The 72,089-nt window shown below is 42.8% G+C and overlaps 2 protein-coding genes and 2 pseudogenes across 5 annotated transcripts in view; all 4 read left to right on the forward strand.

Annotated features, from left to right (window-relative positions):
* The window catches only part of tmc3 (transmembrane channel like 3), a 107,570-nt gene extending 104,419 nt beyond the window's left edge, over positions 1 to 3,151 (forward strand). The window contains exon 22 of the mRNA XM_085907594.1: positions 2,167 to 3,151. Within this exon, the coding sequence (XP_085763720.1) occupies positions 2,167 to 3,151 (985 nt within the window). The remainder of the gene's footprint in view (positions 1 to 2,166) is intronic.
* A 14,143-nt stretch (positions 3,152 to 17,294) lies between these two features.
* stard5 (StAR related lipid transfer domain containing 5) lies at positions 17,295 to 47,873 on the forward strand. Of its 4 annotated transcripts, none has more exons than XM_085906933.1 (6): positions 17,295 to 17,685; positions 17,803 to 17,847; positions 34,294 to 34,426; positions 34,737 to 34,854; positions 43,920 to 44,013; positions 44,185 to 47,873. In XM_085906933.1, the coding sequence occupies exons 2-6, from the start codon at positions 17,816 to 17,818 to the stop codon at positions 44,333 to 44,335; spliced, it is 528 nt and encodes a 175-aa protein (XP_085763059.1). In that variant the 5' UTR covers positions 17,295 to 17,685; positions 17,803 to 17,815; the 3' UTR covers positions 44,336 to 47,873. The 4 variants fall into 4 exon arrangements, with proteins under 4 accessions (XP_085763059.1, XP_085763060.1, XP_085763058.1 ...); XM_085906934.1 differs by having other exon boundaries at positions 17,295 to 17,499; XM_085906931.1 differs by adding an exon at positions 30,134 to 30,183 and having other exon boundaries at positions 17,301 to 17,847.
* Positions 17,858 to 30,125, forward strand: LOC147058862 (uncharacterized; annotated as a pseudogene).
* Positions 46,554 to 47,854, forward strand: LOC147058863 (uncharacterized; annotated as a pseudogene).
* Positions 47,874 to 72,089: the final 24,216 nt, after the last annotated feature.

Raw genomic sequence — 72,089 nt, forward strand, 5'->3', positions numbered from 1 at the left:
GTGGCTTATAGCCCTCACGATAGCCAGCAGTTCCCTGCGTATGACGCAATAGCGTCGCTCCGCCTTGTTGAAGGTTTTGCTGAAGTATGCCACAACTTTCTCTCCCTTCGCCCCCACTTGACTGCCCCCATCCCAACATTGCTGGCGTCTGTGTCCAGAAGGAACGGCAGTTTAGGATCGGGGGGAACAAGGATGGGAGACTCTGTCAATGCTCTTTTCAAGGAGTTGAAGGCCTGTGCGCATTACATTACATTAGAAAAAAGCGCGGCTATGCACAAAAAGCCCCGTACAAACCGCCAGTGATAGGACGCTAATCCAAGAAAGCTCTTCAGCTCACACAAGTTGTTGGGAGCAGGCCAGTCCCGCACGGCCTGCACCTTCTCCTCCAGAGTCCTAATGCCTTTCCCTCCCACAATCGGACTACCCAACAGTAATTATACACACAAGTTGCTACAGTATTTTGTTGTCTCGATGACTTATGTTTCATGTGTTGCCAAGAGTATTTCATTCATGGTTATTGCGGAACCGTTACACGCAGTTAATTATGTAATTTGTGCCGTCGTGTTGTGTGACATCAGAAGTTGAGTGTTGACTTACGTGCTGTGTTTCTGTCTGTTGCAGAATCCCCCCCTCCACACACAGACACACGCACACACACACACACACACGGTGGGAAACGTAATTTCGATCTCTTTGTGTGTCTTAACATGTGAAGAAATTGACAATAAAGCAGACTTTGACTTTGACACACACCGCACACACCCTTCAGATGCTTCATACAATAATCACACACACAAGAATCACATTCACACTCCCAAAGACACACCCATGTACGCAACACACACCCGCTCTCACGTCGTTACGACCAAACGTGTGCCTATACCCTTTTGCCAGTTTGCCTGTATGCCCCTATGAGACACAGTGTCCACCTTTTTGCCAATAATTCAGTAAAACAATCAAAACTGAACCACGTCTTCCCTTCTATGTTCTGACTGACACCCGGGGGCGAAAAGAGCATAACCATCCGAGTTATGGCTCAGGCTCCCCAACAATAGCGGTAGCTGTTTGCATTATTTTATGTAACGGACGGACATTACAGCCAAGTGCGGTGACGACGAAGAGTTTATTGTCAAGGGGAAGGGGAGCGATGAAGGGCTGGAGTGGTGTATGGGCAAAGCAGGGTTCGTCGGGTGGGGATGGCTGGATGGCGGACCAGGAGCCGGAGTGATCGGCGGGATTCTTTACTGGCGACAGCAAATCACAGACAGGAGTGATCTGAGGAGAGTAGCGGCTGACTGGGGAGCATGACGTACAAGACAAACGGGACAATAATCGAGTCGGAATAATTCGGGGAGTCAAGCTTACTTGGACCAGTGCACACACGGACATCACAGGGACAAGCTGACGCAGAGTGTTGCCCTGGCTGCGTTGATATAGTACTCTCAATGAGCCCTTGCCAGGTGGCGGTGATACCGGTGACAAGGGGGCGTGGTCGAGATGTCAGCGACACCTGCGCACGACATTTTATTGCAATGTTTTTCCTTATTCAGATTTGTTTCAAGACTACAGTTACAGTTAGACTTCACTTTGATGGTTAATGAAGTTATTGCAATTTTGTTGTTTTATCACAGTATTAATTTACATTTAAAAAACCAGAAGCCATTAATTTACAAATGTGATTGCACTTTAGTTCATATATTTAAATGTTCAGATATTAAGATGTGATACAGTTTTTGCATGATTTGAATGAGGCAAAACAACGTGCTTTTTCTCTCGAACATCTTATTATAATCATTTGTTTCAGATATAATAATTTTCTGTATAAAAATTAAATTTGGTGTTCAAAAAGTCTTTTTTCAAACTTGAGTCTTGAAGAAGAGGGTCTCGTCTTCTAATCAGGGTCGTCTTATATTAGGGCCAATGCGGTATTGTACTTTTAAATAGTCTTCAAAAGTTGTGGTTTGATAGTTAGATCGTTCAATAGTTGTGGTTCATACCGTGAAAGCTAAATGTGGTGAAGTACTGTCCAAATGTCTTGGGTCACTGGCTTAGTATTTTTCATGACCTCTTTCATACAGTAGTTACACGATTCTCTAATTTCTGCAAAAACTAACATTGACAGTATTACAATCTGATGTTATTATGTGTTGTCATTCCTCATACCAGGCAGACAACATTTCTGGGAGGCCCAAGTGGTTCCTGCCGCTCAAAGTCTTACTACCATAAGGCGTGCAATCAACAACCCAGATATTCTGACAACATCCAATCTGACCCCCTCTACAGGAAGACCTTACGTGCTATACATCCTGTTGAACCAGCAGGTATTATTACTGCCCAGAGCTATGGGGGTCGGCATGGTCCTGCCGCCCGCTACGTGATTATCAATGAACATGAACCCAGGAAAAAGCTGCTTCGCTCGGCCACTCGTATCCCACGCCATTACTTAATGGAGGAGGAACCAGCAGAGATCCTAGAACTCTACCCATGCAACATCAAGCGCTACACACCTCGTACCCCACACCACCAACCACTCCCCCACAGATCTCATCTGTCCCAACAGAATTTGAATGAAGATGAGGAGGAGAAAGAGGGTAAACATAGAAGTAGAGTATTGTTAGAGAAAGCTCATCGACCCTGTTCACTATCTGACCTCCACCAGCCAGCACACTTCTACATTGGTGACAGAGTACAGAGCGACATGTCTGTAGCTAAAGAGAGTTATGTAGGTAAAGGACGGTACAGATCCCAGGAAGAAGATGAGGTGGAGGAAGCAGAGATCAGATGGAGGGGTTTAAAGTCATCCTCCCGGTCCCAGGATAGTATAAGAGGAGCGGAACCTCTACTTGTCCGAACCAGGCACCACATGAATTCTCCAGGAAGACCTGGTCATTCCCCAAATAGGAGCAGGCAAATCAAATCAAAGACAAAACCAAATTTGGAGCCCACTCTGACCGAGTCAGACTCCGCCTCTCTGGGCTCAAGCAGTGATCAGCAGAACAGCGGTACAGACCAGTACATTCAAGTCATCCACAACAAGGAGCGTTATCTCAAGTCTGATACAAGGCAAGGAAAATTATCCAAAAAGAGGTTCAAACAAACCTTGGATTTAAATTCTCTGGATTCAAATGACCTTGTTTGTTCCAATGTGTAATATTTTGAACGCATACCATTGTACTATGATGCGCAAATAAGAACATTCAATAGTGTAAATCAGTAGGAATGTGATTTTTATTTTCTTGCACCTGTAGTCTTCTATTATTATGTCATTGTTGTAACATTGTGATGGCAATGAAAGCTATTGGTGTTTCAAGTGGTTAGTGTTAACATAACATCCATCTTGACTGCATGCTAACCACAAAATAAAAATCACCGTTTAAGATAGTAACTAAAACATCAATAAATCCAAAAATTGACACTGAATTAAAAATAATTCTCTTTCAAGTCTTTGGCTAGTACACAGTGCCCAACTAATTTTAAGCATGGGGTTTCATCTGAATTATAGTTCAAAAGGCCGATCATAACTATTAAACTGTGCGTAAACATTTACATATCAACATAAATGAGTGCAAACCCATTGATTAAGCTTTTTATCAATTTCTCTGTGATTACAATAACAATTTTCATATATTTTATATTGATTTGAAACCTGATTTAAAATTGTTTATATCTGTAATTTAGCTTTGCTTGACTTAAATCTGCATGCAATTGTTATGGTTGAAAAAATTAGATTTGTAAGAAAAAGCACGTGGTGCACATTGATATATGTCTATAATTTGCAATCAATTTGTGACACCATTGTAGTGTCTGTTAAGGAATTCTGTCTCTGAAAAAGAACGTAGCGTAATTTTCGGACTATAAGTCGCCCTGGAGTATAAGTCACACCAGCCATAAAATGTACAATAATGTGAAAAAAAACATATATAAGTCGCACCGGAGTACTAATCGCACTTTTGGGGCAAATTTATTTGTCAAAATCCAACACCAAAAACAGACATGAGCCAGCAACAACAGGCTAAACGATACGGTATATTAACGTGACATATACACAAACAAGGAGCTGAGAACGGGCCTGACGTAACATTCAGAGTTATTCAAGTAAGTATTACATAAATAACAAGTTTATCAAACCATCTGTGTCACTCCAATTCATTAAATCCATCGATCGTGCTTTATGTAAACAATGCCGCGTATGCGCCGCATATGCTGACGTCGGACCCGTTGTAAGTTGCATTTCTAATTATTCCACAGACCCATATAACGATATATAAAGTATATTTCAAATAACTATTATATTACAACAATATTATCAAACCATCTTTGACACTCCAAATCATTAAATCCATCGATCAAATTCCTCATTCTTTGTGTCGACAACGCCGCACGTGCGCTGCAGAGATCTAGTATATAACTATATTGTAGCGTTAACGAAGTACCAGGAAAGACGTGGGTTTGGTAAACGGCTCTTTATTTAACAAAACAAGAGTTCAACGAGCCAACAACTACTGAACTTCCAGCAACGGAGCTGGAAGAGAGCTCCATAGAATAGTACCGGGCGTGTGTATAAGCCATGTCCGAGGCCCATCCACCGTCCCCGGACAGCCACCTGGCCAAGCGCCGCCCCCCGACTTCCATCCACGGAGGTGAGAGAGAGCTCCCGTCAAGAAGGACCAGGCGTGCGTAAAAGCCATAATAGTTTTTCAAACCTTCTGTGTCACTCCAAATCATAAAATCCTTCAAACTCTTCGTCCTCCGTGTCACTTACAAACGCTAATGATGCCGGTAGTACGTGGGGCCCTACGTCATCTTCGTCATCCCTTGATCGAATCCTTTGTCCTATATGTAAACAACCACCGCGCCCCATGGGTGACGTCACTTGCGGTTCAAATGACAGTAATCCCTTCCTACATCGGGGTTTGTTCATCGCGGTTTCACCACATCGCGGATTTTTGAATTTTGAAAATTTGTGAAAAAAATCACATATGTCGCTCCTGAGTATAAGTCACCCCCCCCCCAAACTATGACACAAATGCGACTTATAGTCAGAAAATTACGGTAGTAAGTGCTTCTTTAGAAACTCTGACGGGTATACTCATTTATGTTGAGCACTGTCCATCATTACGGCTCTAACAATAATGGTGATATCACAATGTAAAGATTTTCCCGATCATTGTCATGTTATGACATGAAAATGAAGCACATCTATGTCAAAACACATTACTTTTTGCCCCCTTTAGCCAAATGCAGGATTGTAAAATACATATGGGCCGCTGAGCTGATAACACATGATGGTAAAATCACTGACCACTGTTGATATCATGTATGAAAACAAATTGTTGTGCCTTTGTTTTCTAAGAGGTGTTTGTTTTGTGGGTTTTTATAGTATATGAGCTTTATGTCACCAACCTCTCCACTATATTGTGTTAATTGTCGTATTGTGAGGGTCATACTGTGGTATTATTGTATTGCAGGGATGTCAAACTATTTTTTTTTTTGCGGGCCGCATTGTAGTCATAGCTTCTTTCGGAGGGCCATTATTATGACTGTTTGACAATTTGCAATTCTAGTCATGACACGAATTTGATGCACAATTTGTCTTCGCAGGCCACATAAAATGATGTGGCGTATCTGGCCCCTGGGCCTTGAGTTTGACAGCTGTGTTGTGTTGTGATGTTCGGAAATTAGTACTTACATATTCTCCTTATAATTGTACAAATTTGTGTATCAATAGAGATATGTCCAATGTGCTGATGACTCTGTGCTTTATATCTTCTACATAAACCAACATCACCACACTTGTCGCTTTAAAACGCTAATGTCAGTGTCATATCCTGTGGTTCGTCCCTAATGAGCTCAGAGAAAGAGAGACAGACAGAGACATACAGACAGAGACAGACAGAGACAGACAGAGAGAGACAGAGAGAAAGAGAGTTTTTTTGTCTATGTGTTCCCTGCAATTGGTTGACAACCACTTCAGGGTGTCCCCCGCCGACTGCCCGAAGTCAGCTGGGATACGCTCCAGCACAACGACTACACCAGGAAGAATACACCCGGAAACCCCTGGCTGAAAGGTCTCCTTAAAACAACATATTGTTAAGAAACTAGCCACCAATGAGTGCTACATGCGCAAAAATACCGAATGGTTAGGTTTGTTTCAGGATCCAACAGCGCTAGTAACTGATGAACTGATCATTTGAAGCAGGTCTGTTGTAACAGGGGGACATGGAAAACAGAGAGGATGTGGCTCTTGTAGGACCAGGGCTCCCTACCACTGTCTGGACAATTCTTTCAACAGGCTCCATCTTGTATCCCAGCATATGTTACGCATGATATGAAACAGTGCACGCCTGCCGCATTACTGGTGCACACGTCTTTTCTATGCCCATTAGTAACCGAATTTCATCATGAAAATTGTCGTACATATAGATTGGGAGCTGTTCCCACACTCTGATGTATTTTATATCTTTTATCCTTACACTCACAATGTTTTTCTTTCTTCTCTTTTTTCTTGTACCAAGACATTGCTCAAGTCTGCTTCACCAACATATAAATAAGGCCAGACTTCCAATAAAGCTCAGTTACGCTGCAATTCTCGATCCATTGTGATCTTCACCTTAACGACTTGACACACTGCGATGTGAGGCTGATAAGGACCGCCTGCCGTTCAAAAGGATGACAGTAACCATCTACACACCCATTCTGCTGGGCGCTCTCTTGCCACGCCGCCTCCTCCGTAGCGGCCTTCCTCCGGAGGCCTTGTGTATTTGCTGGTGGTGGTAACAGCAGCTCAGGCAGTTGCTACTGGGCACTCTCCCGCCACCGCCATTTACTCCGCCGTAGTCGTCTACCCGAGGCATTGCGTACTTGCTGGTGACGGTAACAGCGGGTCAGACAGCCACTGGCCAGCAGCCCAAAGTGGTGCGACATATCACCTCACAAATGACGTTGATTCAGGCTCACAACACCATCAGGTCAGCCGCTTAGACCCACTGCAGCCGTCCAGCCCATCCAGTCCATGCTGCCCTGAACCTTGCCACATCTCAGCATGTGCCCCTTGAATCAGGTTTGCAACCCTGTCAGGACAGCTGGCCCGGCCCACTGCAGCCTACCCATCCAGTCAGTGAAACCTGGAGTCTACTTCCTTCACCTCAGCACGCGCCCTCAGCTTTCAGCTTGGATCTCGTATCGCCATGGCCACCTCTCTATCTCCATCTTCCACGTCCTTGTCTTCATCGGACCTCACGTGTGGCCGACCGACCTCGGGGTACCTTGCCCCTTCGCTTCCTTGTCATTGTTGGACTCTGAATGGGGACGACCTCCGGCATACATCGGTACCCCCATGTTTCAGATACACACCAACAACCACCCCGCTCCGGTGCCCACAACGCTGTGAACTTGTACACATGTTTCTGTAAGGGTCGATGCCCACAGACCATCCACTTGCACCATTGACTGCAACTTGGGCTGGACGGCCTCTACACAGAATCATGGAGACTTTATTGGACTTAAATAAGCTTCCAACCACTCTCCAACAGTGGAAACGTGTAGCAGAACTAAACTGTCTCCACATTCTGATGGCTTTCATTTCTCTTTGATGTCTTGTCTTTTAGCCACGATGTTGATGTTTCTTTGATGTCTTGTATCAATAGGATAGCTCAGTCTGCTTCATCAATCTGTATATTAGGCCAGAGTTTCAATTAAGTTGTCACAACGCAAGTCCCTGTGAATGTCTCCTCACAGTATTTTAAACCTGATTCTAAATTCTGCTGATCTAGTCCCATCCCAATTTCAAACAAAGATTTACATTGCCAAACACAGTGATTACATTCCTTATGATACCACACAAAGAAAGAAAGAAAGAAAGAAAGAAAGAAAGAAAGAAAGAAAGAAAGAAAGAAAGAAAGAAAGAAAGAAAGAAAGAAAGAAAGAAAGAAAGAAAGAAAGAAAGAAAGAAAGAAAGAAAGAAAGAAAGAAATCACATTATTTTGATTTTCCATATATTTGAAGTCACAGTCTACAGGCTTCCCGGTCACTGCTCCTCAGCACTACAGCTCTTGTCCTGACTGATCACAGCTCGTCATCTCCCATGCTGGCCTCATGTTGCTTGTCTATTTTCTCATCGAGTCCCGACATCTCCTGATGAAGCATGGTCTCTCGGACCTCTCTGGTCTCTCTATTGTCAGCAGCTCTCAGGTTTATAACCAAGGCAGGAAGTCTCCAGAAGCCAAGGGAACCAGACCCTCTTTTTTTCTCAGCTTTTGATACATGTGCAGCACCGTAAGGGTCAGAAAGAGAGCCAAACAAGAAGAATGAAGATTAGGAGTGACAAGGCACGCCTTTTGCTGCAACTGTGCATTGTATACCCTGGTAGAGCGGTACCATGGGGGCATCACAGCTCGCCGGTTCCAGTACCTCATGTGGAGATGGTGTGGTCAATTGTGCTGAAGGCCCATCTTAAGAGATCCACTGCTGATAATACAGGAGGGGTAATGCCTGTTCCTGTGCTCAGAGACTAGCAACCAGTGTGCCTGCAAGACAGTGACTCCATCTCACATTTATGGGTTTCCCTATCAGTTGCACAGCCTGTGAATGTACATTTCATCTGAATGATGTTTCATGTGACTCTTTGTATTGTATCAGTAAACTGTTCGCTGTTTTAGAAGGTCCTCGGATTTGCTGACATCTTGATTTCTGTATTTAGGTTACATGATAGCGTGTGTTTTTTTCTGTCTAAGGCTGAATAAATTCCGTACATTCTGAGGAATGTCATATCTGGAGACTTTCTACATGTTTGGTAATGAAATATATATTACATCTTCAAGCTCGAGTATTTCATCAATGAGAAACAATTCATTAGGTGTGAAAATTGTATGGTTTGCAGTGTATAGTTCGTGTTGTTCGTTTTTTAAGTTTAAAGAGAGGTTTTACAATGAAGTATGATAGGTGTAACCCCAAATTTCGGCACCATAAAACAAGTGTTGGTCTATTAGCGCAGTTACATACACACAGCCACAACCCCGTCAATCAACTAAATTGATTTAGCACCTGTCACGCCTCGTTTACAGTTCCATTTAAATCCCGTCATCGCAACCAGACTTTGTCAGTCTGTCCCGTGATGCTATTTGTTCGCTCACTGCATATCTCGTCTGACACCTGTTGCCCACCTTGATTGTTCACTGACCCGTCCTGCATGCCGCCCGTCTTGACCGATCACACTTTGGCTCGTGAATGAACGATTCTTTCAAAAGAACGAATCTTTTCAGTGAACAAGAGTTCTTTTTTCCAGTTCATATAACTTCAACCAGTAGGTGTCAGTAATGCCCATTGAAGCTGGTGCCACCTCGCCGTAAAACAAAACGAAGAAGAAAATGACGGAACTTCCCGTTCACGAACGAGTCGTGAATTGCATTTCCCGTTCATCAACGAACGAATTGTGAGTGAACGAATCAGTGAGTGAGTGATTCGCATTTCCAGTTCATCGTGAAAACGGATCAGTGAGGGAATGAATCCTAACTTTCCCGTTCGCGGAAGAGTCAACGGATCAGTCAGTGAACGTGTTGTCTCCTAGCGTGAACGATGTAAGCAACAATGTAGATTTACGATTTACTTATACGAGGAGGTTTTAAATAACGTGTATGCATATATATGCCTAAATATTGTTATCCAATATATCGACTGGAGTTTCACATTAGATTGCTGGTTTGAGATGTACTTTTATTAATTATTATTATTTTATTTTAATAAACATTTATGTTATAACTTGTCTGGTGTTTTATTCCTTGTTTTTATATTCGCCAAACAAAACAAAAAAATCTGACATTTGGTTAACTGCTTTATAGGACTATATGTATACGTGTTTTACGTTGTTATATGAGTTGGTGTCCCCAAAATTAACAAATGTCATATTTATTCAAGCACAAACACATTCGATATAATAACACTATCAACTACAAGTCAACAAATACAAAATTAATACATCAATGTCAGCATAAGTGTGCCGGCTGGCAATGGCATAGCGGCAATGGTGTCTGTCACTCGTTCGCGAACGACCAATCAGCAGCGAGTGATAGATGGAGGCGGGGCTTTATGAGTCAGTGACGTAATTTCCCGTTCACGACCCGGTGAAAGACTTACCAACGGATCAGTGTGAAGGTGTTGTATTATAGAAAGAAATGTGTTAATTACCCGAGCCAATTATTTTATATATATATATATATATATATATATATATATATATATATATATATATATATATATATATATATATATATATATATATATATATATATATATATAAAATAATTGGCTCGGGTAATTAACCCGTCAATGTTCGGTGTGTATATATATATATATATATATATATATATATACACCGTACTTACTAGTACAGTTGATCACCTCACATATTATTTTTAATACACTGAAAAAACGAATAAAGCAATTCACACTTTAAAGCACAATATTCAAGTTCATGAAACAAATAAACAAAACAAAAAAAAACAACTGAAAAAGAAATATAGTTATTTTCAAACTAAACTGAACGAGGGTGATTTAAATTTCACCATTGGCCGTGACGCAACAACTGGGAGGGGAAAGCGCTGTTTTTTTGAGTTTTTAAAAAGCACAGGTCTGGTGAAGAGAATTTAGTGTCGTGATGGAAAAAAAAAAACAAAAAACAGTAGGGGCAGCAATGCAATTTAGGATCCAAGCTCTGCTTGTGATGGACAGCATGCGAGCACACATCACGCCAGACATGCAAATCACGAGTCCGACGGCGCGCGTACGCGGCATTGTTTACACCAGGGGTGTCCAAACTTTTTGCAAGGAGTGCCAGATTTGATAAAGTGAAGGGGCCCGGGGACCAGTAGTTTTTTCGGACATTTTTTTTAACTACAATTTCATCCAAATAAACACTGTTATAAAACAAATTTCATTCTCCCAATTGTCTTTATTTTTTAAATGACAAAATAACCAAATATAAGCCACTCAGGCAGATGTGAACAACTCTAAAAACACAAATTCTTCCTTTCATTCATATCTGAAGAGTCCGATAACATTGAACAAACTGTATGAAATACCTTAAATTTACATGAGTTTAAAATTATTTTCGCCTCAGGAACATTTTAAACAGGAGTTATAAGTAATACATAAAATACGATAACTTTGAACAAACTGTATGAAATACCTTAAATTTACATGAGTTTAAAATTATTTTCGCCTCATGAACATTTCACACAAGGTTCACGCAGCCGGTTCGCGCGTACTCTTTTTACAACGGGTTTATTTCCGCATTTGACTTGCGCATGCTCCGCATAGCAGGACACCTGGAGTCATGTTCTCGCTGTGAAATCACGCCGGGTCGCGCGAGATTACATTTCTGCGGCATAAATATAAAATAGCTTTGGTACGTGTGTATTAAAGCGCTGGTCAACAATGGCGGCGGGCCACATACTAAAGATTTTATCACAGAGGCTGCGGGCCTGATGAAATTTGACCAGGGGCCGCAATTGGCCCGCGGGCCGGACTTTGGACATGCTGGTTTACACGATCGATGATCGATGTATTTTATGATTTGGAGTGACACAGATGGTTTGATAAACGTGTTATTTATGTAATAATTATTTGAATAACTCTGAATGTTACGTTAGGCCCGTTCTCAGCCTCTCGTTTGTGTGTATATATTGAAGCAACGTCTACTCTCGGCGGTTCTTCCTTCCTGGATCTTAAAATTCTTACCAGACGAACCGTTACCGGAAATAAAAGCGATTACTTTTAACCCAAAACTCGAGTTTCTGCCCCCTAGTGGGGGAAGACAAAACATGCGTGCAAGTTTATATTTTATTTTACTTAAGTAAAATAAAATAATAAATAAAATAAATGTTAGGGATGTTCTAACCCTAACTTATTTTGCAAGAACCACAGAGAGACAATATGCCTTTTGAACACTTGCAAGTGGAGAATTTGTTCGGTACTGTAGATACAGCAATGTCCGAACAAAGTCTGCCTTTGCATTCTTGCAAGAGTGTATTTATTGAGAGAAGGGTGAGGTGAGAATGGCAAAGGTGGGGGTTACAATTTACATGTGTGGTGGTCACCACCGACAATGGGTGACCACTTCAGAGGGTCCCAGTTTATTGTTTTACGAGGTCGTGGAAATAAAACCTAGGGGAGCCTTCCAGATGACTAACTAAACAACACACCATTTGGAGAGTGGCAACAACTGAATTTGTGCGATAACTGAGGAGCCATGTTGTCTGGGGCTTCATGCCCCTGGTATGGTCACCCATGGCAAAAGGGTCCCAGGTGAGGGGCCAGTCAAAGCACGGCTCAGAAGACCCCTCATGAGGAAAAAGACAAATGGATCTAGTTTTCCCTCGCCCGGACGCGGGTCACCGGGGCCCCCCTCTGGAGCCAGGCCTGGAGGTGGGGCTCGAAGGCGAGCGCCTGGTGCCCGGGCCTTCACCCATGGGGCCTGGCCGGGTATAGCCCGAACAGAAAACGTGGTTCCCCCTTCCCATGGGCTCACCACCTGTAGGAGGGGCCAAAGGGGTCGGGTGCAAAGTGAGCTGGGTGGCGGCCAAAGGCGGGGAGAACCTTGGCGGTCCAATCCCCGGCTGCAGAGGCTGGCTCTAGGGACATGGAATGTCACCTCTCTGGCTGGAAAGGAGCCCGAGCTGGTGTGTGAGGCAGAAAAGTTCAGACTAGACAGTCGGACCTGCCTCCACACATAGTTTGGGCTCTGGTTCAAGCCCTTTCAATAGGGGCTGGACTCTCTTCCACTCTGGAGTTGCCCACGGGGAGAGCATCGAGCAGGTGTGGGCATACTTATTGCCCCCCGGCTGGGCGCCTGTACATTGGGGTTCACCCCGGTGAACGAGAGGGTAGCCTCCCTCCGCCTTCGGGTGGGGGGGGGGCGGGGGACGGATCCTGCCAGTTGTTTGTGTCTATGCACCAAATGGCAGCTCAGAGTACCCACCCTTCTTGGGGTCCCTGGAGGAGGTGCTGGAGAGCGCTCCTTCTGGGGACTCAATCGTTCTACTGGGTGACTTCAATGCTCACGTGGGCAATGACAGTGAGACTTGGAAGGGCGTGATTGGGAGGAACAGCCCCCCCCGATCTGAACCCGAGCGATGTTCTATTGTTGAACTTCTGTGCTCGACACTGATTTTCTATAATGAACACCATGTTCAAGCATGTCCATGTGTGCACTTGGCACCAAGACACCCTAGGCCGCAGTTCGATGATCGGCTTTGTAGTCGTGTCATCGGATTTTCAGCCGCATGTTTTGGACACTTGGGTGAAGAGAGGGGCAGAGCTGTCAACTGATCATCACCTGGTGGTGGGTTGGCTCCGATGGTGGGGGAAGATGCCGGTCCGACCTGGCAGACCCAAACGCTCTGTGAGGGTCTGCTGGGAACGTCTGGCAGAATCCCCTGTCAGGAAGAGCTTCAACTCCCACCTCCGGCAGAGCTTTTCCCACGTCCCGGGGGAGGCGGGGGACATTGAGTTCGAGTGGACCATGTTCCACACCTCCATTGTTGAAGCAGCCAACCGGAGCTGTGGCCGTAAGGTCGTTGGGGCCTGTCGTGGCGGCGATCCCCGAACCCACTGGTGGACACCGGCGGTAAGGGATGCTGTCAAGCTGAAGAAGTCGTATCGGGCCGTTTTGGCCTGCGGGACTCCGGAGGCAGCTGACAGGTACCGGATGGCCAAGCGGAACGCGGCTTCGGCGGTTGCTGAGGCAAAAACCCGGGCGTGGGAGGGGTTTGGCAAGGCCATGGAGAATGACTTTTGGACGGTTCCGAGGGAATTCTGGCCCACCATCTGGCGTCTCAGGAGGGGGAAGCAGTGCACGGTCAACACTGTTTACAGTGGCGATATTGTGCTGCTGACCTCGACTTGGGACGTCGTTAGTTGGTGGGGAGAATACTTCGAAGACCTCCTCAATTCCACCGACACGCCTTCCATTGTGGAAGCAGGGCCTGGAGACTCTGAGGCGGACTCTCCAATCTCTGGGGTCGAAGTCACTGAGGTAGTTAAAAAAACTCCTCAGTGGCAGGGCCCTGGGGGTGGATGAGATCCGCCCGGAGTTCTTAAAATCTCTGGATGTTGTGGGGCTGTCATGGCTGACACGCCTCTACAGCATTGAGTGGACATCGGGGACGGTGCCTCTGGATTGGCAGACTGGGGTGGTGGTTCCCCTTTTTAAGAAGGTGGACCAGAGGGTGTGTTCCAATTACAAGGGATTCACACTCCTCAGCCTCCCTGATAAGGTCTTTTCAGGGGTGCTGGAGAGGAGGGTCCGTCGGGAGGTCGAACCTCGGATTCAGGAGGAGCAGTGTGGCTTTCGTCCTGGCCGTAGAACAGTGAGACCAGCTCTACACCCTCGGCAGGATCCTCGAGGGTGCATGGGAGTTCGCCCAACCAGTCCACATGTGTTTTGTGGACTTGGAGAAGGCGTTCGACCGTGTCCCTCGGGAGATTCTGTGGAGGGTGCTTCAGGAGTACGGGGTGCCGAGCCAACTGATAAGGGCGGTTCGGTCCCTGTATCACCGATGCCAGAGTTTGGTCCGCATTTCCGGCAGTAAGTCGGATTCATTCCCAGTGAGGGTTGGACTCCGCCAAGGCTGCCCTTTGTCACCGGTTCTGTTCATAATTTTTAATGACAGAATTTCTGGGCACAGCCGAGGCGTTGAGGGGATCCGGTTTGGGGACCTCAGCATTGCATCTCTGCTTTTTGCAAATGACGTGGTGCTGTTGGCTTCTTCAGGCTGTGATCTCCAGCTCTCACTGGAGCGGTTCGCAGCAGTGTGAAGCACCTCCAAATTCGAGTCCATGGTCCTCGGTCAGAAAAGGGTGGAATGCCCTCTCCGGATCGGGGATGAGATCCTGTTGAAGTGGAGGAGTTCAAGTATCTTGGGGTCTTGTTCACGAGTGAGGGCAGGATGAAGCGCGAGATCGACAGGCAGATCGGTGCAGTGTCAGCAGTAATGCGGACTCTGTACTGGTCCGTCGAGGTGAAGCGAGAGCTCCCTCCTAAAGCTGCTGCCCCCGCGACCCGACCCCGGATAATCGGAAGAAGAAGGATGGATAATTATTAAATAATTATTAATAGTTATTTAATCATTATTATAATTAAATATTATAATAATTATTTTACTCTGATCCACTTGAGCTATTTTGTGGGCGTATACTATGTATTTAATTAAATCCTCCACATGGTCAGACATCAACAAGCAGACGTTTGATTAAAATTAAAAATGATTGTTTAGAATTCTGTACATTATTTATACAATTTACAGCTGGTTCAGAGTTTTATATTTTGAGATATGATCATATTTGACGGATTTAATTTTGACGTCTATTTTAGGTTATTCCATAGCCCTAATATCAGGTTACCGAAATAACCACAATTAACACGGATCAATGGTTGTTTAAAACAGAGCATCACAACTTCTGTACAATATAAATATTGAATATTAAATTTATAAATTTATACAACTTCCCATTCCTTTTCAAACCTGTAGGCTCTGCCTATTTTGTTCAGTGGATTAAATTTATTTTTGTATCTGTTGTTTGTACAGAGTCATAGTTTGAATGATTTTCACCTTGCGGGTGCTTTTGAGTGTATTTGTCTTCATTTGATTGGTTATGTGTGGTTTGCCTGTTTGAAACGAATGAATTCAATCCAATTCAAATTTCAGATTGTTTTCGGGTTTAATATTTCATATTTGATACATTTAATTTTGTCGTCTATTTTAGGTCAATGTGTAGACCTAAAATAGACGTCTATTTTAGGTTATTCTGTAGACCTAATATAGACGTCTAAATTAGGTCTACAGATAGACCCAATATAAACGTCTATTTTAGGTCTACATATAGACATAATTTAGATGTCTATAAAATAACCCAATATAGATGTCTTTTAGGTCTATAGGCGTAATTTAGACGTCTGTAAAATAAAATAACCTAATATAGACATCTATTTCAGGTCTACACATAGATGTAATTTAGAAGTCTATAAAATAACCTAAAATAGACTCTATATCAGGTTAAAGAAATAACCAATCCACATGTACAGATCAATATGCTTGTTAAACACAAATCCAAACAAGTTCTGTACATTATTTATACAACTTACAGCTGGTTCTGACATTAAAATTTTGAAAGATGGTTATATTTAATGATTTTAATTTAGACGTCTATTTTAGGTCCATACCGTAACCAATTTTAGACGTCTAAATTAGGTCTTTACGAGACCAGATGTCTAATAGACGTCTATGGCCGACAGGACGGTTTTAAAATAACTATAACAATTCAGCGATTTTGGTTCAAAATGATACAAAACTACTGAAATTGGAAGGAAAAGCACTTCATAATAAAAACTATTGGATTTGCTTTCTCCCCTTTCCATGATGGCATGGGAGGCACGGCCTCTCTTGCCCTGCGACCCGACCCCGGATGAGCGGAAGAAGATGAAAGTATTGGAAAATGTCATTTTCAATGAACTGTGCTTTTTTGGTATTGTGTTTTCCTGTGCTGCTGTTGAACCTACTGCAGGCAAATGCGGAGTGAACTTAGTTAAACACTGGCCTCTGCTGTCAACTTTGTTAGTGGATCAGAGACCTTATTAAGATTTGTTTGCAGAAGCAGGGTAGACATTCCCTCACTCCCCCGACCCATACTATCTAACTTCTGGGCAGAGCCGCAATGGGACTTCAGCCCTGAGATTTCATAGCTTTGACCAGCCCACTTTGAATGAAGAATTTCTTTGTACACACCACAGATGCAAAATAATAAGCCAAGATAATTAGGGGATATTTTAATACAAAACCGTAAGCACAAAGTTCAATGTGAGTGTTGTGATACGCTTCGTCCATGAAATGAAAAGGAGGCTTCTTCTCACAGCCCGCAGCTCATATTTATTCTTCATTTTACATTGTAATAGTTAAACATTACATCTAACAAATGATTAGAAAAAATTGAACTGTGGGGGCTGCAGGAGGCTTGTAACATTGTCAGAGAGGCGTAAATTGCCTGAATAAAAACATGGTGTTTAAATAAATAAATAAACAAACAAACATATATACATACATACATACATACATACATACATACATACATACATACATACATACATACATACATACATACATACATACATACATACATACATACATAATCTCTCTTTTGCAGATTACGTCTATGTAGGGTACTTTTTTAACGTAACACCCGCGAAAAACGAAGGTTCGCTGTATTTCTTTTTTACATTTTCCGCTGTAGATGTTGGATTTCTTTTGAAACTTATTCACCGGAAGTTGTTTTTTTCCCAAAACATGAGTCGACTCGACAAATTTCCTTTCTTTTTCAACGAAGTATGCGGGGCATTCTTGCCTTTACATTGCGTTAGGGGGTGAATTTATAGTTATTGATAGTTATAGCTGTGCTTGCGAAGTGTTGTATCCAATAAGTACTTCCCCACCTTTACGAGCTTCCTGTTAGGTCAGTGATGTCCAGCACATTTCATTCATTGTGGCTAACGCTAGCTTCGGATTGGTCAAAGATCGCCTAAACAGAATTTGGCCGACGTGCTTAACGTATTTTACCACTATTCACTACAGTACACGAAACACCATAATGAACCCCTTTCGATAAGAGAAAGGGGTTGCACGTGGTGAAAGTTAACTAGTAAGTCAAATGAAAACTGCTGCATTTATTTATGGTATGCTCTAAATAGTAATTTTCAACTGCTTAACTACCATGGATTATGAACATAAGGCGAATGTGGTGGCTGAATGTTTGCAGAGCTACAGGAACGATGAATCCGGATGGAAAGTCTGCAAAAAATCGGTAGGCTTATAAAATGTTCATTCACATGCTACTAGATCGATAAAATGAAGACACCTTAATATCATGCATTATGTTCTAACAACCCAAGTCAACTAAAACTAGTCTAAATCAGCGGCGTTTCCGTTTGGCGACATAAGATATGATATTAACTTGTTGTCAAAAGCAGAATTCTAACTTTTGTTAGGATTTCGTTTGACTGAAATGGCGTTTTCATAACGCAAATTATTTATTTTATTATTTTATGCTAAATTTGCTGGACAAACTGTGAGCTCGCTATGGCTGAGTGTGTCGCGCCAGTTCATGATTTGGTCACTTTTTATTAATGCCTACTACTGTTTTGGGTAAAACAAAGGATATTAGAAGTAATCTTAAAAATATTATTATCTTTATTATTAGTATTATTATTATTACTGTTGTTATTGTTCTTGGTGTTATTGTCATTGCAGTCATCTGTAACTGTTAGATTTGGTCCCAGTTCTTTACTTTTAATGCTTGCTATGCTAATAGTAATTACCAGGAGGCTGCTGTCTCAGTTTAACGATTCAATGTATGCCAGAAAGATCGAGACAGCTGTGGGGCCTTCTTTGCTGGAGAGAGTATACTACTTTTGGCCGCCCTCCTGCAAGGGGCAACTTTTCCTAGCCGGTGAAATAATGCGTGACCTTGCAATTTTAACTGAGATCAACTCATATGTATGTGCAAAGAGTGTCATAGAGGAGGGGAAGCCAGTGAAAGCAAGAGAAGGCACACAGCAAGATAATGGGATAGCTTAAGCTACCTAGCTAATCACATGTGCCAAAGAGGCCTATTCTAACAATCCCCCTGTTTGAGTTATGGGTCACACAACTAAAACTTGAGCTTTTGAAGAAAAAATGTACATCTTCCCCTGTTGACATGGCCTAAACAGCCAGTTCATCCCACCCCCTGTTTGTGCCAAAATCTGCGCATGCCCCCCTACACGGCAAGACTTACTATCAGGTCCACCCCCCCTCGGACCAGACTCTGAGTCGCCAGTATCTTTAGGGACCACAAGTGTGGTGTAGTACAGAATGAAAAAGTCTAACCAAATGTGGTCTATATGTAGTGGATGTGTGTCAGTTATTAGTGTACCCGGTGCAAGCGATAAAACCTGCAGAGTACATGAGCAAGCAAAATAAACAACTATATTTTAATCCGTCTTCATCGACCCTAAAGCTGACTAAACCGACAATGCCATCGTTGTCCTCCATCCCAGGAAGCGCCGGCACACTCAACAGACCTTAATGCAAATCAAGTCAGGTTTATTTGTATAGCCCTAAATCACAAGCAGTCTCAAAGAGCTTCACATAGACAAACAATTGACAATTATTCTCAAAGCATCCCCTGATCTTAAGCTCCCAAAGGGCAAGGAAAAACAAAAAACAAAAACATACCAAGGGATCTTGAGCTCCCAAAAGGGCAACGAAAAAGTAAAAAAAAAAACTAACGGGAAAAATGAGAAATCTTGAGAAGGGACCACAGATGGAAGGATCCCCCTTTCAGGATCACTAGGCTGCAATGGATGCAGAGAGGGCACATAAAATACGTAATATGAAAATCAATGAATAAGTGGATGTCCAAGTCAAAGAGGTGCCCTCGATTGTCCTGGTAGTGTCTTCGAGGAGGGTAATCCGCTGCAGTTCCATCATCCTGAATTGGTCCATGAGAATCTAGATAGCCGCTGTCAGCTTGGGTGTCACCTAACCACCTCCCCAGCCGGGGAGAGGTGGGGGCAGGGGAGATGGGGAGAAGGAGCGCTAAACTCTTGCCAAATCGGCCACTGCAGGTTAATTAAAGGCCATATCATAGAAATCTGTCTTTAAACATGTCTTAAATGTTTCTACTGAGGTCACAGTTCGAATATTCATTGGTAGGGCATTCCAAAGCTCTGGAGCCTGAATAGACAATGCTCTAGACCCTGCAGACATTTTCTTGGCAAGGAACACAGCAACAACCACAAAACACAAATAGTCCACCTGAAATAACTACACAACTGACTACCCCTTTCCACTTACCAAACCACTTCTCCAACAAGTCATTAAATGGACTAGATATACCTGAGGATGCTTTTAATTCATTGGACAATTCCCTCAGTCCCCTCAGCGCTGATGTGAAACTCCCATCGGGAGCAGTATTGTTGGGGATATACTACAAACCGGATTCGGTCGAAGTTGGAAAATTGTGTAAAATGTAAATAAAAACCAAATACAATGATTTGCAAATCATTTTCAACCTATATTCGATTGAATACACTACAAAGACAACATATTTAATGCTCAAACTCATAAACTTTATTTTATTTTTCAAGTAATAATTAACTTGGAATTTCATGGCTGCAACTCGTGCAGTAGAAGTTGGAAAAGGGCATGTTAACCACTTCGTTACATCACCTTTGCTTTTAATAACACTCAATAAACGTTTTGGAAGAGAGGAGACTAATTCTCTTAGCTTCTCGTGGAATTCTTTCCCATTCTTGCTTGATGAACCGCTTCAGTTGTTCAGCAGTCCGGGGTCTTCCCTGTTGTACTTTACGCTTCATAATGCATCACACATTTTCAATAGGAGACAGGTCTGGACTGCAATCGAGTCAGGGGAGAACCTGGATTCTTTTACTTCGAAGCCACGCTGTTGTAACACGTGCAGAATGTGGCTTGGCATTATCTTGCTGAAATAAGCAGCTGCGTCCATGAAAAAGACGTCGCTTGGATGGCAGCATATGTTGCCTCAAAATCTGTATGTTATTTTCAGCATTTATGTTGTCTTCACAGAAATGTAAGTCACCCATGCCATGGGAACGAATGCACCCCCATACCATCACAGATGCTGGCTTTTGAACTTTGGGTTGATAACAGTCCGGATGGTGCGCTTCCTCTTTGGTCCGTAGGACACGACATCCAGTGTTTCCAAAAACAATTTCAAAAGTGAACTCATCAGACCATAAACACTTTTCCATTGTGCAGCAGTCCATTTTACATGAACTCGGGCCCAGAGAACGCGGCGTTTCTGGATGTTGTTCATAAACGGCTTTTGCTTTTCATGTAGAGTTTTAACCAGCACTTACTGATATAGTGACGAACTGTATTTACCTTTGGATACATAAGTGGGTCGAAAATGACCCGGTGAGGTTTTTTTTTTTTTTTTTTTAAATATCTTTGTAATTAAAAACTGTTATCATTTCAGATTCCAGGAATTCCTCAACAAACATGTTTTTAACATCATGCTATTACATTTTTAACTTTCCTATTATATATTTTGGGAAACTGTAGTTTTTGTATTAATACCCCAAGTTTCCATAAGTGGGTCAAAAATGACTTGCATGCATTTTCTATGGAATCCAATGGGAACCTTTGAGCCAGGAGTAAATTTACTGTGGACCACACAATCTATATGATAAGTGTTAGGGTTGAATAGATTAGGTTGATCATATTATGTTGGAATGTAATCAGTAATAATTAACCTAAGCTTGTCCTGTCTTAACAAAGTAGTAGAACAAAGTGCTAAGATCCTTTGCACTGATTGACCAATTGTAGAAGACGCAATCAAAGTTGTTTTGTCTACTCAACATCGTAAAACATCCCCCGCTATGATGTGATCAGAGGCCAGGTGTTTCACCCCCACCTTGGACACCACACATGTAAATTGTCACCCCCACCCTTCTTCTCTCAATAAATACTGTCTTGCATGAATGCAACGGCAGACTTTGTTCGGACATTGCTGTGTCTACAGCAACGAGCAAATTCTCCACTTGCAGAATTAATTCTCCACGTGCAAGTGTTCAAAGGGCGTACTGTCTCCTGTGTGATTCTTGCTCAATAAGTTAGAGTCGGAACATCTCTAACAATAAGTGTCACTCCTCACAAAGATACTTTACATAATAATAATAATAATAATAATAATAATAATACATTATATTTATAACGCACTTTATATTCGGAGGAATCTCAAAGTGCTACATGGCAAGTAAAAACAAGAATAAAAAGCAAGGACAAATATAAAACAACTGGACGACAACCAGGATATAAAAACAGGAATTACAGAAATGCCAAAGTAAAGAGGTGAGTTTTAAGTCCGGTTTTGAAAGAGTCAGTGGATTGGGGTGCTCTTAGGTGGTCGGGGAGGGAGTTCCACAGTGTGGGGGCTGCATGGCAGAAGGCCTGGTCGCCCATGGTGCGCAGCTTGGTGTTGGGGACATGGAGAAGGTGAGAATTGGATGAGCGGAGGTTTCGGGTGGCAGATTTGGGGGCAAGGAGTTCTTTGAGGTATGGGGGAGCATGTCCGAGGATGCACTGGTGAGTGAGGAGGGCGATCTTATAATTTATTCAAAATTTGATGGGGAGCCAGTGCAGAGAACGGAGGATGGGTGTGATGTGGTCGCTTTTCCGCACCCTCATCAGGATCCTAGCAGCGCAGTTTTGGATGTACTGGAGCCTCTGGAGGCTCTTGCTAGGGATCCCGATGAGGAGTGCATTACAGTAGTCTAGCCTGGAGGAGACAAAGGCGTGGACAAGTTTCTCAGCATCTGTCAGGGTAAGTGTGGGGCGGAGTTTGGAAATGTTCCTGAGGTGGAAGAAGGAGGTTTTGCAGATGTGTTTTATGTGTGACTCTAGGTTGAGTTGAGAGTCCAGTATCACACCCAGGTTGGTGACAGTGGCTGAGAGGGGGATTGTGTGACTAGCGAATGAGATGCTTGTGATTGGGCAGGTATGGATCTGATAAAGAGTGCCAAATAACATGGCTCGGGTTTTATCGCTGTTGACTTGTAGGAAGCTGAGATTCATCCACGCCTTTATCTCCTCCAGACACAGTGAGAGGATGGATGAGGGAGATGGATGAGGCTGGGTTGCAGAGGGTGGGGGGTTGAGTTTGAGGTATAGCTGGGTGTCGTCCGCGTAACAATGATATGAGATGCCGAACTTCCTGAATATATTGCCAAGGGGTAGCATGTAGAAAATGAAGAGGGTAGGACCGAGTACAGATCCCTGGGGGACACCGGAGGTGACTGTGTGTGTGTCTGATTTTTTCCCTCCCAGGGAAACATACTCGGTTCGGTTCGAGAGGTAGGACTAAAGCCAGGTTAGAGCAGTGCCAGAGAATCCAGTGGAGTGAAGTTGGTTAAGGAGGATGTTGTGGTGGACAGTGTCAAATGCAGCGGACAGATCCAACAAAATGAGGAGTGACGAGGAGCCTGCATCGGCAGCCATGAGAAGGTCGTTGGTGACCCTAACAAGGGCTGTTTCGGTGCTGTGGCCAGAGCGAAAACCGGATTGAAATTTCTCAGCGATGTTATTGCGGGTGAGATGGGCGTGAAGTTGGGCAGCTACCACTTTTTCCAGAACCTTGGAGAGAAATGGGAGGTTTGATATTGGCCTGTAGTTGGCAAGGTTGTCCGGGTCAAGCGAGGGTTTTTTGAGCAGGGGGGTAATAATGGCTGTCTTCAATGCAGGGGGTACAGAGCCAGACTGGAGTGAGAGGTTGATGACATTGGTTATCAGGGGACTGATGGCTGAGCTTTGATGTTTAATGAGGGCTGTGGGGAAAGGGTCCAGGGCACATGTGGAGGGTTTCATCTTTTTGATGATGTCCTCGACCTCCGACTGCAAGATAGGGGAGAAACAGCGGAAAGGCTGGACTGACCCAGGTGGAAGGAAGGGGAGTGGAGGTGAAGTGGAGGGGCCAGAAGAGGAGAGGAGCTGGGTGCGGATGTTGTGAACCTTAGCGGTAAAGAAGGTCATAAAGTTATTGCACACTACCTCTGAGGATTCCGTTGGAGTGGTGGGTTGGGGATTGAGAAAGTGGTTGATGGTTGAAAATAGCTGTTTTGAGTTTCCAGGGGTATTGTTTATGATGTTGGAGTAGAACTGGGCACGTGCAATCCCAAGGGCTTTTGAGTAGGCCTTCTGATGTTCTTTATAGGCCTGTTTGTGCACGGTCAGACCTGAGGCATTGAGACGACGCTCCAGGATGCGTCCAGTTGACTTCATCAGCCGCAGCTCACTGGTGTACCAGGGGGCTGAGCGTGAAAAAGTGACTGTTTTGTTTTTTATGGGGGCGTGGATACCTAGAAGTTTGGCCAAAGAGTTATTGTAATGGTCCACTGCCTTGCTGACTGATGGAAAGGTCGCGGAGGAGGAGGAGAGAAGCAGGAGGTCCTGTGCTAAAGTGTCTTGGTTGATGTATTTGAAATTTCTGAAAGAGATTTGCCGCTTGGGTTTGCAGATGGGGCGTGGGAAAGGCAGTTCCATTTGAATAAGTTTGTGGTCAGACACACCAACCTCGTGAACTTGTAGGTTGCTTATGGCCAATGAGGAAATGACAAGGTCAAGTGTATGCCCTTTGTCATGGGTGGGGACATTTACATGTTGAGTGAGGTGTAAACAGTCCAATAGTTGCAACAGGTCAGAGGCAGGGGGGCGGGAGGGGGTGTCGACATGGATGTTAACATCACCTAATATGATTAAATTAGAGGAAGTGGAGGTACAGAGGGTAGTGAGTAGATCGTATAGTTCTGGAATGTAAGCGGAGTTTGGTTTAGGAGTGCGGTAAATAAGTAAAACTGTGACAGGATATGGAGGTTTACATTTGAATGCAAGGGATTCCAATGAGGAGTGATCAGGTAGAGGGAGGGGGGACAGCTTTAGATCAAGACAATGGAATACAGGAAGGCCACCGCCACGGCCAGTGCTGCGGGGTTTAGTTATGTATTTATAACCAGAGGGACAGGCTTCATTGAGGAATTGATAGACATCCGGTGGTTGCCAGGTCTCAGTCAGGCACATTATGTCTAAGCCTTTGTCCAGGATGAGGTTGTGAATAAATGATGATTTACGGGTGAGTGCTTGTATGTTGAGGAGATCCATTTTGATTGTGGATGTGGGGCTGCGTTTAGGTAGGGGGCGAAGAAGAGAGAAATCTACTCCACGTCTTCTGTTCCACATGAAGTGCAGTCCACTGTGTGTTGGAGTGAAATACAGTTCGTTTTGTCCTGGCCACCCCAGGGCTGCTCCGTGTTGAAGTCCGTTCCGTGCCAGAGAGATATCCATTCCGTGTTTTCCCGGCAACCCAGTGTCTGTCTTGAGTCGGAGCCCGCTCCGTGTAAGAGTGGACTCCACACCATGTTTACATAGCAAAAGCTTATACATGTAAGTATTATCTCATATAATATTGTTTGCCTTTCATGACTGTTATTATTTATTAACAAATTAGCATACGTTATAACTAAGTAACACTGGCTCGCTAACTAAGATAATTTACATTATTATGGATTGTGTTTGCGTGTGTGTGCGTGTCCGTGCGTGCACGTGCACTTGCCATTCATGATTGCGTGTGTGCGCGCGCACGTGCTTGCTATTCATGATTGTTGTGTGAAAGAGTATATTATCTTCAAGAAATTATATTACTAACTTACACTTCATAGCTTACTATGTGTGCTAACCTTACTCTAGTGTGTGTGTGTGTGTGTGTGTGTGTGTGTGTGTGTGTGTGTGTGTGTGTGTGTGTGTGTGTGTGTGTGTGTGTGTGTGTGTTTATTTAGCTCCTGAATATGTTAAGAACATTACTCCTAAATTTCCTCAACCTCTATCATGGCTGCTAGATACACAGCTAAAATGACCTACAGATGCTGGATGATGATGATGATGGAGAGGCAGTAATGGGGTTGGACTCAGAGTCTGACATTTCAGATGATGAGGACCCAGACTACTCTCCAGTTGGCAGTGGCAGTGGTCCACCTGGAAATCCAGCTGAACAAGATCAATCTGACACAGAAGATTCTTCTTATCTCTCCTCTGAAGAAGAAAGTGTCCAAATTATATCAAACAGAATGAGTCGGAAGGGCTCTTACTGAAGCGAGTTACCACCTACAGGGCAGAACACAGAGCCACAATACCCTCAGAAGTCGGCCAGGGCCTGCACAGGGGCTTAGCACCACTGTCTCGCCAAGAGATGCATGGGAGCTCTTTATCACTGATGATATAATACGAGAGGTGATGAAGCGCACAAACTTGGAAGGATGGAGAGTTGCAAAAGCTAGAGGAAAAAATTGGGAAAAATATCAGCAAAAATGAATTCATGGCCTTCATAGTATTGACCTTGCTTGCAGGAAGTGAGAAGAACTGGGACGTTTCAGTCCATGAGCTATTTGGAAGTCCTCTACATAATCCCATGTACAAGACCATGATGTCGATTGGGAGATTTGAAGACATTCGCCGTACCTTGCGCGTTGATGATAAAAGGACCAGAGCCTTTCGGCTGGAAACAGACCACATAGCAGCCTTTCCTTATGTATGGAACTTGTTTTTGGTCAATTGCCGACAGCGATTCATCCCCAGTGATTCCTTATGCAATAGATGTCATAGTTTACACATGTAGACAACCAGGAGAAGAAGTTCAGAAGAATCTGGGTGAAACCATTGTCCAGCAGTTGTGTAGTCAATTTAGACACACAGGTCGAAACATAATGTTTCTTTACCAGTGTGACTCTTGCGCAGCATCTCTTGGATATTGTGGGGACTCTATGCCAGAAAAAGCCAGATATCCCTCCTCTGATGAAGCCTTCCAAGTCCAGGGAGGTTCATAGCACAGAGTGTGGATTCAATGTCAGCTATGTCAGGAAGAAAGGAAAAGCTGTTTTGCTCCTGAGCACGATGCACCACGACAAAGTAGTGGATGAAACTAGCTCAAAGAAAAAAACAGAAGTGATCAGATTTTACAATAAGACGGAAGGAGGTGTCAACACCACCAGATGGTTGGCACGCCGAACAGAGGTGGCCCATGGTGCTGTGGTATAATATGATGGACATCACCACCCTAAATGCCTACACCTTTTTCACAGCTCAACACCCAGATTTCAAGAGTGGCATCACCAATGCACGACGGCTCTTCCTCAAAGAGCTGTCAAAGGAGCTTGTCACACCACACGAGGAGTTGGCTGGAAAGCTGCCCCCAGCTACAAACCCCGATTATAGAAGCAATGGAAAGGTGTTAGGTGACAAAACCCATAACCCAGCCACAGGAAAGTAGCAGCCGGGGTCAACCAAAGAGGAAGAGGTGTCAGATCTGCCCAAGCAGAAAAAAACGCAAGGTCAGCAATAGGTGTGGGGAATGCAATGTACCTGTGTGCAATGATCACAGCCAGAAGATGGTAGTTTGCCTAAACTGCAGGCAGTGATGAGAAAATGAGGTAAAAGTTTTTCGATTGTTGTTCCATGTAATTTTTCTTTTTCCAAAATGTTAAAAAGTGAAAAATAAAGATATTTCAAACATTAAATCATTATTGTGTAAATAATGTAAATATACCGTTTTGGCCCGAATATTCGGGCGCGAAGTTTTTTTCATTGAAATAAGACTGAAAAAGTGGGGGTCGTCTTATATTCGGGCCCTAGACATTATACCCATTTTCACTTGTGCGCAGTGGTAAGTTAAAGGTTGCTGGTATCGACTGAGTATGTTGCTGGGATCGTGTGCGTCTTTGACACAAAGTGTGTATATACATTTCATTGTTACTGTTATGCCGTTTGTCCAATCGCGGTTTGCTTCGTGTCCGCGCCGTTTGATTGACAGCTCCGGCGCACTCATAATCGACTATGTTGCTGTAATCGTGTGCGTCTTTGACACAAAGTGAGTAGTATATACATTTCATTGTTACTACTGTCCACTGTTGTATCATTTGTCCGATGGCGGTTTGCTTTGTGTGCGCGCCGTTTGACATCTGGGTGTGGTGAAATTTGTCCTCTGGATTTAACCCATCCCCATGTGATTTTGATCTATCCCCTGGGTTAGAGGGGAGCAGTGAGCAGCAGCGATGCTGCACTCCGGAACCATTTGGTGAGCTGACCCCCCAATTCCAACCCTTTATGCTGAGTGCCCAGCAGGGAGGCAATGGGTCCAATTTTTATAGTCTTTGGTATGACCCGACTGGAGTTTGAACCCACAACCTTCCAGTCTCAGGGCGGACACTCTACTACTAGGCCACTGAGCTGGTTTTATACCCAATCATGTTACCCACCTGTTCCCAATTAGCCTGATCACGTGGGATGTTCAAAATAGATGTTTGATGAGCTTTTCTCAGCTTTCTCAGTATTCTTTGCCACCTTTCCCAACTTCTACTGGACGTGTTGCAGCCATGAAATTCTAAGTTAATTATTATTTGGCATAAAACAATTAAGTTTATCAGTTTGAACATTAAAGATGTTGTCTTTGTAGTGTATTCAATTGAACACGGGTTGAGAAGGATTTTCAGATCGTTGTATTTTGGTTTTATTTATATTTTACACAATTTCCCAACTTCAACCGAATCCAGTTTGCAAGTACAGCAATTTTCCCCAAACATCCAACAAACCCCCTCTCGCTCTGCCAAAATAGAATCTAACGCAACCCTATTCTGATATGCCATTAGTGAAGTGGCAGTCAGTTGCGAATGTATAGCACTAAAGCCATCCCTTGTAAAATGTCTTAACTGTTGTACATTGTCCATCCATTTTCTATACCGCTTGTCCCCACGCGGGTGTGCTGGAGCCCATCCCAGCAGTCATCGTGCAGTAGGCGGAGGACTGTATCTGTTCACACAAGTTTACATCTGAGTCTTAGGTACCGTATTTTCCGACTAAAAGTCTACTATCATTCCGATCACTACTATAAGTTGCTCCATTGTTCAAGTCGCATCAGCCATAAAATGCTCAATAAAGGGAAAAAACCCCTTAAGTCGCATTTTGGGGGAAATTTATTTGACAAAATCCAATACCAAGAACAGACATAAACCAGCAACAACAGGCTAAACGATACGGCATGCTGATGTGACATAAACACAAACAAGGAGCTGAGAATAAGCCTGACGTAACATTAACAGTTATCCAAATATCTATAACATAAATGACACCTTTATCAAACCATCTATGTCACTGCAAATCATTAAATCCATCGACCGGATTCTTCATCCTTTATGTAAACAACGCTGCCTGTGCGTCCGACTCGTCATCAGTTGCATTTCAAATTATTCCACAGGCCCATATAACGATATATATATCCATAACATAAATAACACCTTTATCAAACCATCTGTGTCACTCCAAATCATTAAATCCATCGATCAAATTATTTTTCCTTTATGTAAACAACGCCGCATGTGGGCAGCTGACGTCGGACTTGTCGTCAGTTGCAGTTCAAATTATTCCACAGGCCCATATAATTATAAACAACAATTTTATCAAACTATCTCTGTCACTCCAAGTCATTGATCGAATCCTTCGTCCTTTATGTTGACAACGTCGCGTGTGCCGCGCTGATGTCGGACTAGTCGTCAGTTGCAGTTCATATTACAGTAATCCCTTGCTACATCACGATTCGTTTATTGCAGTTTCACTACATCGCAGATTTTTTCCCCCAAATAAAAAAAAAAATTAAAAATACAACTTTTAAATTGAGGAATTATGGCACAAATGTTGCCCACTCGTCAGCAGAAGGCACACACAATTGCAGTGCATACACTTGTACCTTTTTATAAAAATATTCTTTTATAATAAGAGTTCTAAAAACACATTTAAGAGTGTTATACCTTGTTATAGAAAAATCATTATAATAATAAAACAGTTCTAAAAACATATTTACAGTATGTACACTTGTACCTTATTATCAAAATTACTACAATAATAAAAGCTGTTCTAAAAAGATATTTAAAGTATGTGTTAAGAATTCTTCATGTTATTTATGTTATTCAGCCGTGCTTTGATTTGAGGTAGGGCGCTTTATTTTGAAGGGCGTTTTCAGATTATACCATTTCAAATCATTAAATCTCCTGACTCTGGAAGTCAATGAATGGAACTCATTGTCAGTGAGGCTCCAATTATTCCAAAGCCATAGTGTGCCCTCATGAGGTTTGAAATGAAAATAACATGTGACGTGATCAACTACACTAGTAAGTCAGTAATGTGTTTATGATCAAGTAAAAATGTGTGCATAATTTCACATACAAGTTGCTCCTTAGTATAAATCGCCCCCACCCCACCCAAACTATGAAAAAAAAACGTGACTTATACTCCGAAAAATACAGTATGTGTTGAGTGCAACACCTGTTAATGGATCAGATAAATTTGATCAATGCCAGCTTGACAAAATACACACAACACTGCCAATAAAGGCATCACATTTAATTTTGGCATAAGGACATGCAGTTCATTGTAGATCCAGCTTCAAAATCACTGGCTAGTTATTTTCAAATGTAGAAATGCCAACAGTATTTCTTCATCACTAAATATAATTTTCTTGTCTTCCACAGAATGACGTCATTGTGTCATGGCGACCTTCGTCCGAGTTCCCAGGGAATGTGTGAGAACCCTCAACCTCATAATATTCATTTTAATATTTTTTGGGCAAAAAACAATTAAGTTTATCAGTTTGAATATTAAATATGTTGTCTTTGTAGTGTATTCAATTGAAAATGGGTTGAAAAGGATTTTCAGATTGTTGTATTTTGTTTTTATTTACATTTTACACAATTTCTCAACTTCAACCGAATCCAGTTTGCAAGTACAACAATTTTCTCCAAACATCAAACAAACCCCCTCTCGCTCTGCCAAAATAGAATCTAACGCAACCCTATTTTGATATGCCATTAGTGAAGTGGCAGTCAGTTGCGAATGTATAGCACTAAAGCCATCCCTTGTAAAATGTCTGAACTGTTGTACATTGTCCATCCATTTTCTATACCGCTTGTCCCCACGCGGGTGTGCTGGAGCCTATCCCAGCAGTCATCGTGCAATAGGCGTAGGACTGTATCTGATCACACAAGTTTACATCTGAGTCTTAGGTACTGTTAGGATACGGATTTTAGCTATTGATCTGACTCCAAATTGCGATCAACACTTAGCACAAGTTTCTATGTCCCAATCCACACACTGGCGCACCTAACAATTTTGCGACTTCGTTCTGTCAAAGAGAAGACCAGTAGATCAATCAGACCAAATGTACCAATTATTTATTCCTGACAAAGCACACTAATACAGGCCTGGGTCCCGGGTCCCTCACACTAAAACCCGTGCGTTTTTGTGACCACCAAAAGACGACACATTATTCCGGGTTGCCCAGTTTTAAAGAAACACAATATGAATATTAAAGCATGCAAAATATTGTGTGATTATTGGTCGATGGCCATCTCCTTCCCGTCGAGGTGTCATCACTGTGGTCAGGGGTTTGGGTTTTTTCCTCTCGAAGCCCGACCACCTGGACGTGGTGTTGTTCTTTGTTCTCGTTCCTCACCGACCTTGAGGTGTTATCATCCGGTACTCACTTCGTCCCGTACCATCCCGTACTCCCTGTCTGGGCCTGTTTTATAACACTTCGCAGAAAACAAGTTCATGCAGTGTGCCTGCACATTCCTCACCCCCCACCAATCCACACGAGCACTCCAATACTAGATATTATATTGATATGATTATATGTTTCACACAACTTTAAAAAATATGTTTGCAAACTGCTGAAAGCATATTTCCCTTTAGTACCGTATTTTCCGGACTAAAAGTCTACTATTATTCGGAACACTACTATAAGTCGCTCCATAGTACAAGTCGCATCAGCCATAAAATGCTCAATAAAGGGAAAAAAGACCTAAGTCTCACCGGAGTATAAGTCGCATTTTGGGGGAAATTTATTTGACAAAATAAACACAAACAAGGAGCTGAGAATGGGCCTGACATAACTTTAACAGTTATCCAAATATCTATAACATAAATAACACCAGCGTAGGGTCTGACCATGGGTGCAAGGATTTCATCCCGATACCTAATGGCAGTCAGACTGCCGTTCTCTAGCCTGTAGAGGTCTGTTCGTCCCTCTATGGAAATGCCTCCCCAGACCATCACTGACCCACCACCGAACCGGTCATGCTGAATTTTGTTGCAGGCAGCATAGCGCTCTCCTTGGCTTCTCCAGACTCTTTCACGTCTATCACAGGTGCTCAGGGTAAACTTGCTCTCATCTGTGAAAAGCACAGGGCGCCAGTGGCGGACTTGCCAATTCTGGTGTTCTATGGCAAATGCCAATCGACCTTCATGGTGCTGAGTAGTGAGCATAGGGCAAACTACAGGACATCGTGCCCTGAGGTCACCCTCGTGAAGTCTGTTTCTGACTGTTTGGGCAAAAACATTCACACCAGTAGCCTGCTGAAGGTCATTCTGTAGGGCTCGGGCAGTGCTCAACCTGTTCCTCCTTGCACAAAGCAGCGGATATCAGTCCTTCTGATGTGATGAGGACCGTCTACGGCCCTGTGTAGCTCCTAGAGTAACTGCCTGTCTCCTGGAATCTCCTCCATACTCTGGAGATTGTACTGGGAGACACATCAAATCTTCTTGCAACAGCACGCATGGATGTGTCATCCTGGAGGAGTTGGACAATCTGCGCAACTTCAGGAGGGTTAAGAAATTGCCTCATGCTTCCAGTCGTGATAATGACTCTTGCTAAAGCCAACACTTGTGGAAAAACAAAAAAGATCAAGAGGGAGGAGCTTGAAATGGCCTCCACCTGCAAAACCAGTCCTGTTTTGGGGACCATCTCGTTGTTGCCCCTCTGTTGGGTCTGAATATGATCAGACATTAAATCACATGCTGGAACGAAGAGGAGAAGACAACCAGGATGAGTTTACTCGCGAGGAGAACGATAGAGAAAGGAAGCTCAGTTACAATCTCCACCAGTTCTGAGTTCCTCCTCCACGTGCTCCTCTTTTTAATGTCTTGGTTGCCCTGGTTACAGAGGCGTTGCTACACTAAAGGGAGGGGAGATAGTGCCTGTAGCAACGCTGATTAGCTAAGGAATGTAGTGTAGTGTGATCTAGCACTTGTCGGCCCTCGACCCCCGCATTGGGACTGCAGAGTCTGCTTTCTTCCCCCAACCAGTTGTCCTCTCCATGAGTGGCCGACTCCTCCTCGACTGTGATCAGATAACTTGAAGCACGTTGAATGTTGCTTACCTGTGGAACAATGCAACTAAACCCTTGCTAAGTTCATCTTCTTAGTAAACTAACACAACACATAATAATAATAATATCTAGCCCTACTTAAACATTTCAACACATATTAAGTAAATGTAAGGTAACTGGTATACAGTTCCTTAAACGAACATTGAGTAAATATGGGATAACTTTAATGTGACTACTTCAAACTGTATATAACCAGTTTCTATCATCTACAATCTATGAATCAAAGCTACAGTTAACTAAAAGGAATGAAGTCCCTAAACAAAGAACATCTCGCAAGCAAAGAAGACCTGCTCATTGTCATTGAAGACTTCTTACAAAACAAACACAAAAGGACAGGAAGGAACCATAAAGCTGACGGGGATCAATAGACTTTCTTTAAACCAAATACAAAGTATTTAGTTTAAAGGAGAGTCGTAAACCCGTAAAAGACAAGGCCTCCTGGTCTGGCAGGCCAAGGCTTCCCCCGAGATTATTCCAACACCCTCTAGTGTACGTGTTGTTAATTCCATCAACACAAATGCAGCTGAAAGTGATTAACAACCCATTCTGCCACGTGCCTGACCAAAGCTTTATCAGAAAAGTGTAATTGAATTCATGCCAAACCCTGATAAAAAACTCTTCCTTTAATTTTTTTGAGCAGTGTATTATTCTGAACAATATTATAAGTCGCACCAGCCATAAAATTCATCATAAAGAAGAAAAAAAACGTATATGTCGCACAGGACTACAAGTCACATTTTTGGAGGAACTTAATTTGACAAAATCCAACATCAAGAACAGACATGAATAGGCAACAACTGGGTAAACGATACATTATGCTAACGTTACATAAACATAAACGAGGAACTGAAAACATGCCTCACATAACATATTAACACTTATTCAAATAACTATAAAATAAATAACAAGTTTATCAAACCATCTGTGTCACTCCAAATCATCAAATCCATCGAAATCTTTGTCCTTCGCGTCACTTTTAAACAACGCTGCTGCTGACTCCGGAAGTGCATACGGTGCTGACGTCACTCATCGTCAGTTGCAGTTCCAATTATTCCACAGGCTTATATAGTAACTATATATAAATTATATATCAAATAACTATAACATAAGTTTATTGAACCATCAGTGTCACTCCAAATCAATACATCCATTGAAATCTGTGTTACTTATAAACAACTCTGCTGACTCCGGAAGTATTTGCAGTGCTGATGTCAGACTTGCAGTTCCAATTATTCCACAGGCCCAGAGCGCCCTCATGTGGATTAGTAGTGTATGAGTCTTACTGGATATGTGGCATATACCCCATACCTCCTAATGGTTAGTTATGATGCTCTGAGAATGAATGCAGTATGAACCTGTATCTGGCAAAATCTATGTTTTCTGTTTTGACTTCTGCAGCAATAAATGGGATGGAGTTAAAAAGCGGTATCTGGCGTAATCTGTGTTTTCTGATTTGATTTCTGCAGCTATAAAGGAGATGGAGTTATAAATGACACCCGAGAGATTGTATGGGAGTGTCTGAAACCGGTACCAAAAGGGCTCAGAGTCAAGTGGGACAAGAATGTGAAGAAGTTTGAACTTTTGGAACAAATCACAGAGGTTCGTAAATGTTACCAGTTTTACAGACATTTTCCATGACCATTATGCAGATTTTACACGGTGTATGATTGGCCATAACCAGTTTACAATCAAATTGGGTCAGGTCGTGAGGCAATAAAGTTGTGATTCAACCTTCTATGTTGCTTTTGTTTAGCTCTTACTCTTCTCAGTTGAATAAAAAAAATATTTTTTGATTATTGTGCTTATAGTATCTTTTTGTAGAGCTTTTAAAAGTGTGTGATAGATGACGTAATATACATTTTTCAAAGCAGTTCTATGAGAAACTGTCTTGTCTCCAAATCTTCTGCAGGACATCTCCGTCTGCCGAACAGTCACGCCCTCAGCAGCTATGGGTATCATAGCGCCTCGAGACTTTGTTGATGTCATTTTAATTCGGCAATATGAAGACGGTACAATTTCATCGAATGGTGTGTAATAATCAATTGTGATTTATTTGATTTGTGACAGATAGATAGATAGATAGATAGATAGATAGATAGATAGATAGATAGATAGATAGATAGATAGATAGATAGATAGATAGATAGATAGATAGATAGATAGATAGATACTTTATTGATCCCGGGGGGGGGGGAATTTAATTAACCGCGAGAAGCCTACCACACACGATTGTGCCAGAAAAAAAACAAAAAACTAATGTGTTTTGTATTTTGAATGATTGTTTTTGCCATGAATTTTTTTTACTTAGCTTCCGTGACAATGCACTGGCAACAGGTCCAGGTTTTAGTCAGCCTTTTGCTCAATCTTAGATGGGATAGCCTCCATTCAGCTCTCTGTGATCCTGTACAGCATAAGTGTCAAACTCATGTTCCGGGGGCCATATACGCCCCACCGCATCATTTTATGTAGCCCGCGAAGACAAAATGTGCATCACATTGTCTTTGCTTTAAAAATTAGAGATATTACTAGCAATTTTTATTATCATTCACCTTTTCAAAATATTTTTAAAAAATTTAAGTCTCTGATTTCAAAGATAGTTATTCATCAGTTTGTTGTGTAGCCCATACTGTGTATAATGTAAGGCTTGACAGTCATAATGGCCCGCCAATGGAAACTATGGCTACGAAAGGGCCCGCAACAAAAATGAGTTTGACACCTCTGCTGTGCAGGATAAGATGGATGTAAAGGTGTCATGATACCAAAATTTCAATAGTCGGTACCAATACCAATGATTTACCACAATTCTCGATACTAATTCGGTACCACGGTAAAAAACAACAAAACAACAGAATCCACTTACTTTTAAAAATCTATAATTTATTTGAAAAAACTGCTTAAACCGTGTCGTAAACTTTATACGTTTAAAAAAGCAGCAGTGGCATGAAGCCTTCAAGTCATACATCTATTCAAACAAGCAAGATGGATAATAAATAGCAATATTCAACTATATACATTGAAAAAGAGCAGCAGTGGCATGGAACCGCTCAAACTTCTCAAGCATTTTTTGCGCGTTGGGTTGTTCGAATCTATAATTGGTCCGGTTGCATCTGCCTCGAATGAAAGATATTTTCACACACGACTCTTTGAGCAACCTGGCTTCTCAACAGGCCGGTGTGTTGGACTTCCACTCCCACTTCCTGAAGCCATTGTCATGAAAGACCGAAGGTTTTCTTCTTCTTCAGCGCCGCTGACTGCTGCTCCATGCTGCTCGCATGCGTGAACAGCCCCCTTCAGTTTTGTCAAGAATCGACACAGCTGTCCAAATGAAAAGTTAAATATTCGGAAGTCAGTACCACAAAAACATATTATTTGCGTGTTGGCAGAGATGGGGACTCGAGTCACTGTGACTTGGACTCGAGTCGACTCGAGTCGTTGTTTTGATGACTTGTGACTTGACTTGACAAAAAATAAAAAAAACTTGAGACTCAACTTGGACTTGGAAGTTAAAGACTCGGGACTTGACTTGAGACACGATGACTTGAATGCCTTAAGTGTTATTTAGTTTATGTTTTCAGTTTAAATATAAAATTAATTAAAAAAATAATATCGATAACACGGTAGGAGTGCAGGCTGAGTATGGCGTTGTCATGATTGGATCTCTACCCTGTCAATCAGTCGTGCCCTATCTACATACCTTTATGACAGGGGTGTCCAAACTTTTTGCAAGGAGGGCCAGATTTGATAAAGTGAAGGGGCCCGGGGGCCAGTAGTTTTTTCTGACATTTTTTTAACTACAATTTCATCCAAATAAACACTGTTATAAAACAAATTTCATTCTCCCAATTGTCTTTATTTTTTAAATGACAAAATAACCAAATATAAGCCACTCAGGCAGATGTGAACAACTCTAAAAACACAAATTCTGCCTTTCATTCATATCTGAAGAGTCCGATAACATTGAACAAACTGTATGAAATACCTTAAATTTACATGAGTTTAAAATTATTTTCGCCTCAGGAACATTTTAAACAGGAGTTATAAGTAATACATAAAATACGATAACATGAACAAACTGTATGAAATACCTTAAATTTACATGAGTTTAAAATTATTTTCGCCTCACGAACATTTCACACAAGGTTCACGCAGCCGGTTTGCGCGTACCCTTTTTACAACGGGTTTATTTCCGCATTTGACTTGCGCATGCTCCGCATAGCTGCTATGCCATAGCAGGACAGCTGGAGTCATGTTCTCGCTGTGAAATCACGCCGGGTCGCGCGAGATTACATTTCTGCGGCATAAATATAAAATAGCTTTGGTACGTGTGTATTAAAGCGCTGGTCAACAATGGCGGCGGGCCACATACTAAAGATTTTATCACAGAGGCTGCGGGCCTGATGAAATTTGACCACGGGCCGCAATTGGCCCGCGGGCCAGACTTTGGACATGCCTGGTTTATGACATCAAAAGACAGACAGCACAGTGCTGGATATGCAACTGAAACATTTCAGACAGCCAGACATCTTAAAACTTTGTCCGTCATTTGAAGTGCCATTCTGCCCAGTATTTGCAACTCAAACGTGTCAGACACTGTCGGCAGACGTTAATTTGTTTAGATTGAGCTGTCAATAAATCTTCGTATGGGGTAATTTTTGTTTGATTCCATGGTGTATTTTACTGAATGTCAGTAATTACAGTGCAAATCCAAATTATTGTCATATTTTATATTAAACAGGTTAGACACATTGGACAATGATGGTTACTTAAAATTACTTATATCTTGTCATTTCACATTACTAAAATCAGATTCTGCGGGTAAAATTGCAATAATAAGGTGACTTGACTTGACATAATCTGTGGCTTGACTTGAATTGCCCAAGAAAAAAATGACTTGGGACTTACTTGAGACTTTAAGGTTAAGACTTGAGACTTACCGTATTATCCGGACTGTATGGCGCACCTAAAAACCTAAAATTTTCTCAAAAGCCGACAGTGCGCCTTATAGTCCGGTGAGCCTTATATATGGATCATTTGATGAATTTGTTGATCCATACTGGTTGTACACAGTGCTCTGCCAAAATTGTCAGTACGTTTTAGTAAGACTCGTAAATTACAAGGTTGCATCGCTTACCAGCATTACGGCAACCGTGGTCAGGGGGTGTCACTGAATAGCTGTTGAACCCGTGAGAATATTTCATTTCAAAATAGGCTGCTCCGTTAATTTTTCGAGTAAATTTAGGGATCGATATGGAAGCAAAACATAGGTACGCAGTATCAATGTGTTAGATCGAACTTTAGTCAGTTCCGATCATTTAGTAGGTGCTCGTTTGAGAAACGCGATTGTTTACACTTTGCCGAGGCTCATGGGAGTCTGCGAGCTGAGGCTCATGGGAGTTTGTGGATGGCTAATGCTATAGTGATAGCTGCTATACGCACGAGGCTATTTCATGTCAAAATAGGCTGCTCTGTTAATGTTTCGAGTACATTTACGGATCGATACGGAAGGGAAACAGGTAAGCAGTACCAAGGTGTTAGATCGAACTTTAGTCAGTTCTGATCGTTTCATAGGATAGTTTGAGAAACGCGATTGTTTACAGAGGGCTCATTGGTTATTGGCTAGTCACTGGCCGCTAGTGGATGCATACCGCAACCCTAGTCAACCTCAGTTTGTTGCAGTATAGCTTCTATTTTACGCGCCTTATAATCCGGTGTGCCTTATATATGGACAAAGTTTTAAAATAGGCCATTCATTGAAGGTGCGCCTTATAATCCGGTGCGCCTTTTAGTCCGGAAAATACGGTACTTGACTTGCACGTGTGACTTGGTCCCACTCTGCGTGTTGGTATCGAATTGGTACCGAAAGTATCGGTTCTTTTGACAACACTAGCTAGATGGATGCACTCTTTTTTTGTTGTTGTTTGTTTTTTTAGTGAATGTATTAAATTTGATTAATCCTTTCATTGCGATTGGAGAAAGTGCTGTTCGATTGATATGGTTTACTTAAAACAAAAAAAAGGGAAAATTTACCTTCATTATACTTGATATACAATGAGACCTGGAAGGGCGTGATTGGGAGGAACGATCTGAACCCGAGCGGTGTTCTATCGTTGGACTTCTGTGCTCGACACGGATTTTCTATAATGAACACCGTGTTCAAGCATAAGCGTGTCCATGTGTGCACTTGGCACCAGGACACCCTAGGCCGCAGTTCGATGATCGACTTTGTAGTCGTGTCATTGGAACAGTGGAACAGCTCTACACCCTCGGCAGGATCCTCCAGGCTGCATGGGAGTTCGCCCAACCAGCCCACATGTGTTTTGTGGACTTGGAGAAGGCGTTCAACCGTGTCCCTCGGGAGATTCTGTGGAGGGTGCTTCGGGAGTAAGGGGTGCCGAGCCAACTGCTAAGGGCGGTTAGGTCCCTGTATCACCGATGCCAGAGTTTGGTCCGCATTTCCGGCAGTAAGTCGGATTCGTTCCCAGTGAGGGTTGGACTCTGCCAAGGCTGCCCTTGGTCACCGATTCTGTTCATAATTTTTATGGACAGAATTTCGAATTTAGGCGTAGTCGAGGCGGTCTGGGGACCTCAACATCGCGTCTCTGCTTTTTTGCAGACGACGTGGTGCTGTTGGCTTCTTCAGGCCGTGATCTCCAGCTCTCACTGGAGCGGTTCGCAGCCGAGTGTGAAGCGGTCGGGATGAGGGTCAGCACCTCCAAATCCGAGTCCATGGTCCTCGGTCGGAAAAAAGTGGAATGCCCTCTCCGGATCGGGGATGAGATCCTGCCCCAAGTGGAGAAGTTCAAGTATCTTGGGGTCTTGTTCACGAGTGAGGGCAGGATGGAGCGCGAGATCGACAGGCGGATTGGTGCAGCGTCGGCAGTAATGCGGACTCTGTACTGGTCAGTCGTGGTGACGAGAGAGCTGAGCCAAAAGACAAAGCTCTCGATTTACTGGTCGACCTATGCTCCTACTCTCACCTATGGTCACGAGCTATGGGTCGTGACCGAAAGAACGAGATCCAGGATACAAGCGGCCGAAATGAGTTTCCTCCGCAGGGTGTCCGGGCTCTCCCTTAGAGATAGGGTGAGGAGCTCGGTCATCCGAGCTATGGGTCGTGACCAAAAGAACGAGATCCAGGATACAAGCAGCCGAAATGAGTTTCCTCCGCAGGGTGTCCGGGCTCTCCCTTAGAGATAGGGTTAGGAGCTCGGTCATCTGAGAGAGACTTGGAGTGGAGCCGCTACTCCTCCACGTTGAGAGGAGCCAGATGAGGTTGCTCGGGCATCTCATCAGGATGCTTTCTGGACGCCTCCCTGGGAAGGTGTTCCGGGCATGTCCCACCGGTAGGAGACCCCGGGGACGACCCAGGATGCGCTGGAGAGACTATGTCTCTCGGCCGGCTTGGTAACGCCTTGGGATCCCCCGGGATGAGCTGGATGAAGTGGCTGGGGAGGGGGAAGTCTGGGAGTCCCTCCTCAAGCTGCTGCCCCCACGACCCGACCTTGGATAAGCAGAAGAAGATGGATGGATGGATGGATGGATGGATGGATATACTTGATTTGTTAGGTGACAGATTTTAATGTTACATAGTAAAACGCAATCCCTTCACCTTCATCTTCACCTCGTCCTGGGTCGTCCCCCGGGGTCTCTACCGGAGAGGGCCTACCACCCTTTTCCGACCGAGGACCATGGACTCGGATTTGGAGGTGCTGACCCTCATCTCCACCGCTTCACACTCGGCTGCGAACCGCTCCAGTGAGAGCTGGAGACCACGAACTGAAGAAGCCAACAGCACCACGTCATCTGCAAAAAGCAGTGACGCGATGCTGAGGTCCCCAAACCGGACCCCCTCTGCGCCTGCGCCTACAAATTCTGTCCGTAAAAATTATGAACAGAATCGGTGACAAAGGGCAGCCTTGGCGGAATCCAACCCTCACTGGGAACGAATCCGACTTACTGCCGGAAATGCGGACCAAACTCTGGCATCGGTCATACAGGGATCGAACCGCCCTTATCAGTTGGCTTTATTACTTATATCTTGTCTTTTCATGTTACTAAAATCAGATTCTGTGGGTAAAATTACAATAATAAGGTGACTTGACATAATCTGTGACTTGATTTACCCAAGAAAAAAATTACTTGGGACTTACTTGAGACTTTAGGTTAAGACTTGAGACTTACTTGAGACTTGCACATGTGTGACTTGGTCCCATCTCTGCTTATTGATACCTATACCAAGTACTTATGCCACTAGTACGTGTGAGAGATCGAATTTGATTGATCACAATGACAGACGCCAGCCGTCTGGCTTGCCGGGTTGCCCTCGTTTGCTTAGGTGCCCGCGGGAAAACCAAACCAACAAAACTAAGATGGCGGACCGGCGGCGAAGGAGGAAGCGCGCGTCCCAGGGTAGCGACGACGATGATGACGATAAAATGGAGGAGATTAAGAAGGCCTTAAAAGACCTGGCAAAGAAAATGGATGGAATGGTGGAAAATGTAGGAAAAATAAACGGTCTGGTTGAAGATGTGAGGAAACTAAACAACCTACTCGCACTGAAGGACGAGAAAATTGCGGAGTTGGAAAAGAGAGTTGACGAGTTGGAGCAATATACACGGAAAGAGGACATGATCATCAGCGGTCTGAAAACAACACACCGTACATACTCTGTTAGAGATCTTCCGACTCTAACTTATCGTGCAAGAACCACACAGAAGACAGGATGCCCTTTTGAACACTTGCAAGTGGAGAACCTGTTCGTCATTGTAAATACAACAATGTCCGAACAAATTCTGCAAGTGGAGAATTTGTTCGTTGCTGTAGACACAGCAATGTCCGAACAAAGTCTGCCGTTGCATTCATCCAAGACAGTATTTATTGAGAGAAGAAGGATGGGGGTGAGAGTGGCCAAGGTGGGGGTGACAATTTACATGTGTGGTGGCCAAGGTGGGGGTGAAACCCCTGGCCTCTGATCACATCATAGCAGGGGTTGTTTTACGATGTTGAGTAGACAGAACAACTTTGATTGCGTTGTCTACAGTTGGTCAATCAATGCAAAGGATCTTAGCACTTTGTTCTACTACTTTGTTAAGACAGGACAAGCTTAGGTTAATTATTACTGATTACATTCCAACATAATATGATCAACCTAATCTATTCAACCCTAACATACTCCGTCACCCGAGGAGAGAAAAATGATGCAGACTTGACTGAGGGAGAAAAGCAGTCGCTGGAGGAACAGGTGATTCAGTTCTTCAACAGAAACGACATCACCATTCATAAGGAGCATATCGTTGCCTGCCATACTCTTCCCAAAAGAAATGCAAAATCAGAGCGAACGATAATTCTGAGATTTGTAAACAGAAGACACAAAACGGAGCTATTGAAACAAGGAAGGAAACTGAAGAACACACAGGTGTACGAAGAGGAACGCCGAGATAGCCAAACGTGCGAGGGTTCTAAAGAAACAAAAGAAAATCTATTCAACATGGACAAGAGACTGTAAAATCTGGATACGCATAAATGGTTCACTTGGTGAGGAGGCGAGGGTCCTGCTTATCTGGGACCTCAAAGACCTGGAGAAATATGAAACTGCATAGCCGAATAGAACATCCTCTTGCTGCCCAGATGTATTATTTTTGTCACTGTTCGGTATCCTTCCGCCAATTGTTTTTTGAATTCCTCTAAACAGTTCTATCCTACTGTCGCTGGACTCATCTTGGAAGTACCGTAATTTTCGGACTATAAATCGCTCCGGAATATGTCGCACCAGCCATAAAATGCACAATAAAGTGAAGAAAAAAAAACGTATATAGGTTGTTAGAGATGTTCCGACTCTAACTTACTGTGCAAGAACAACACAGGAGACAGTATGCCCTTTGAACACTTGCACGTGGAGAATTTGCCTAATCTATTCAACCCTAACATAGGTCGCACTGGAGTATAAGTCGCACTTTTGGGGCAAATGTATTTGTCAAAATCCAACACCAAAAACAAGACATAAACCAGCAACAACAGGCTAATCAATACGGTATGCTAACGTGACATATACGCAAACGAGGAGCTGAGAATGGGCCTGACGTAACATTCAGAGTTATTCAAGTAAGTATTACATAAATAACACGTTTATCAAACCATCTGTGTCACTCCAATTCATTAAATCCATCGATCGTGCTTTATGTAAACAATGCCGCGTATGCGCCACATATGCTGACGTCGGACCTGTTGTAAGTTGCATTTCTAATTGTTCCACAGACCCATATAACAATATATAAAGTATATTTCAAATAACTATCATATTACAACAATATTATCAAACTATCTGTGTGCGTGCGCTGCAGAGATCTAGTAATATAACTATATTGTAGCATTAACAAAGTACCAGGAAAGACTTGGGTTTATATAACAACAATATTATCAAACCATCTGTGTCACTCCAAATAATTAAATCCATCGATCAAATTCCTCCTCCTTTATGTCAACAACGCCGCGCGCGCGCGTCGCACAGATCTAGTATATAACTATATTGGAGCATTAACAAAGTATCAGGAAAGACGTGGGTTAATATAACAACAATATTATCAAACCATCTGTGTCACTCCAAATCATTAAATCCATCAATCAAATTGCTCTCCTTATGTCATCTCTGCGGCGCACGCGTCTTTTCCTGGTACTCTGTTAACGCTACAATATAGTTATATACTTACTTGCGGCCTTTCTGTCTTACTGACGCAAATGATATACCAATGTGTCAAACAGCCAGCTACTGGCAAGGAAGGCTTACTCGGTCAGATTTTTTTTTCTTTTTCCCCCTTCGGTAGCATTTGATTATATTGGCGTTCCTCATAAGTACCTGAAGCCTTTTAAGTAAGGAAATAAGTTAGATAAGCCTTGAAATAAGGTATTATCCTGATATCTGGTATCCACGTACCCAGTCCCTCACCCATCACTAGTAGTAATACAAGTAGTGAATGTTCAAATCATAGCTTGGGAGATACCAGAGCACATGACACTATTGTATTATGTGTGTGAACTGCAGTAAAGTCAAAGCGTGGATTGTATATGCATGTGTGTTTTGTGTCCTACCAAACAGCCACTAACGTGAGTCATCGGGGCTGCCCTGTTCAGTCAGGTTACGTGAGAGGGTTCAATCATCCGTGTGGCTGCATCTGTCTCCCCATGTCAGCGTAAGTGAATTAAGTACATGCTGGCCAGTAGGTAGTTCATCAGATGTCACTGCTTCTATCTCTGTTTTGCAAAAATTGCCTTTATTTTCATTCAATATGTCAGCTGTTGTTGCTTGCATTTCTCTGTCATGCTCCAATTGCTATCATCTTATGTACTTTCTCTCTTTGCAGAGAGCCCAACAAAACCCAAGTCCTCACTTTCTTCCAGACGGACCTTGGTGGCTTACTCCCTCGCTCTGTGGTCGACTCCTTTTTCCCTTCCAGCATGACAGAGTTTTACAGCAATCTGACCAAGGCTGTTAAAGATCTCAAAAACATTTGAATTTCCATCCATTTTGTATATCTTGTCACCATTAGGGTGACAGACGGGTGAGCTAGAGGCTATTGGCAACTGTCATGCAAGGCATGTTTGTACCATTGATTGATAGCCCGTCAATTGCAGGGATCATACTGTACAAAACACGCATTCACACTTGCATTCACACCCATGGACAAATAAGGCTTCTAATTTCTAATTGAACTCAAAAAGTATTGGAAGGCATAGGTCAATTTCTTTGCATTTGTTGTATACGAAAGACATTTGGCTCTCAAATATGAATGAGTCACAGGTTTAGAAGTTCATTTTTTATTTCATCGTATTTACAGGCACATCAAGATGTGTTAACCCATTAAGGCCTAAAAAGAATGGCAGAAGACGCCTCTAAAACCTAAGGGCAACTTTAGAAGCACTCCCAAAAACCTGAAATTGTACTGGAAATTCAACAATATTGTCAATGCCTACTATATAAGTGATATGTCAGCCCTGTCCTGTGAGGCGGACGTGCTACCCACTGCTCCACCAAGCCGCCCTGCAGCTTTCATATAAACCTTTATTTTTATTAACAGTCAATGTATATTTTTAAAATTCTACTAGGGAGACGAGTGTGTTTGAAACAGCCTTGATTTAATTAGACCTCCATTATGACTCGAAGCCTTCAAAATTGTCTTGGTCTTCATCCCCCTTCGCCACACACATATTTTTTAGCCACAAATCCCCATCTAATAGTTCTCCTGGTTCGAAGTCTTCAAGCGCGTCGTCACTTATTTTGAAATTCCTACGTCTACTGTGCTTGAAAATAATTCCAGGAAATTTTACGAGCAGACGGTGCTGTCACATGTTAATTCTGATGTATTTCATTGGCTATGAGATTGACAATTAGTCAAGGAAAACAAAAACGATGTATTTGCGGGTAGAACGTAACAGCACTCTAGTGGTTGAAATGTGGTAATGCGCCGGAGCTTAAATGTGTTAAGCAACACAGAAGAAAATGACATTATGCACAAGGTCATTCAATTTAACGCCGGCTAATGAAAAAAATAGCTAAAAAATAAAAAGTAAAGCCCCTCCATTGGGAGTAAATGAACACATTAAATGGCAATGTCATTCACCTTTCATAGACACGCGTTTTAGAAAAAGTACACAAAAAAACCCTCCAAACACTTTAACAATTTCAACAGGTCTTAAATATCATAACAGCATCCAAGTCTTTATTTGCTTAACAACTTGCTCATTGCACGGGTTACTCTCCTTTCTTGCTCTACCATAACGCAAAGACACCCACTGCCCACCCCGGATTTGCGCTTATTCGGTGGACAAGTCTCATCTTTGATGAAGACAATATTGGTTTATGATCCAAAACACACAAGCATGGTTATTGATTATTGTTTGTCATTAAAGATATCATCAAATTTTGAACTGGTTGAAAAAAAAAATCCGCAAGAAAAATGTTTGCGAATGTCTGGCGAACCTTTTTGCAAACTTGAACAAACCCTGTTGAAAAGTTAAAATTCGATCTCTGCACAAACACTGGCAAGACAATTAACCTATCAGGGCTGCCACTTTAACACATTAAATAATTAATTACACCACCAATTAACATGCCTTAAACATTAACGCAATTAATAATGATCGGCAAGTCAATGCACAAGCAGTTGAATTTTGGCTCTTTGAACACCCAAAGGCTCCAGTAACACGTTACCTCAGTCCTGCATGCCAAATCATAAGCAAATGCATTACTCAACACCTCCCCAATCCTCTCATGGTCATTATTTTTTAACAGCTTACTTTCCAAGTACTCACGTTCTATTCAGTTCATAGTCTTAATGGACTTCTAAAGATCTGTCTTTAAAAACAAAACTCCACTGGTTCAGAATCTTTGGCGTTTTCGACTGGATCCATGCCCTTGGCTTTGAAACTATTATCTTTTTCAAAGAGACATTGGAGAGGCAAATAAATCCAACTATGTTTTAAATGTACAGGCACAGAAATCTACATAAATGAACATTTGACAAAGACCAATGCGGATATTGCAAAGAAAGCACGTCACTTGAGAAGAATGGGAAAAATACAGAGTACATGGACCAGAAATTGTAAGATATACATCAAACTAAATGGATCACCAGAACAGGCCAAAATACTGATGGTGAGGAGTATTGAAGAACTGGAAAAGCTTGAATAAGTATCCTCAATAGAAAATCAACTGGAGTGGACTTGGAACTGAATGGAGGTAACAACACAAAACATAAACATAATGCTCAGGGACACTACTCAACCTACATCAAGCAACAATGGACATGTAACACAGTGGATACAAGAACATGAACAACTCCAACTAACGTTTGATTACAGTGAAAGCAGCACTCTAGACATAGATCAGGACATTGACACAGACAATTTCTTCTCCACCACAAACAACACGTTATTATTACAGCAATGATCAGTATAACACGGACATCTTAACAAAAGATAAACTATCTATTATCCATTTCAATAGCCGGAGTCTATATAGAAATTTTAGTAGCATTCGGGATTACTTAAACACATTCAAACAACCATTTAATATAATTACTATTTCTGAGACCTGGATTATGACTGAGAAGGGAATGCACTTTGAGATGGAAGGCTATGAATTCATACATAATAACAGACAAAGTAAAGGTGGGGGTGGTGTTGCAATTTATGTTGATTTGAATATGAAATTCAAGATTGTAGAGGCTATGACACAGGTGGTGGACAATCTTCTTGAATGTCTCACGATACAGATTTGTGTTAAAAAGAAAAAAGACATTATTATAAGCTGCGTCTATAGAGCTCCTGGTTCTAGCATTGAGACATTCACAGAATGGATAGAAAGTGTGATTATACAAAAAGGCAACAAAAATATTTTTATTTGCGGGGATTATAACATTGATCTATTAAATCCAAACAAGCATCAAAATATTGCTAATTTTTTTAATTTAATGCATAGCATGAGTCTCTTTCCTACAATCACTAGACCTACTAGAGTAACATCACAGAGTGCTACTCTGATAGATAACATATTCACCAATATAATAGAAAACAGGACAACAAGCGGGTTATTAATTACTGATAGATATTACTGACCACCTTCCAGTGTTCACAGTGTATGACAATAATTTCAAATCTGAAATTGGGGTGTATAAGCAACAAAGAATTAGGACAGATGAGACAATTGGTACTCTAAAACATGAATTAATGGAACAGAACTGGGATGCAATATATAAAGAAAAAGATGTAAATAATCCATACCATAAATTGATGACTACATTCACTTTATTATATAATAAGCATTGTCCAATCAAGGAATATAATAAAAAAACTAAATATAAGAACAGTCCATGGTTGACAAAAGGATTAGTAAATGCCTGTAAAAAGAAAAATTTACTCTATTGGAATTTCATAAAACAGAGAACAAAGTGCGCTGAAAATAGATATAAGAGATATAAGAATAAATTAACTAATATTATAAGATTAAGTAAGAAAGAATATTATAAAAAATAAATTAGGGGATAACAAAAATAATATTAAGGGGATATGGACTCTCCTAAATCACATTATTAGAGAAGGTACCGAACAACACAAATTACCTAAATATTTTGTTATAAATGATACTGAAAATTATAATATGGAAGAAGTGGCAAACAGTTTTAATCAGTTCTTTGTAAAAGTTGGGCCTCAAATAGCAAAAAACATACCGATTCCAGCGCCAGATGCAGGCAACAGAGATAAATTAATAGAAAGGAATCCTCACTCAATGTTTTTGAAGGCAGTTGATGAAAATGAAATTATTAACACTGTAAAACAATGCAAAAATAAAACATCTACCGACTGCAATGGGATTGGTATGATGTTAGTTAAGCAAATCATTGAGGGGATTTCAAAGCTACTTGTGTACATCTGTAACTTGTCATTTTTAACTGGTACATTCCCAAAGAAGATGAAAATTCCTAAGGTCATTCCTCTTTATAAAACTGGGAGCAAACACAACTTTACAGACTACAGACCTATCTCAATATTGCCACAACTCTCAAAAATATTGGAAAAGCTTTTTAACAGTAGAATGGATGGATTTTTGGAAGAATATCAATTATTTGCTGAGAACCAATATGGTTTTAGAGTAAACAGATCAACAGCACAGGGATTAATGGAATCAATCGAGGAAATCACCGATGCAATAGACAACAAACGACATGCAGTAGGAGTTTTCATTGACCTCAAAAGAGCTTTTGACACAATTAATCATGATATACTATTTAATAAATTTGAAAAATATGGGATAAGGGGATTAGTATGAGACTGGATAAAATATTATCTGCGAGAACGGCAACAATATGTAAAGTTGGGTAATCACTGCTCTGGATATTTGGACATAGCTTGTGGTGTTCCACAAGGATCAGTTTTAGGCCCTAAATTATTTATTTTGTATATAAATGACATGTGCAAAGTCTCTAAAGAACTAAAACTCGTAAACTTTGCAGATGACACAAATATCTTTTGTTCAGGTGACAACATTCAACAAGTGGAATCAGTGTTGAATGAGGAAATGAAAAAAATCAAAATGTGGTTCGATTGGAACAAATTATCATTAAATGTAAGTAAGACCAAGTTTATGGTATTTGGCTAAAAGATACGAATAGAAATAGATGGGACTGAAATTGAAAGAGTGGAGGAAAACAAATTTCTTGGGGTTATAATAGATGACAGGCTGAGTTGGAAGCCACACATCGAACGCGTAAAGTCTAAAATTTCAAGAAGCATGGCAGTCATATACAAAGCAAAATAATTACTGGATTATCATTCACTTCGTACACTTTATTGTTCTCTTGTCTTGCCCTATTTGCATTACTGTGTTGAGGTTTGGGGGAATACTTATAAAACTTCACTACAGCCACTTATCATTCTGCAGAAAAGAGCAATAAGGACTATTCATAAAGTCAACTACTTGGAACACACAAATCCACTTTTCATACAATCCAAACTATTAAAATTCACCGACATAGTATCTTATCAAACAGCAATCATCATGTATAGGGCAAAAGCAAAACAACTACCAGAAAATATCCAAAACTTATTTTGGAATCGGGAGGGAGGTTATAGGTTAAGGGGGCATCACAACTTCAAAATCTTAAACATAAGAACAACCTTAAAACGTTTCTGTATAACTATAACCAGGGTCAAACTATGGAACAATCTAAGTGAGGAACTCAAGCAAAGTCCAAATATCCACCAGTTTAAAAGAATGTACAAAAATATGTTGTTTAGTGAGTACAAAGGCTAAAAGTGCCAAAGGGCTACATGCAAGTAAAAATGAAACAGAAAATAAGTGTGAAAGTGTGTCTACTTGCGTTCTGTGGTAGAATTACAGTATATGTTGAATCACTGGTTTAATGGATAAAGTGAAAAAGGGGTAGGAATCTAAAAAGCTATGCTTCCTCCTCCTCCTTTTCGAGCATTCTTTATTGATCTATTTATTTATGTATTATTATTATTATTATTTATTTTATTTAAAATAATTATTCTTTCTGTTTGTTGGTTTATTTTTTGTTTGTCTGTTGTATGGACTTATATATGGCACTTCAAAGTGCTATCTGTTTTGCTTAATTTTCTTTTTGTTTTGGATGTTCGAAATAAAGATATTAATCAATCAATCAATCAAAAAAATGTATAGTAAGTGTTGTGTGCGTGTTTGCGTGTGGTATGTGCATGATTGTCCTGTGATTGCAGATATGATTAGACTTGCTGATCTGTGATGTTAAAAGTCATTTTATGGGCATTTGTTTCTGTTAAACACAAAAGCGGACATTGCAAAAAGGCTATCTTGATTATTTCACACCATAGAAATTCTAGTGGCTTCATATAGCCTGTGTGTTACCCTGGTAATCTTGTTTCCATTGCAGTAAATTAATACCTTTAAGATTGCCTATCAAAAGATGTTTTTTTCCCCCCTGGTTGCTCCTCTGTGGGAAAGGCATCAACCTGTAATTGGATAAAGACGTTTCCTCTAAAATCTTGGGACTTCTGAGCGATTATAGACTTTTAGAAGTCCATAATATTAGAATAAAGTCCATAATATTAGAATCAGGCTTTCCTGTACTATGGAAAGACCTTGCAAAAAATAAATACCACAATATATCCATGAAATGTACTTTTTAATAATAACTGTGTGTTGGTATCCTGTATAACAGGGGTTTTCAACTGGGTTTGTCCAAGGGACCACGATTATAACCAAAAAGTAACTCGGGGACCACTGCTTTGGCGGAATATTATTTTATTTAGCACAGAAGGATAGACCTATACAGGCTATTTATTTGCATCTGTATGTTTATTTTGGGAATCTCAGCTACAATTGACATAATTTGGATGGGTAAATGATTCAAGAAATTAGCTGGAAAATAAATAAAGTCTAAATTATAGATCAATTTTAGTTGTAAAAATGTTACAAATATTTTCCATTTCCAATTTTGCGGCCCACGTGCAATACCGCCACGGACCACTGGAGGGCCAAGGACCACCTGTTGACAATCCCTGCTGTATAACATACAATTCGTGTATTTAAAACTTTTTTGTCAGTCTTTTCAAAGCATTATTTGTGACGTCTGCCAGCTGTTTAATAATTAAACAGCCGGCAGAAGGTTCAGGCAGAGATGCTATGATGCTTTGAAGTTTTTGTCCGTGTTCAATTTCACCTCAAAATATTTTGATGACTTTACAAATATTGCCTAAATGAAAATCAGACATGTTACTTCATTTTGTTTACACAAAGCTACATTATGTACAATAATTATGTGGCATGACTCTGTAGGAATACTACCTTTTCTTAGTTTAATTGCTTTCTTGTTCTTGCATGATCTTTTATAATACTGTAGGGCCCACTTTGTGAATATGTTACGATAAGAGACTCATGGTGGTCCCACATCTAAAATATGTGCAATGTCTATATCTCTGTCAATGACATGGAAATTCAGTACTGTTGTGTGAATGTGTTTATCTGCAAGTAGAAACAAATAAATATTCATATTGAATTTACTTGAGCGTAATGTGACAAAAACATAAGGCCAGCGAATGAAAGCTTTTGTCTCCATCTCCAGGTCACCTATCTAAAGTGTCCCGCCTACAACACAACTTATTGAAATGATCAGAATTGTTATCATGCCTATTCAGAGCTTGCTTATGAGCTGATCATTTGAATCAAGTGTAGGATGAGGAACATATCTAAAACATTGTGGGTAGAACCCTGTGACGACTACAGTTTTGACCTCTACTGTACAGTAGATAGGAAAACTCACTCACACTGAGCAACTTCAAAATGACTATCTTTATTCTTGGGAAAATATATTTTCAATGTTTGTACCGTAATTTTCGGACTATAAGTCGCTCCTGAGTATAAGTCACACCAGCCATAAAATGCACAATAAAGTGAAAAAAAAACATATACAAGTCGCACCGGAGTACAATTCGCACTTTTGGGGCAAATTTATTTGTCAAAATCCAACACCAAGAACAGACATGAACCAGCAACAACAGGCAAAACGATACGGTATGCTAACTTGACATATACATAAACGAGGAGCTGAGAACGGGCCTGACGTAACATTCAGAGTAATTCAAATAAGTATTACATAAATAACACATTTATCAAACCATCTGTGTCACTCCAATTCATTAAATCCATCGATCGTCCTTAATCCCAATGCCGCGTATGCGCCGCTGACATCGGAGTCATAAGTTCAATCAATCAATCAATCAATCAAGTCAAGTTTATATAGCCCTAAATCACAAGCAGTCTCAAAGGGCTCTGTCCTCTGCATTTAACCCATCCCCATGTGATTTTGATCCATCCCCTGGGGGAGAGGGGAGCAGTGAGCAGCAGCGGCGCCGCGCTCGGGAATCATTTTTGGTGATCTAACCCCCCAATTCCAACCCTTAAATGCTGAGTGCCAAGCAGGGAGGCAATGGGTTCCATTTTTATAGTCTTTGGTATGACCCGGCCGGGGTTTGAACCCACAACCTTCCAGTCTCAGGGCGGACACTCTACTACTAGTAGTGTAAACACCTAATAATACTATAGAACACACAAATGGAGGGAGGTTTAAATTGAAATGGCACTGGTTGCTCAAAAGTTGCATGTCTAACTATTCCACAGACCCATATAACAATATATAAAGTATATTTCAAATAACTATCATATAACAACAATATTATCAAACCATCTGTGTCACTCCAAATCATTAAATCCATCGATCAAATTCCTCTTCCTTTATGTCAACAACGCCGCGCGCGCGCCGCACATATCTAGTATATAACTATATTGTAGCGTTAACAAAGTACCAAGATAGACGTGGGTTTGGTAAACGGCTCTTAATTGAACAAAACAAGAGTTCAACGAGCCAACAACTACTGAACTGTAACGATAAAACATATACAAGTTGCTACACAAAATAAAATATGTTAAATAACTAACATAAATACGTTTTTCAAACCTTCTGTCACTCCAAATCATTAAATCCTTCAAACGTGGAGCCCTTCGTCATCCCGTGATCGAATCCTTTGTTCTTTATGTAAACAACCGCCGTGCGGTGCCGGTGACGTCACTTGCAGTTTAAATGACAGTCATCCCTTGCTACATCGCAGTTTGTTAATCGCGGTTTCACTACATCGCGGATTTTTGAATTTTGAAAATTTGTGAAAAAAATCACATATAAGTCGCTCCTAAGTATTGTTAGGATACGGATTTTTAGCTATTGATCTGACTCCAAATTGCGATTAACACTTAACACAAGTTGCTATGTCCCAATCCACACACTGGCACACCTAACAATTTTGCGAGTTTGTTCTGTCAAAGAGAAGACCAGTAGATCAATCAGACCAAATTTACCAATTGTTTATTCCTAACAAAGCGCACTAATACAGGCCTGGGTCCCGGGTCCCTCACACTAAAACTCGTGCGTTTTTGTGACCACCAAAAGACGACACATTCTTCCGGGTTGCCCAGTTTTAAAGATACACAATATGAATATTAAAACGTGCAAAACATTGTGTGATGATTGATGGCCATCTCCTCCCTGTCGAGGTGTCATCACTCTGGTCAGAGGGTTGGTTGTTTCCTCTCGAAGGCCATTCACCTGGACGTGGTGTTGTTCTTTGTTCCCGTTCCTCACCGACCTTGAGGTGTTATCGTCCGGTACTCCCCTCGTCCCGTACCGTACCGTACTCTCTTCGTCTGGTACTCCCTTCCTGGGCCTGTTCCACAACACTTTGAAGAAGACAAGTTCATGCAGTGTGCCTGCACATTCCTCACCCTCACCAATCCACACAAGCACTCCAATACTAGATATTATATTGATATGATTATAAGTTTAACACAACCTTAAAAAATGTGTTTGCAAACTGCTGAAAGCACATTTCCCTTTAGTATAAGTCGCCCCCCCCACCCAAACTATGAAAAAGAAGGCGACTTAAAGTCCGAAAATTACGGTAATTGAAATGTTGTAGAAATGTGTTCACTGTGTCGGAGATAAACCATCGCTGCAATAATAAATATCCCTTGACATTTGTAAATTTATTTTTGGAGATGACTCAGTCAGCAAGTAACAATGTCAAACTAATTTTCAGAATGTGTATTTAGCAACTTTTATCCATCCATTTTCTAGACCGCTTGTCCCTACGGGGGGGGGGACTGCAGGTGTGCTGAAGCCTATCCCATCAATCATTGGGCAGTAGGCGGGGGACACATTGAACCGGTTGCCAGCCAATCGCAGGGCACATAGAGACGAACAACCATCCACACTCTCACTCACACCTAGGGGCAATTTGGAGTGCTCAATCGGCCAACCAAGCATGTTTTTGGGATGTGGGAGGAAACCGGAGTGCCTGGAGAAAACCCACACGGGCACGGACGGGGAGAACATGCAAACTCCACACAGGGAGGGAACCCGCACCCTCCTAACTGTGAGGCTAACGTGCTCACCAGTGCCCCACCGAGCCGCCTTGGCAACTTTTAGTGAAACTTTTTTCACATTACTGTTGACAATTGCTAATAACATTTTCATACCAATGTGTGGTATGAAACTGGACTAATTAATGCTACTGATGCAATAGTCCATTCTTTTACAATGTTTTACTGTATCTCAATGTGTTTCTTACATTATATATACAGTCTCAAAGGGCTTCACATCGACAAACAATTGACAATTATTCTCAAAGCATCCCCTGATCTTGAGCTCCAAAAAGGGCAAGGAAAATGTAAAAAAAAAAAAAAAAAAAAAACTACCTGGGGAATAATGAGAAACCTTGAGAAGGGACCACAGATGGAAGGATCCCCCTTTCAGGATCACCAGGCTGCAATGGATGCAAAGAGGGCACATAAAATACATAACATGGAAATCAAAAAGTGGATGTCCAGGCCAAAGCGAAGAGCTGTCTGAGGAGCCCTCGATCGTCCTGGCAGTGCCTTTGAGGAGGGTAATTCGCTGCAGTTCGCTCATCCTGAATTGGTCCACGAGAATTTAGAGAGCCACTGTCAGCTTGGGTGTCACCTAACCACTTCCCCAGCCGGGGAGGGGTGGGGGTAGTGGGGTCGGGGAGAAGGAGCAAAAAAAACTCCAGCCAAATCGGCCACTACAGGTTAATTAAAGGCCATATTATAGAAATATGTCTTTAAACCTGTCTTAAATGTTTCTACTGAGGTAGCAGTTCTAATATCCATTGGTAGGGCATTCCAGAGCTCTGGAGCCCGAATAGAAAATGCTCTAGCCCCTGCAGACATTTTCTTGGCCCTCGGTGTCACTAAAAGACTAGCGTTTTGCGAACGAAGGTTACGAGACAGAACATAAGGAACAACTAGGTCGATGATATATGAAGGCGCTAAGCCATGCAATGATTTATAGGTTAATAGAAGAACCTTGAAGTCACATCTTAAATGGACCGGGAGCCAGTGTAAGTTGGCTAATATTGGGGTAATGTGTTCAAATTTTCTTGTCCGTGAGAGCAGCCTTGCAGCAGCATTTTATGCTAACTGTAGACTTTTGATGCTGGACTTGGGAAGACCAGAGAATAATGCATTACAGTAGTCCAGGCGTGACGTGATAAACGCATGTATAATACACTGCTTAAAAAAATTAAAGGAACACATTTCAATGGCGAAAAAAAAAAGTTGGATATCTATATTGATATAGACAGTTTAATGTCTCAGGAACAAAAGGATGCCACATCTTTTGATGGAAATAAAAGTTTTCAGCCTACAGAGGGCTCTACTGTCTATATACTTATCGACACCCCAAAAATCAAAGTGAAAAAATGATGTGGCAGGCTCGTCCATTTTGCCTAAATTCAATTTCTGCAATTCAAAACTCTTTTCAATATCTTGTGTAGCCCCCACATGCTTGTATGCATGCTTGACAACGTCACGGCATGCTCCTAATGAGACGACGGATGGTGTCTTGTGGGATGTCCTCCCAGATCTGTCTAAGGGCATCAGTGAGCTCCTCCAAAGTCTAACGAGCAACCTGGCGGCGTCTGATGGACCGAAACATTATGTCCCAAAGGTGTTCTATCTTCTATCGGGGAATCACACTCCTCAGCCTCCCTGGTAAGGTCTATTCAGGGGTGCTGGAGAGGAGGATCCGTCGGGAGGTCGAGCCTCGGATTCAGGAGGAGCAGTGTGGCTTTCGTCCTGGCCGTGGAACAGTGGACCAGGTCTACACCCTCGGCAGGATCCTCGAGGGTGCATGGGAGTTCGCCCAACCAGTCCACGTGTTTTGTGGACTTCGAGAAGGCGTTCGACTGTGTCCCTCGGGAGGTTCTGTGGAGGGTGCTTCGGGAGTACGGGGTGCCGAGCCAACTGATAATGGCGGTTAGGTCCCTGTATCACCGATGCCAGAGTTTGGTCCGCATTTCCAGCAGTAAGTCGGATTCGTTCCCAGTGAGGGTTGGACTCCGCCAAGGCTGCCCTTTGTCACCGATTCAGTTCCTAATTTTTATGAGGGGGTTGAGGGGGTCCGGTTTGGGGACCTCAGCATCGCGTCTCTGCTTTTTGCAGATGACGTGGTGCTGTTGGCTTCTTCAGGCCGTGATCTCCAGCTCTCACTGGAGCGGTTCGGAGCAGAGTGTGAAGCGGTCGGGATGAGGGTCAGCACCTCCAAATCCGAGTCCATGGTCCTCGGTCGGAAAAGGGTGGAATGCCCTCTCCGGATCGGGGATGAGATCCTGCCCCAAGTGGAGGAGTTCAAGTATCTTGGGGTCTTGTTCACGAGTGAGGGCAGGCTGGAGCGCGAGATCGACAGGCGGATCGGTGCAGCGTCGGCAGTAATGCGGACTCTGTACTGGTCAGTCGTGGTGACGAGAGAGCTGAGCCAAAAGACAAAGCTCTCGATTTACCGGTCGATCTACGCTCCTACTCTCACCTATGGTCACGAGCTATGGGTCGTGACCGAAAGAACGAGATCCAGGATACAAGTAGCCGAAATGAGTTTCCTCCGCAGGGTGTCTGGGCTCTCCCTTAGAGATAGGGTGAGAAGCTCGGTCATCTGAGAGAGACTCGGAGTGGAGCCGCTGCTCCTCCACGTTGAGAGGAGCCAGATGAGGTGGCTCGGGCATCTCATCAGGATGCCTCCTGGACGCCTCCCTGGGGAGGTGTTCGGGGCATGTCCCACCGGTAGGAAACCCCGGGGACGACCCAGGATGCGCTGGAGAGACTATGTCTCTCGGCTGGCCTGGGAACGCCTTGGGATCCCCCGGGATGAGCTGGATGAAGTGGCTGGGGAGAGGGAAGTCTGGGAGTCCCTCCTAAAGCTGCTGCCCCTGCGACCCGACCCCGGATAAGCGGAAAAAGATGGATGGATGGTGTTCTATCGTGGCCACATGAATGTCGTGGATCAGGAGGAACCCAGGACCTACTGCAGCAGCGTATGGGTGCAAGATTCAAGATTCAAGAAGAATTTATTCGCCATGTTTGAGCGTGCCAAACAAGGAATTTGACTTCGTTACATCACAGTCTCTGTTCAACATTTAGGTGACTAACAACACTCAGGACATGTGAAAATGACAAATGACAATACAATCCCAATATTCTCAGCAATCCCCTGGTCTTAAACTCCCATGAGGGCAAGGAAAAACTCAAATCTCCGACTAGGGGAAGTGAGAAACCTTGAGAAGAGACCACAGATGGGAGGTTCCCTCTTCCAGGATGACCAGGCTGCAATGGATGCAGAGAACACTCATAGTGCAAACAGTGTTGACAATCCAAAAGTGTGTGGAGAGCAGGATGTTATTGCACAGCAATGACTCTGAGACTCTAAGAGTGGTGTGAGTTCATAAGAGCAACAGCCTGGGGGAAGAAGCTGTCTCTGTGTCTGCTGGTTTTGGCGTACAGAGCTCTATAACGCCGTACGGAGGGGAGTAGTTCAAACAGACTGTAACTTGGGTGAGAAGGGTCTGTAGAGATGTTGCTTGCGCGTTTTCTGGTCCTGGACAGGTACAAGTCTTGGATAGATGGGAGGTTGATTCCAATGATCTTTTCTGCAGTCCTGATTGTCCGTTGCAGTCTGTGCTTGTCTTGTTTGGAGGCCGATCCAAACCAGACAGTGATGGAGGTGCAGAGGACAGACTGGATGATGGCAGTGTAAATGGTCTTCAGCAGCTCCCGCGGCAGGTTGAACTTCTTGAGCAGTCTTAGGAAGTATAGCCTCTGCTGGGCCTTCTTCCGGACAGAGTCTATGTGGCCGGTCCATTTCAGGTCCCGTGAGATTGTGGTACCCAGGAACTTGAAAGTGTCTGAGGAGAGTATGGTATTACTGCGGATAGTGAGGGGTGAAAGTGGTGAAGGATCTCGCCTGAAATCTACTGTCATCTCCACGGGTTCAGCTCCAGGTGATTTTGGCTGCACCAGTGGATTTCATCCCAATACCTAATGGCAGTCAGACTGTCGTTCTCTAGCCTGTAGAGGTCTGTTCATCCCTCCATGGAAATGCCTTCCCAGACCATCACTGACCCACCACCGAACCGGTGCTGAATCATGTTGCAGGCAGCATGGCGCTCTCCTTGGCTTCTCCAGACCCTTTCACGTCTATCACAGGTGCTCAGGGTAAACTTGCTCTCATCTGTGAAAAGCACAGTGGCGGACTTGCCAATTGTGGTGTTCTATGGCAAATGCCAATCGAGCTTCATGGTGCTGAGTAGTGAGCATAGGGCACAGTACTACTGCCCTGAGGCCACCCTTGTGAAGTCTGTTCCTGACTGTTTGGGCAAAAACATTCACACCAGTAGCCTGCTGTAGGTCATTCTGTAGGGCTCGGGCAGTGCTCAACCTGTTCCTCCTTGCACAAAGCAGCGGATATCGTTCCTGCTGATGGGATGAGGACCGCCTACAGCCCTGTGCAGCTCTCCTAGAGTAACTGCCTGTCTCCTGGAATCTCCTCCATGCTCTGGAGATTGTACTGAGAGGCACATCAAATCTTCTTGCAACAACACGCATGGCTGTGTCATCCTGAAGGAGTTGGACAATCTGCGCAACTTCAGGAGGGTTAAGAAATCGCCTCATGCTTCCAGTCGTGATAATGACTCTTGCTAAAGCTCAACAAACAGTTAAAAAAGATCAAGAGGGAGGAGCTTGAAATGGCCTCCACCTGCAAAACCAGTCCTGTTTTGGGGACCATCTCGTTGTTGCCCCTCTAGTGTACCTGTTGTTAATTCCATCAACACCAATGCAGCTGAAAGTGATTAACAACCCCCTCTGCCATGTGCCTGACCAAAACCTCATCAGAAAAGTGTAATTGAATTCATGCCATACCCTGATAAAAAACTCTTCCTTTAATTTTTTTGAGCAGTGTAATTTTCGCATCACCTGTCGAGAGGATTGGGCAAATCTTAGCAATATTACGAAGGTGAAAAAACGCAATTCTGGTTATATTCTTAATGTGCTTTTGAAAGGAGAGCGTTTGGTCAAATATTACCCCGAGATTAGTTACAGTATCACTCTGAGTGATAGTACGGCTATCTAGAGTTATAGCGGTTTTCTTAAATAAATGTTGATAACGAGCTGGACCAATTATCAACATCTCAGTTTTATCTGGGTTAAGATGAAGGAAGTTGAGAGACATCCATTGCTTGATCTCCGTGAGGCACGCCTCAAGATTACAACAGTCTCGCGGATCTGTCATTGATAACGACATATATAATTGGGTGTTATCCAGTTACATTGAAAACAAATATTATATTTACGTATTATGTCCCCAAGCGGAATCATATAAATATAAAAATAGAATTGGTCCTTGTACCGATCCCTCTGGGACACCACACGTAACCTTATAGAGCTCAGAGGACGTTTTGCCATGGACCACTCGGTGCGTCCTGTCTGATATGTGTGAAACCAGCCTAGTGCTGACCCTGAAATACCAACGCAACCTTTAAGACGCTCTAATAAAATATCGAAGTCTACAGTGCCCACGAACCAGCCCCCAACTATGGGTTAAATAGTACCACTGCCTAGTGGGCTCCTCAGGAGAGGAATGGGCTAAGGGAGTCAATTCCTACAGAAAAGAAATTTTCCCTTGGGTTGGTGTCAGGAAGGGCATCTGACTGTAAAAACCTTTGCTCCAAAATATTTTCAGTATGTGTAAACTTTACACGATCGATGATCGATGTATTTTATGATTTGGAGTGACAGATGGTTTGGTAATATTGTTGCTATATGATAGTTATTTGAAATGTACTTTATATATCGTGGCATTGTTTACACGATCGATGATCGATGTATTTTATAATTTGGAGTGACACAGATGGTTTGATAAACGTGTTATTTATGTAATAATCATTTGAATAACTCTGAATGTTACGTTAGGCCCGTTCTCAGCCTCTCGTTTGTGTATGTCACGTTAGCATATCGTATCGTTTAGCCTGTTGTTGCTGGTTCGTGTCTGGTTTTGGTGTTGGATTTTGACAAATACATTTGCCCCAAAAGTGCGACTGATATGTTTTTTTTTTCACATTATTGTGCATTTTATGGGTGGTGCGACATACTCCGGAGCGACTAATAGTCCGAAAATTACGATATTTTTCCATTTTCACGCATTTTTGCAAAAACTCCAGGGAGCTGCTAGGGGTGTGCTAAAGAGCCGCTTGCGGCTCCGGAGCTGCAGGTTGCCGACACCTGCCATATACAGTCCTCAGGCTCCCCAACAATAGTGGTAGCAGTTTGCATTATTTATGCTCCCACTCGCAGGCTTGTCCTCACCACTAGAGTCAATAGGCCCTTTTCGACCTGCTGTAAAAATCATTAAATAATAATAATAATAATAATAAATTATATTTATAACGCACTTTATATTCGGAGGAATCTCAAAGTGCTACATGGCAAGTAAAAACAAGAATAAAAAGCAAGGACAAGTATAAAACAACTGGACGACAACCAGGATATAAAAACAGGAATTACAAAAATGCCAAATTAAAGAAGTGAGTTTTAAGTCTGGTTTTGAAAGAGTCAGTGGATTGGGGTGCTCTTAGGTGGTCGGGGAGGGAGTTCCACAGTGTGGGGGCTGCATGGCAGAAGGCCCGGTCGCCCATGGTACGCAGCTTGGTGTTGGGGACATGGAGAAGGTGAGAATTGGATGAGCGGAGGTTTCGGGTGGCAGATTTGGGGGCAAGGAGTTCTTTGAGGTATGGGGGAGCATGTCCGAGGATGCACTGGTGAGTGAGGAGGGCGATCTTATAATTTATTCGGAATTTGATGGGGAGCCAGTGCAGAGAACGGAGGATGGGTGTGATGTGGTCGCTTTTCCGCACCCTCATCAGGATCCTAGCAGCGCAGTTTTGAATGTACTGGAGCCTCTGGAGGCTCTTGCTAGGGATCCCGATGAGGAGTGCGTTACAGTAGTCTAGCCTGGAGGAGACAAAGGCGTGGACAAGTTTCTCAGCATCTGTCAGGGTAAGTGTGGGGCGGAGTTTGGAAATGTTCCTGAGGTGGAAGAAGGAGGTTTTGCAGATGTGTTTTATGTGTGACTCTAGGTTGAGTTGAGAGTCCAGTATCACACCCAGGTCGGTGACAGTGGCTGAGAGGGGGATTGTGTGACCGGCGAATGAGATGCTTGTGATTGGGCAGGTATGGATCTGATGGGAAGTGCCAAATAACATGGCTTGGGTTTTATCGCTGTTGACTTGTAGGAAGCTGAGATTCATCCACGCCTTTATCTCCTCCAGACACAGTGAGAGGATGGATGAGGGAGATGGATGAGGCTGGGTTGCAGAGGGTGGGGGGTTGAGTTTGAGGTATAGCTGGGTGTCGTCCGCGTAACAGTGATATGAGATGCCGAACTTCCTGATTATATTGCCAAGGGGTAGCATGTAGAAAATGAAGAGGGTAGGACCGAGTACAGATCCCTGGGGGACACCGGAGGTGACTGTGTGTGTGTCTGATTTTTTCCCTCCCAGGGAAACGTACTCGGTTCGGTTCGAGAGGTAGGACTGAAGCCAGGTTAGAGCAGTGCCAGAGAATCCAGTGGAGTGAAAATGGTTAAGGAGGATGTTGTGGTGGACAGTGTCAAATGCAGCGGACAGATCCAACAAAATGAGGAGTGACGAGGAGCCTGCATCGGCAGCCATGAGAAGGTCGTTGGTGACCCTAACAAGGGCTGTGCTGTGGCCAGAGCGAAAACCGGATTGAAATTTCTCAGCGATGTTACTGCGGGTGAGAAGGGCGTGAAGTTGGGCTGCTACCACTTTTTCCAGAACCTTGGAGAGCAATGGGAGGTTTGATATTAGAGCAGGCCGGAGCACAGGTGATTAGACCACCTGTCAGGATGGGTTTGGAGTCAGTTAAGTTAAAGTTAACTAGCGCTAGGCTAGACTTCCAGCATGCACATAGCTCCTTGTGTAGACTAAAGCGTAACAGTTTGAATAGTGCTACAGTCCACATGATCGCGCTTTCTACTGAGGTGGCAGACAAATCCAAAAGCTCCACGCCGACCAGTATAGCTGATGATATGGTGACTGTTTCAGATAATATTACGTGTGTACCAAATATTTACTATCAAATTCCTACGGTCGTATCGTCCCACCGCGCGAATAAACAATTGAGAGGTGATGTCAGGCCTAGAGAACACAACCTCACTTTCATTTCGTTCAAAACTCCTCCGATAAATACAAACCCTGACCAACCGATTACACTTAAACTTGGCTTTATGAATATTAGATCGCTTCATACAAAAGCGGTTCTCGTTAATGACCTCATCACGGAACATAATCTAAATATATTTGGTCTTTGCGAGACCTGGTTAAAACCTAATGACCTGCTACCGCTTAATGAGGCCTCGCCTCCAAATTTTGTGAGCTCGCATGTGGCGCGTCCTCGAAAAAAGGGTGGGGGTGTTGCCCTCATCTCAAATTCCGATCTTAGATTTACGCCTCGTTCGATTAACATATTTAAAACATTTGAAGTTCTCACTGTCCGATCCACCGCTTTACCGTCATTTTATCTTGCTGTTATTTACCGTCCACCTGGGGCTTACGCTAGCTTCCTGGATGAATTTTCAGAATTCGTGGCTGATCTAGTGACAAACGCGGATAATATAATAATCATGGGCGATTTTAACGTCCACATGAATTTACCGTCAGAGCCACTTACTTCGGCGTTTCAGACTCTAATTGATACGTTTGGTTTTACGCAAGCCGTACAGGTAGCAACGCACAAGAATGGTAATACCTTAGATTTGGTATTATCCCGAGGACTGGCAACCTCTAATATAACAGTACTGCCTTACACTACTGTTTTGTCTGATCACTACTTAATAAAATTTGAAATTTTAGTTCTTAGTCAAAGACAAGAGAGCAATCAGAATTATAGCAGCCGTAATATTAACTCCATGACTGCGACTGCGCTATCTGGGCTACTGCCACCAGCAACTGCCGTATTGCCCTCATATACCGGCTCTATTGATAATCTTACAAATGAATTCAATGCTACATTGTTAAATGCCATTGATTCTGTGGCGCCGCTACGTCTAAAAACTCGCCGTAGACAGCCTACTCCGTGGTTCACAGATGAAACACGTTCGCTTAAACAATTAAGTAGAAAGCATGAGCGCAAATGGCGTTTAACCAAACTTGAGGTTTTCCATCAGGCATGGCGCGACAGCCTCCTGAAATATAAAGATGCGCTTATTTTAGCAAAAACTCGTTATTTTTCGCAGGTCATTAATCTCAATAAGAACAATCCTAAATACCTATTTGATACGGTGGCAAAGCTAACACTACGCCAGCCAACCCCCGATGGCTCCTTTCACTCGGCTGACGAGTTCATGAAATTTTTTGCTCGAAAGATTGAATCCATTAGGGATGAGATCAAGATGACCATTCCGATCACTCAGTCGGGACCGCCGATTACCGGCGCCGACGATCATGCAATAACCCTTTCAAATTTTAAAAGCGTGTCCCTCGAAAGGCTTTCACAATTAGTTAGTGCGGCTAAACAAACAACATGTTTACTTGACCCGCTTCCAACCAAACTATTTAAAGAATTATTTCAAATCTTAGGACCGTCCGTTTCAAATATAATTAATCTGTCTATCTCCTCTGGGATAGTGCCAACAGCCTTTAAAACCGCCATTATTAAACCGCTACTTAAGCGACCAAATCTTGACCCGGACTGTCTCAGTAACTATAGGCCAGTTTCAAATCTCCCATTCATAGCAAAACTGCTTGAAAAAGTAGTAGCGCAGCAGCTTATTGATTACATGGTCGCTAATAATCGATATGAATCTTTTCAGTCTGGGTTTAGAGCTAATCATTCCACTGAGACAGCACTTGCTAAAGTGACTAATGATCTCCTCTTAGCTATGGATTCAAATACTTCATCGGTATTGTTACTACTCGATCTTAGTGCTGCTTTCGACACTGTTGACTTCAATATTTTACTAGAGCGTCTTAAAGGTAGTGTCGGTATTTCGGGGTCAGCACTAGGCTGGTTTCATTCGTATCTATCGGACAGGACGCACCGTGTGGTCCATGGCAATGCGTCCTCTGAGCTCTATAAAGTTACGTGTGGTGTCCCTCAGGGATCGGTACTAGGACCAATTCTATTTAATATTTATATGACTCCGCTTGGGAACATAATACGTAAATATAATATTAGCTTTCAATGTTACGCGGATGACACCCAATTATATATGCCATTATCAATGACAGATCCGTGGGACTGTTGTAATCTTGAGGCATGCCTTGCGGAGATCAAGCAATGGATGTCTCTCAACTTCCTTCGTCTGAACCCAGATAAAACTGAAATGTTGATAATTGGTCCAGCTCGTTATCAACATCTATTTAAGGAAACCGCTATAACTCTAGATAACCGTACTATCACTCAGAGTGATACTGTAACTAATCTCGGGGTAATATTTGACCAAACGCTCTCCTTTCAAAAGCACATTAAGAATATAACCAGAATAGCATTTTTTCACCTTCGTAATATTGCTAAGATTCGCCCAATCCTCTCGACCGGTGATGCCGAAATTATTATACATGCATTCATCACGTCGCGCCTGGACTACTGTAATGCATTATTCTCTGGTCTTCCCAAGTCCAGCATCAAAAGTCTACAGTTAGTACAAAATGCTGCTGCAAGGCTGCTCTCACGGACAAGAAAATTTGATCACATTACCCCAATATTAGCCAATTTACACTGGCTCCCGGTCCATTTAAGATGTGACTTCAAGGTTCTTCTATTAACCTATAAATCATTGCATGGCTTAGCGCCTTCATATCTCGTCGACTTAGTTTTTCCTTATGTTCCGTCTCGTAACCTTGTGTTCGCAAAACGCTAGTCTTTTAGTGACACCGAGGGCCAAGAAAATGTCTGCAGGGGCTAGAGCATTTTCTATTCGGGCTCCAGAGCTCTGGAATGCCCTGCCAATGGATATTAGAACTGCTACCTCAGTAGAAATATTTAAGACACGTTTAAAGACGTATTTTTATGATGTGGCCTTTAATTAACCTGTAGTAGCCGATTCGGCTGGAGTTTGTTTTTGCTCCCTCTCCCCGACCCCACTCCCCCCACCCCTCCCCGGCTGGGGAGGTGGTTAGGTGACACCCAAGCTGACGACGGCTATCTAGATTCTCGTGGACCAATTCAGCATGAGGGATCTGCAGCGGAATACCCTCCTAGAGGACACTGCCAGGACAATCGAAGGCACCTCCGACAGCTCTTCGCTTTGGCCTGGACATCCACTTTTTGATTTCCATATGATGTATTTTATGTGCCCTCTTTGCATCCATTGCAGCCTGGTGATCCTGAAAGGGGGATCCTTCCATCTGTGGTCCCTTCTCAAGGTTTCTCATTTTTCCCCTGGTAGGGGTTTTTGAGTTTTTCCTTGCCCTTTTGGGAGCCCAAGATCAGGGGATGCTTTGAGAATAATTGTCAATTGATTGTCTATGTGAAGCCCTTTGAGACTGCTTGTGATTTAGGGCTATACAAATAAACTTGACTTGACTTGACTTGATATTGGCCTGTAGTTGGCAAGGTTCTCCGGGTCAAGCGAGGGTTTTTTGAGCAGGGGGGTAATAATGGCTGTTTTCAATGCAGGGGGTACAGAGCCAGACTGGAGTGAGAGGTTGATGCCATTGGTTATTAGGGGACTGATAGCTGAGATTTGATGTTTAATGAGGGCTGTGGGGAAAGGGTCCAGGGCACATGTGGAGGGTTTCATCTTTTTGATGATGTCCTCTACCTCCGACTGCAAAATAGGGGAGAAACAGCGGAGAGGCTGGACTGACCCAGGTGGAAGGAAGGGGAGTGGAGGTGAAGTGGAGGGGCCAGAAGAGGAGAGGAGCTGGGTGCGAATGTTGTCAACCTTGGCGGTAAAGAAGGTCATGAAGTTATTGCACACTACCTCTGAGGATTCCGTTGGAGTGGTGGGTTGGGGTTTGAGAAAGTGGTTGATGGTTGAAAATAGCTGTTTTGAGTTTCCAGGGGTATTGTTTATGATGTTGGAGTAGAACTGGGCACGTGCAATCCCAAGGGCTTTTGAGTAGGCCTTCTGATGTTCTTTATAGGCCTGTTTGTGCACGATCAGACCTGAGGCATTGAGACGACGCTCCAGGATGCGTCCAGTTGACTTCATCAGCCGCAGCTCACTGGTGTACCAGGGGGCTGAGCGTGAAAAAGTGACTGTTTTGTTTTTTATGGGGGCGTGGATACCTAGAAGTTTGGCCAAAGAGTTATTGTAATGATCCACTGCCTTGCTGACTGATGGAAAGGTCGCGGAGGAGGAGGAGAGAAGCAGGAGGTCCTGTGCTAAAGTGTCTTGGTTGATGTATTTGAAATTTCTGAAAGAGATTTGCCGCTTGGGTTTGGAGAGGGGGCGTGGGAAAGGCAGTTCCATTTGAATAAGTTTGTGGTCAGACACACCAACCTCGTGAACTTGTAGGTTGCTTATGGCCGATGAGGAAATGACAAGGTCAAGTGTATGCCCTTTGTCATGGGTGGGGACATTTACATGTTGAGTGAGGTGTAAACAGTCCAATAGTTGCAACAGGTCAGAGGCAGGGGGGCGGGAGGGGGTGTCGACATGGATGTTAACATCACCTAATATGATTAAATTAGAGGAAGTGGAGGTACAGAGGGTAGTGAGTAGATCGTATAGTTCTGGAATGAAAGCGGAGTTTGGTTTAGGAGGGCGGTAAATAAGTAAAACTGTGACAGGATATGGAGGTTTACATTTGAATGCAAGGGATTCGAATGAGGAGTGATCAGGTAGAGGGAGGGGGGACAGCTTTAGATCAAGACGATGGATTACAGCAAGGCCACCGCCACGGCCAGTGCTGCGGGGTTTAGTTATGTATTTATAACCAGAGGGACAGGCTTCGTTGAGGAATTGATAGACATCCGGTGGTTGCCAGGTCTCAGTCAGGCACATTATGTCTAAGCCTTTGTCCAGGATGAGGTTGTGAATAAATTATGATTTATGGGTGAGTGCTTGGATGTTGAGGAGATCCATTTTGATTGTGGATGTGGGGCTGCGTTTAGGTAGGGGGCGAAGAAGAGAGAAATCCACTCCACGTCTTCTGTTCCACATGAAGTGCAGTCCACTGTGTGTTGGAGTGAAATTCAGTTCGTTTTGTCCTGGCCACCCCGGGGCTGCTCCGTGTTGAAATCCGTTCCGTGCCAGAGAGATATCCATTCCGTGTTTTCCCGGCAACCCGGTGTCTGTCTTGAGTCGGAGCCCGCTCCGTGTAAGAGTGGACTCCACACCATGTTTTTCAGGCCACCTGTAGTACTGCAGCCCCGCTTGGTTGCTACAATAAGATCCAAGTGTGCCGGGTCTCTGATGACGTGTTGGACATGCGACGGGATATCGGGCGGTGGAGGAGCAGATGGATGGAATAGCGTTATGGGCAGGTTGGGAAAAAACAAAGTTACGATGGGTACTTCTGTGGATGTAACGAGGTCTGCGGAGAAGTCCGAGTTCTTTGATGACTGAGACACATCCTGGAATGGTGTGATTACTCAGCTCCAGCAAGCGGGGGATGGAGTAAGTTAATATAGTGCCGGTTGGAGAAAGCTGAACTTACGTGTTAGCCATTTGCTAGGCTAATGGCTAAAAAATAAATAAATAAAACACTAAAAACACTATAAACTAATAAATAAACTAATTCTGGTGGAGAAGCGGCGAACAATCAGCGCCAGCGTCCTCTCCTCAGATTGCTCACCCAGGTGTCACCAATCATGATCTCCCGAACACCCCAAGGGTTTAATTAAAGGGATGGTAAAGCCCAGTTTATGTATTCTTAACCAGGAAAAGGAATAGAGTTAGCATTTTCTATTCTATCCATTTAAAAACGCCCATTTTTAATCAAGAGTAGAGCCACACACCCCTCCACTCCTCGTCTTGATTGATTACATCGTGGAAGGAAGCAATCACAATTTCCTACATACTATCCCTATAACTTAAAATGTCCCAAAACAGCTATCAGTTGGCACCATAATTTACATGGACATCTCTAGTTTTGACTACTTCAACATATCACAAGGATTAGTTTCTCTGTGTCTGATTTAAGAGAAATGAGAAGCCTCTCTTCAACTGAAGGTTGTTATTAACGCCATTAAGCACGTGCATGATCATTTACAGATCCATCATAAAACTATACAGTGTGAGCTACACAATATTGGAAAAATATGCAATATGGATGTTGGATATTGCAATATCGATATTGCCGATAAGGAAAATATTCTTGTGTGGCTGACCTTAGGACCGGGCCTCTCGCAGCAGGCCTGCAGTTAGGGGAGGGGTTCTATGTGTGTACTTTCATACACCATATTGTCTTTTTTACTTTGATGACTTGTGTCTTGTCTGACTTGTTAGCAGTCAATCATGGAATAAAGATGTGTTCCTCACGTCTGCCACAATATATTGTGCCTCATTACATAAGAGTCTGGATGTTAATATTTTTTAATTTATTGAGGCACAATATTGGAGCTGAAGTAATGTAGATTTACAGCAATTTGGACCAATTTTTTTTTATAATTGAGTATGATTTATTTAAAAGATATGGAGAAAATTCCCTGACATTACAGAGATGTACTCGAGGGATGCCAGACATTGATGGTACGGTATTGGTACAAAAAAATTAATAAACTCTGCGGTTTGATCACCTTATGGTTCAGTTATTTTTGGTTTTGACGATGTAACTGACCTTGACTGCATGTCATTTTTAGTCCCTGAATTTGACACACGGAGACGATTTTGTCCCGTTATGGCGAAAGCGGGCAGCTACACCAGGGCTAAGGGGGGTTGTAGCCCCATCAGAAATGTGTGCAAACCCAGTTAAGACTCAAGCATTCTATTTCCAAATTATTTTCCCAGCCTCCATATGTATCGGTCTGTCGCCCCTTTAGCCTCTTTTTATGGCATGAAATTATCAGGTCAACAAAGGTTGGGCGGGCGTTCTGTTCAAACAGCATGCCCTCGCACAGATAAGCGGTTGGATGGACGGACGGAGTAAAGAGGCGGGTGACTTACTTTGAACTTGTAAAGTGTATTATCGTGATTCAATCCATTCCCCATTGAGCTCAAGTATCTCATCACCTACACACAATATCATAATATTTGGTCATTGTTGCATCTTTATGACACATCTGAGCACAGGGGCAATAAATAGTGTGCTACTCTTTTATTTATTAGGGGTTGTCAGTCTAAAGGTTGAAGACAGAGGGTCGTCACTCCAGATTCTAAATTCAATTCACTCAATGAACCAGTTTGCACAGCGCTGTATATTGTATTGTAGTGAAGCAGAACAAGAAGGCCTGCACAATTACTGCCATGGTTTTATTGTTTTGTATTTAATGCCAACATATTTTTGTTCTTAAAATACTTACAGTATTTACTGTTTAATTGCTGCATATCTAATTACAGACCGTGGCACGCACTGACTTTGCCACTGTAGGAATGGGACTCCTTTGCAAAGCTGAGGACCGCTTTTACACATTAAAAAAGTAGCCCTCACCCTCTTGTAGCCTTCCATCAGCAGCCGCTGCACCACCAGGAAAAATGGTCTTCATATAAATCCCCATTGGTCCATACATGCTGTCTCTCCCACCAACTATGCTGAAGCCCAGACCCTGAAAATAAATGTGTTGCTAAAGTATTGTTTCAAATGTACAAGAAAAAACACATGTTCTCAACTAATCTGTCATTGTATATGTTGGAATAATTAGATGGTTGGCCTGACCAAGGGCCTCATAATTTATGAGTTGGAAGTCTCTTGCTTCAACAAAGCTCTCTGTCTAGCTTTAACTCCCTTCCTTTCTTATCTCACTAGTTATGAGCTCCCTCGCACCTAAAAAAGTACTCTGTTTAGTTCAAAGGAACTTCTTTCTCTTTTAATCAATTTTGTAGCGAGACTATTTGTAAGTGTTACAGAAAAGACATATCTGTTGAAGTAGTCGTTGGATATAAATTATCCCACATTTACTCAATATTAGTATTGTGTGAAAATTAGCAAAAAAGTTGCAATGTTCCTGAAGAGGGAGCAACAGCAATGTGTACATGTTCTATTAGGGTGGACAATCTCTGTACAATATGATGCTCATATACGTACAATTCTTTTATTATTTTATGCAAACATAACTGCTCAATCAGAACATGAATACAACACACATAACTGTATGAACACACACACATAGGCAAACACACACACGCACACACAGGGGGGTGACGCCCCCCACACTCAGGTACGAAATGGTCATGTGACAAGTTCCCGCCTTTCCAGGCAGTATAAAGGCGGAGACAGCTGGAGACAGAAGCTGTTATTTCATCTGCTGTCATGCCGTGTGTATTGGCCACCATTTAACAACCCAAGATCTTGCCAATAAAGAACCAACTCTAAACTCCACACCTTTGCTTTCCTGGCTCAACAACGGACATCCCGCACCACACGCAACATTCCACAGGAAAAAGACACTCAACACGCTTCGAGATATCTCATCAAGGACGAGTCAGCCAACCAGCAGCCAACCGGTTGAGGAGGAGCAGGATAGACTGCAACATAACTGTTGGGATCACGTAACGGCCAAGGCCATGCAGCCTCGCACCACATAACATTCCTTAGCTAATCAGCGTTGCTACAGCCACAATCTCCCCTCCCTTTAGTGTAGCAACACCTTTTGTAACCAGGGCAACCCAAAATAAAAAGAGAAGATCAGAAGAGGAGCTCAGAATTGGCGGAGGACTATAACTGGGCCTTCTACGTAATTCGCGAGTAAAACGAATAATGGTTGTCTTCTCCTCTTTGTTATAGTGTGTAAAATAATGTCTGATGGTATTTAGACCTGACAGTATAGACAGCTATAGAAGAAAATTACAATTGTCCAATGGTTGTTTTTTTAGCAGTGTTGTAGAAGAGCAGTCAAGCAAAGCACTGCTTTTGACTCACTTTTGACTTTTAAATTGCATGCCAACAAAAAAATAAACTATAAAGGGTGGCTAAAATGTAACAAAAACTAATTTTTTTTGTAACGGCCTTTTGAGACTCAAAAGGGAGCAACAGCAATGTACTATCTTGATCGTATGATTATGTTGGGATGTAGACTAGAATGATGAACTTTGTTTTAACCTTTCCTGGACTCTGAAAAGTTTAACCATTCAGTTCTTGCCACTTTCCAAATGGTGTGTTGTTTAGTTAGTCATCTGGAAGGCTCCACTAGATTTTATTTCCACGACCTCGTAGAACAATAGACTGGGACCCTCTGAAGTGGTTAACCATTGTCTGAGGTGACCACCACACATGTAAATTGTCACCCCCACCTTGGCCACTCTCACCCCCACCCTTCTTCTCTCAATAAATACTGTCTTGGATGAATGCAACGGCAGACTTTCTTCGGACATTGCTGTATCTACAGTAACGAACAAATTCTCCACTTGCAAGTGTTCAAAGGGCATACTGTCTCTCGTGTGGTTCTTGCAAAATAAGTTAGAGTTAGAACATCCCTAACAGATATGTTTTCCTTCTTTTCCCCTCCCTTTTCTTCCCTTCCGTATTCCTGCTTGAGGACAGTATAAAATCTTCTGATCTGGAGTTTGACGTTGTTTCATCTGCTGAAGTGCATTGTGTTTACTGACTGCTGTAAAACAACCCGAGATCTTGCAAATAAAAAAACAACTATTACTCCACACCTTTGTTTTCCCTCCTCAACGGACATCTTTAACAAAACATTACAAAACCAACACAATGAAGAGATTTATGTAACTGCTACAACTAT

The sequence above is a fragment of the Syngnathus leptorhynchus genome, chromosome 3 (genome assembly GCF_054491065.1).
Source record: "Syngnathus leptorhynchus isolate UIUO chromosome 3, UIUO_Slep, whole genome shotgun sequence".
Taxonomy (NCBI): domain Eukaryota; kingdom Metazoa; phylum Chordata; class Actinopteri; order Syngnathiformes; family Syngnathidae; genus Syngnathus; species Syngnathus leptorhynchus.

Bases quoted from the DNA above. Each gene is read 5' to 3' on its own strand.
- stard5 (XM_085906931.1), top strand. From the start codon at position 17,758: ATGGATTATGAACATAAGGCGAATGTGGTGGCTGAATGTTTGCAGAGC. The intron at 30,184-34,293 runs GTGAGAACCCTC...TGATTTCTGCAG, and splicing joins TCCGAGTTCCCAGGGAATGT to CTATAAAGGAGATGGAGTTA. The intron at 34,427-34,736 runs GTTCGTAAATGT...AATCTTCTGCAG, and splicing joins TTTTGGAACAAATCACAGAG to GACATCTCCGTCTGCCGAAC.